Raw genomic sequence first — 69432 nt, 5'->3', positions numbered from 1 at the left:
TTAAAAATACAATAACCACCTGTGAATTGGCCACCAGAACATTATCAACATCTATATCCTGCTCCCCTACCCCATATCCCATCCTCCTGTCCAAAGCTAACTACTGTTTCATTTTCTGATTACACGGTCTTATAAGCGTCTCTGGAGGCCATCTAGTCCCGCATGCCTTACTGTCTAAAAAACTCGCTCATGGAGCTCAGCGACTGGTCACCAAATTTCAGACTCTATATCCATGAAACAACTTTTCCTCCTCTCCCCAGCCCTGGTAATCACCATTGTACTTTCTGTTTCTATGAATTTGAATACTTTAGATACTTCATATAAGTGGAATACAGTATATGTCTTTTTTTGTGACTAGCTTATCTTGTTCAGTATAGTGTCCTCAAGATTCATCCATGTTGTAGGATGTGTTGGAATTACTTTTTAAAAGCTGAATAATAATATTCCATTGTACATATATACCACAGTTTATCTATTAATCCATCCATGGACATTTCTCTAATGATTAGTGATTTTGAGCGTCTTTTCATATACTTGTTGGCTGTTGATATATCATCTTTGGAGAAATAACTATTTAAGAGCTTTGCCCATTTTTTAAAGATTTTATTTTTATTTATTTTTTGAGAGAGGAGAAAAAAGGGAAAGAAACACCAGTGTGTGAGAGAAACATTGATCAGTTGCCTCTCGCATGCGCCCCAACTGGGGACCTGGCCCCACTACCCAGGCATGTGCCCTAATCAGGAATCGAACCTGTAACCTTTCTCATTGTGGGATCATGCTCAACCAACTGAGCCATGCTGGTCAGGGCAGCTTGGCCCATTTTAATTGGGTTATTTACTTTGTCATTGTTGAGTTGTAGTTTACGTATTCTGGGTATTAACCCTTTATCAGAGATGATTTGCAAATATTTTTTCACATTCTGTAGCTTGTCCTTTCACTCTGTTGATTGTGTCCTTTGATGTACAAAAATTACTTGTCCGTTTTTGCTTTTGTTATCTGTGCTTTTGGTGTCATATCCAAGAAGTCATTGCCAAGTTCAGTGTCATGGCGATTTTCCCCTGTTTTCTTCTAGGTATTGCATAGCTCTAGGTCTTTTGATGAGGTCTTTAATCCAGTTAATTTTTGTATATGGTGTAAGATAAGGGTCCAACTCTATTTCTTTGCATGAAAATATCCAGTTCTCGTTCGTTGAAGAGACTGTCCTTTTCCCATTGAATGGGCTTGGCAGTCTTGTCAAAAATGATTTGACCATATACACAAGGGTTATTTCTGGGCTCTCTGTTCTATTCTATTGGTCAACTTGTCTGTCTTTATGCCAGAACCACACGGTTTTGATCACTGTAGCTTTGTAATAGATTTTAAAATGAGAGAGTACGAGTCTTCCAACTTTTGTTCTTTTTAAAAATTGATACGGCTTTTCAGAGTTCCTTCAGATTCCATGTGAATTTTTGGATGAATTTTTCTACTTATGCAAAAAATACCACTGGAATTTTTATAGGGATTTTGTTGAATCAAAAGATCACTTTGGATAGTATGGATATCTTAACAATATTAATTTTTTAATCCATTAATATGATATGTCCTTGTATTTGTATCTTTAATTTCCTTCAACAGTGTATTGTAGGTCTCTTTTTCAATAACAGTTTACATTCAATATTATCTTGTATTTGTTTCAGGTGTACAGCACAGTGGCTAGACAATAATATACTTTACAAAATGTTCCCTTTGATATTTCTAGTACCCACTTGGCACCATAAATAGTTACTACAATATTATTGACTATATGCTGTACTTTACATCCCCATGACTGTTATATAACTACTAATCTGTACTTCTTAGTCCCTTTACCTTTTTTTTAAATCTAGTCTCCCAAACCCTCCCCTCTGCCAACCATCCATCTATTCTCTGTATCTATGAGACTTTCTTGTTTATTTGTTTATATTGTTCTTTAAATTCCACATATAAGTGAAATCATATGGTACTTGTCTTTCTCTGACTAACTTATTTCACTTAGTATAATACCCTCTAGGTCCATCCATGATGTCACAAATGGTAAGAGTTCATTGTTTTTTATGGCCAAGTAATATTCCATTGTATATATGTACCACTAGTTTTTAATCCACTTTTTAATCCTATTAATGGGCACTTGACTTGCTTCCATATCTTGGCTGTAGTTTCAGTATATAACTCTTTTACCTCCTTGGTAAAGCCTAATCCTGTTTTATTCCATTTTATGCTCTTGTAAATTGAATTGTTTTCTTAAATTTTGTTTATTGTTATTTTGTAGAAACAAATTAATTTTGTCTCTTGATTTTTGTATCCTGCAACTTTACTGAATTTGTTTATTCTAACTTTTTATATGTATGTGTCTGTAGATCCTTTAGGGTTTTCTACCTATGAAATTGTATCATCTGTAAATAAAGATCATTTTACTTTTTCCTTTTCAATTTAGCTGCCTTTTATTTTTTCCCTCTGCTTAATTGCTCTACCTAGGACTTTCGATACTATGTTAAACAGAAATAGTGCTAGTGGGCATTCTTGCCTTCCTCCTGATCTCAAAGGAAAAGCTTTCAGTGTTTCACCATTGAGTATGATGTTAGCCATAGGCTTTTCATAAAAGAGTCAGTTTCCTGTTATTCCTAGATTGTTGAGTGTTTTTATGTATCATGAAAGGGTGTTGAATCTTGTCAAATGCTTTTCTGCATCAGCTGAGATGCTCATGTGATTTTTGTTCTTCATTATGTTAATGTAGTGTATTATATTGATTGCTTTTCTTATGTTAAACCATCCTTTCATTACAGGAATAAATCGTACTCGTTCATAGTATATAGTCCTTTTAATGTGCCCTTGAATTTGTTTTCCTAATTGTTGAGGATTGTTTTTATTGTTGACACTTACAGATGTCCGCATCCCCTCCCCTTTCTTCCCTCCACTCAGCCTTGGTTGCTCCCCACTGCCCGCCACCTTTACCACATTGTTGTCTGTGTCCATGGGCTATGCTTGTATGTTCTTTGGCTAATCTCTTCTGGCCCCTCCTCTGCCTCTGCTCTGAGATCTGTCAGTCTGTTCCATATATCCACGCGTCTGGTTCTATTTGTCAATTTTTGTTCATTAGATTCCACATATAAGTGAGATTATATGGTATTTGTCTTTCTCTGACTGGCTTATTTCACGTAGCATAATAATCTCCAGGTGTATCCATGCTGTCTTAAAGGGTAAGAGCTGAGGATTTTTATATCACTATTCACCAGTGATATTGGTCCGTAGTTTTGTTTGTGTGTGTGTATGTGTCTTTGTGTGGCTGTTGCATCCAGGTAATGCTGGCCTCATAGAATGAGATTGGAAGTGTTCTCTTCAACATTTTGGAAGAATTTCAGGAGGATTAGTGTTTATTCTTTAAATGTTTGGTAGAATTCTCCAATGGAACCATTTGTTGTTGAGTTTCTCCTTTCTGGTTACTGGTCTTTTCAGATTTTTTATTTTTTCATGTTCACTCTTGGTAGGTTATGTGTTTTTAGAAATCTGACCATTTCTTCTAGGTTGTCCAATGTTAGCGCACAATAGTTCATAGTTTTCTTTTTTTTTTAATATATTTTATTGATTATGCTATTACAGTTGTCCCATTTTTTTCTCCCCTTTGTCCCCCTCCACCTGGTACCCCCATTCCCTCCAGCATTGCCCCCCACCTCAGTTCATGTTCATGGGCTGTACGTATAAATTCTTTGGCTGCCCCATTTCCTATACTATTCTTAAGCTCCCCCTGACTATTTTGTACCTACCATTTATGCTTCTGATTCCCCGTACCTTTTCCCACATTCTCCCTCTCACCCTCTCCACTAATAACCTTCCATGTGATCTCCATTTCTGTGATTCTGTTCCTGTTCTACTTGTTTGCTTAGTTTGCATTTGTTTTTGTTTTTTTCTTTTTTAGGTTCAGTTGTTGATAACTGTGAGTTTGTTGTCGTTTTACTGTTCATAGTTTTTGATCTTCTTTTCCTTAGATAAGTCGCTTTAATATTTCATATAATAAGGGCTTGGTGATGATGAACTCCTTTAACTTGACCTTGTCTGGGAAGCACTTTATCTGTCCTTCCATTCTAAATGATAGCTTTGCTGCATAGAGTAATCTTGGATGTAAGTCCTTGTCTTTCTTGAGTTTGAATGCTCCTTTCTTGCCCCTTCTTCTCTGCAAGGTTTCTTTTAGGTTTCTTTTGAGAAATCAACTGACAATCTTATGGGAACTCCTTTGTAGGTAACTGTCTCCTTTTCTCTTGCTACTTTTAAGATTCTCTCCTTATCTTTAATCTTGTGTAGTTTATTTCTTTTGTAGGGGCTTTATTTCTTTCTTTTGTTAATTATACAGTTGTCCCATTTTTTCCCCCTTTATTTCCCTCCACCCTATACCACCCTACACCCCAGCATCCCCCTCTCCCTGTTCATGTCCATGGGTTGTACATATAAGTTCTTTGGCTTTTCCATTCCTATACTATTCTTAACCTCCCCCTGCCTATTTTGTACCTACTATTTATGCTGCTTATTCCCTGTACCTTTTCCCCCATTCTCCCCCCTCCTCCTCCCCTGTTTTACTGTTCACATTTGTTGATCTTCTTTTTCTTAGATAAGTCCCTTTAACATTTCATATAATAAGGGTTTGATGATGATGAACTCCTTTAACTTGACCTTATCTGGGAAGCACTTTACCTGCCCTTCCATTTTAATGATAGTTTTGCTGGATAGAATAATCTTGAGTGTAAGTCCTTTCTTTTCATAACTTTGAATGCTTCTTGCTAGGCACTTCTTGCCTGCAAGGTTTCTTTTGGGAAATCAGCTCATAGTCTTTTGGGAAGTCCTTTGTAGGTAACTGTCCCCTTTTCTCTTGCTCCTTTTAATATTCTCTCCTTATCTTTAATCTTGTATAATTAATTATGATATGCCTTGGTGTGTGCTTCCTTGGGTCTAACTTCTTTGTGACTCTCGGAGCTTCCTGGACTTCCTGGAAGTCTATTTCCTTGGCTAATTGGGAAGTTCTCCTTCATTCTTTTTTCAAATAAGTTTTCAATTTCTTGCTCTTCCTCTTCTCCTTCTGGCACCCCTATAATTGGGATGTTTGATTGTTTAAAGTTGTCCCAGAGGTTCCTAAGCCTCTCACCACTTTTTTTGAATTCTTGTTTCTTCATTCTGTTATGGTTGAATGTTTATCTCTTCCTTCTGCTCCCAAATCATTGATTTGAGCCCTGGTTTTCTTCCCTTTAGTGTTGATTCCCTGTATATTTTTCTTTCTTTCCCTTTGCATAGCCTTCATTTTTTCCTCCATTTTGCAACCATATTCAACCAATTCAGTGAGCATCCAGATTACCAGTGTTTTGAACTGTGCGTCTGATAGCTTAGCTATCTGTTCATCACTTAGTTCTATTTTTGGAACTTTGATCTGTTCTTTCATTTGGACCATATTTCTTTATCTCGGTGAGCCTTGGAAATCTTTGGAAGGGGTAGAGTCTTAGGTATTCACCAGGGCGGGGCAATGCAAGTCGCTGTGTTGTGACGCTGTATGTGGGAGAGGGGTCTGAGAGGGAACAAGCCACTTGCTTGGCTCCCGGCCGGCTTTCAGTCACTTCCCCTGCTACCCAAAAGCAAATTGGGCCCTTCTAGTGCTGATTCTCAGATTGGTGGGTTTGTATTCGTTCTAGGACCCTGTGAGTCTCTCCAAAAGACTCTCTTGTGAGTCTGGGAGTTTCTCCCACTGCCACACTGCAGACTTTTACAGCCAGAGGTTTTGAGGCTTTCTTTCCTCACACTGGAACCCTGGATTGCGCGGTCTGTCTCACTCTCCAGTTATTCCTCATGGTTTATCCGCATGCAGATGTGGGACCACCTGGACCACTATGGTTTATGCCGCCTCATCACCTTGGTACTTCAGTCACCGCCTTGCTATGTCCTCTCTGCCTTGGCTGTCCATCTCCACCTCTCCTACCAATCTAGATGAATGTTTCTTCTTTAGCCCCTTGGTTGTCGGACTTCCATACAGTTCAATTTTCTGGCAGTTCTGGTTATTTTTGTTTTTATATGTGTTGTTGTCCTTCTTTTGGCTGTACAAGGAGTTAAAGTGTATCTACCTACACATCCATCTTGGCCAGAAGTCATCTAATCTTGGGTACTTTAATTATGATGTGTCTTGGTGTGTTCCTCCTTGGGTCCAATGTCTTTTGCACTCTCTGAGCTTCCTGGGCTTCTATGTCTATTTCCTTCACCAGTTTGGGAAAGTTTTCTTTCATTATTTTTCCAAATAAGTTTTCAAGTTCTTGCTCCTCCTCTTCTTCTTCTGGCTCCTCTGTGACTCTGATATTGAAACGTTTAATGTTGTCTGAGAGGTTCCTAAGCCCCCCCCCCTACTTTTTTTAAATTCTTGTTTCTTCATTCTGTTCCAGTTGAATGTTTATTTCTTCCTTTTGTTCCAAATCATTGATTTGAGAACCAGTGCCCTTCCCTTCACTGTTGGTTCCCCGTGTATTTTTCTTTACTTCACTTTGTATAGCCTTCACTTCTTCCTTTATTTTGTGGCCATACTATAATTTCTGTGAGCATTCTGGTTACCAGTGTTTTGAACGGTGCCTCTGGTAGGTTGGCTGTCTCCTCATCACTTAGTTCTTTTTCTGAATTTTTGATCTCTTCTTTCATTTGGGCCATATTTTGTCTCGTCACACCTGTTACATTCCAAGGGGAAGAGCCATAGGTATTCACCAGGGCGGGGCAACCCACTTCGTTGTGTTGTGGTGCTGTATATGGGGGAGGGGTCAGGGAGGGAACAGTGTGCTGCTTGGCTTGCTCTCACCCTTCTTTCCCGCAAGTGAATTGTGCCCTTTCTGGTGCTTGCCTTGGTGCTGATTCCTGGGAGGGTAGGCTTGTGTACATTCTAGGACCCCGTGGGTCCCTCCAACAGCTCTTCTGTGAGACTGGTAGTTTCTCCTGCTGCCACAACTCACACAGGTTTTTCTAGCCAGAGGTTTTGAGACTTTCTTTTCCAGAGCTGGAACCCTGCGTTGCATGGTCTGGCCTTGGGCTGGAATCACTCATTTCGCAGGTGTCCCTCCCAGTTTTTATCCACCACACATGAACGTGGGACTGCTGTTCCACCAGTCATGGCCACAGATGCCTTGCTGCCACCACCACAGCACTGCCACACCACCTGTTCTCTGCCCCTCTGGCTGACCATCTCTGCCCCTCCTGCCTGTTTGGACTTCCTTGGTTGTCGTACTTCCATACTGTTTGATTTTCAGGCAGTTCTGGTTGCTTTTTGTTTTGAGGTTAGTTGTGAACCTTCTTATGGTTGTGTGAGGAGGTAAAGCAAATCCACATATGCCTCCATCTTGGCTGGAAATCTTGTGTTTTTGTCTTTTAAATCTGTGCACCAAAATTACTATAGTACAAGTTACTGTACTTGTCTATGTATTTAACTTTACCAGAGAACCTTATATTTTCATATGGCTTCATGTTGTGGTCTACTGTCCTTTTTTTTTTTTTTTTAATTTCTTGTAGAGCAGGTCTAGTGGTAATGAACTCTCAGCTTATCTGAGAAACTCTTAATTTCACCTTTATTTTTGAAGGATAGTTTTGTTTGTTGCAGTATTCTTGGTTGACATTTTTTTTTCTTTCAGGTCTTTGAATATATCATCCCACTACCTTTGTAACAAAGAGCGTTTCTCTTACTGCTTCCAAGACTCTGTCTTTGACTTTAGACAGTTTGATTATAATGTGTCTTCCTTTGGTTCTCTTTGGATTTATCTTAGTTTGAGTCTTTTGAGCATTTCGAAACTGTCTAGTTCTTCATGTAGATATGAGAGCTTTTTAGCCAATTTTTTTTTTGCCCCTTTCTTTTTTCTTTCTGGGATTCCTGTAATGTGTACATTGTCTCTCTTAATAGTGTCCTATAAGTCACTTAGGCTCTCTTGACTTTTCATCATTCTTTTTTCTTTTTTGCTTCTTTGACTAAATTTCAAATGACCTGTCTTCAGGTTCACTAATTCTTCTGCTTTGTCAGATCTATTGTTAAACCTCTCTAGTGAAATTTTCAAAATTTCAGTTACTGTAATTTTCAGCTCCAGAATTTTAATAGTTTCTATCTTCTTGTTTAGATTCTCAGTTTGTTTGTGCATTGTTTTTCTGACTTTGTTTAGTTGTCTGTGGTCTCTTTTAGCTCAAGAAACATCTTTATGACATTTATTTTAAATTTCTGCCCTGGCCGTGTAGCTCAGTTGGTTAGAGCATCATCCTGATATCCCAATGTTGTAGGTTTGATCCCTGGTCAGGGCACATACAAGAATCAACCAATGAATCAATAAAGGCATAAGTAAGTGGAGCAACAAATAGATGTTTTCTCTCTCTCTCCCCACTCCCTCTCCCTCTTTCCTCTCCTCTCCTCTCAAATCAATAAATTAAAAAAATTTAATTATTTGTCAGGTAGCTCATAGATATGCATTTGTTTAGTGTATCTTTCTACAGTTTCAGTTTGTTCCTTTGTTGGGCCATGTTTCCCTGTTTCTTTGTATGCCTTGTGGTTTTTTCTTATTTTAAACTGGGACTTTGACATATGCTAAAACAACCAGTTACTGGTCTTTGTGTACTAGATTTGTGTAGTGAAAGACCTTCACCAGTTAGCCTGATTGGAGATTCCAGGACTCCCCAATCGTTTTCTGATTTCTTTCTCTCCCTGATGTGTGCTTGTGAAACTGCACCTCCAGCATATTGCTGCCTCTGTTTTCTGTGGCTTCCAAACTCTGGCATCAGTCTGACCAGTGCTTTGAGTCAGATGAGACAGAAACCCATCCCTCAAGGAGCCTTTAGGCAAACTAGAGTGTTGGGTGCATTGCTCACTTGTTTCTGTCCAGAGGGAGGAGCCCTAGTGTGTGTGTGTTGGGGGCAGGGGGTTCCTCCTAGTTTCCTATTTTGTGTAGGTGGAAGGACATGAATGGACACACAAATGCCATGAATTTCTGTACCCCTTTTGTTGGACTCTCTTGGTGTCATAGTGACCTGGATGCTATGCTGTAGTTTCTCAGTGGGTCTCTAGAGTTCTCACAGATGTGTTTGGGTTCATATATTGTTGTTATCTCACTGTCTCTGTTGAGGAACAGCCTGTAGCTTCCTAGTTTGTCATCTTGCTGACATAACATTTTGTAATGCTTTTTATTTGTAAAGCACTTTGCATGGCATTAGAGATAGAGAAAATTGTAGCTTCCCTGAAGCAAGCTCCCTTCTAGCTGAGAAGACAAGATTTATAAATTAAGGTACCAATATTTGGTATACTGTAGTAAGTATCCAACCTATAAATGCAATGGGCACTCAGAGTACAACTTCATAAATAGGTAAGCATTGAACCTAGAAAGAATGAGACTCTACATTGTAAACTTTTTAAAGTCAGGGACTGTGCATCTTTTCACTATAATATTTCCAGGGCTAACAGAATACCTAATAATTATTAAAATTATTTACCAAACAAATGGATGAGCAGAAGGGAGTACAGAGACCCTTCTTAGAGGGGAAGGGGATAGTATGAGCAAAGGTGAGAGGGCAAGAATGTGCATAGTGTGTTTGGGAGGCAGACAATGAATACTTTAGTTTGTCTACATTAGAGGAAGCCTATGAAATATACTCAGAAGTACTTGGATATGACAGTAGGAGCCAGATCCTAAAAAGTATTCAATGTCAGGTAAAGTAAGGGAGAGTGAGGTGCTGTGGACATTTTTGGAGCAGTTATTATTGGAAAGGGATTTTTGTGTAAGATTGGGTGGAGATTATTTTCCACTGTGAAGGGAGAATTTTTAAGATATGGGGTGGGTGGTTTAGTGTAGGTATACAGTAGGCAAAGGGAAAGAAGGAATCCTAGATGAGACAGAACTTTCCATGTTGGAAAAGTGGGAGAATAGTGGTTCTACTCTAGGAGATGGGGAGAACAGGGAATGGAAGTGTTCTTTTATGTTTGTTTTTAACAGGACAAATTTTATGTTTACTGGCAAAGGTGTCTTATTTAGGGGATTTTGGATGCTGTTTTGTGAAGAAAGACTTAGTGTTCACTGTGAACCAAAGGCCTTTCTCAGCTTTCTGCCAGCTGTCTGTCTCCTCTTAACTTCCCTCCTACCTATACAAACTGTGTCATTACATAAACTTTTCCTTTGCCCACCTTTTGTTAGTGTCTCTGGTTCTTAAAACAAGTTGTCTGTACATCTCAATGCCTTTCATTTTCCACACTTGAGTAACCTACCAAAATTAAATTGCAATCAAGTTGACTTTTATGACTGCATTTCAGAATCTTGTAATGGGCATGTTAATGGCATGAGCATTTCTTAGAGCTGGCTAAAACCTCCTGTGTATGCTAAATGTGTATTTATCATCTTCCCATCTACTCATCCAGCCATCCTAGAGACCTTATTAAGCCTTTGCCACTTTGGGGAAGTACCAAATAAGTGTAAGACACAGCAACCAGTAGTAAGCTGTGTTCTCCAGCCTACGGAGTGCCCCTGGATGGTGGGTGAAGACTTTAGTGGTAGTTTCGATTCAGAATGGTAACATCTCCCTGTTACTACTGTTACATTACTTTTTTCCTTCCTATCGCTTGACTATAGTCAAGTATTACAGAAGTTGAAAGTAGGCAGCACTACCTTTATATCTTGGCCTAACTATTTTCTAGTTGTGTATTCTTGAGAAAGTTATTTAACATTGCTGAGCCGCAGGATCCTCATATATTCGATGAGAATAATAGTACCTGGCTGTTTTAGGACTAGAGAAGTTGTGAAAAATACTTGGAACTTGGTGTACCTTAATAAATACTATTGCTATTATTATTGTATAGCCATTGTTTACATTTATCAATAGCATGGGAGCTTTCTTAGACTGTATTCACTGTTATGATAGAGTGCGGTAAAGTATGAAAATCATAGGAATGAAGTGGATAGTTCTAAACTTGAGAATCAACAGGTCAGATATCACAAGGACATGGAAGGCCTAAGAATGATCCATACTACAGAGGAAATCATGAAACCTATGATGGAACAAATTTCTGTTAAGTTGCCCATGCTGATTTCTTCCTAGTGATAGGCATCCATGTTTTAATATTTTTAGCTATTGAAATATGTGTGCATTTGACTTTAAAGTCCTGTTTGTCGATATGCCGATGAACCTGCTAATATACTCAACACATTTTTCTAGTTCTGTGATCATTTTAGCATCATTGGCAGTGTCTTATCAAAAGGGAAGAATTCCACAACAGCTTTTTAGGAGACTGCCAGTTTTGAAATCAGACAAGAATTGGCCTGGGCTATTAATAAGTGGGTTTTTCCAGATGAACTGTCAGACTACTCTGTCACTGGGCCCCTTTTGGGTTACAGAAGTCTTGCTACTATTTCTTACATTTCCCTTACACTCATACTGTGATAACCTTGTCTACTTTTGTCTGTAATTTGAGCCCAGATTCTCACCCATAATGAATGACAAGTGTGAAGGAATTAGCTCTCATACCAACAAGCACTAGTGAGAGAGAAGCCTTGGTAGGTTTTTCATGTGGAATTTTTTTTGCACTTGTTTTTGAATTTCAAACTGGAGTCACTTTCCAAAATCTTAAATTGCTAGAGTATGGAAGACCCTTTGGAACAGTGTTTCATGTCAGTGCTTAAACATTTTATCACCAGTTATAGTTCTTAAATTGTTAATAGTTTATTTCAACTATGAGAATTAATGAGGAAGCATTTTATATTCAATAACCAAGAACAAAAATTTACTTCCTGAAACTTAAGTCTAAATTTTTCAGAAACTAAAATTCAAGTCAAAGGCAACCTCCCTCCCACCCCTACCCCCCAGGAAAAAAGAAATAGAAAAAGAGAAGAGCCCTGGTCAGTGCGACTCAGCTGGTTAGAGTGTTGTCCTGTAACTGAAAGGTTGTAGGTTTGATATCCAGTCAGGGAACAAACCTAGGTCGTGGTTTCAGTACCCAGTCCAAGTGTGCACCAGCCATAGACTGGGCATGTAAGATCCCTGGTTCGGGTATGTATGGAGGCAACTAATCGGTACTTCTCTCTTACATCAATGTTTCTCTGTCTCCCTTCCTCTCTCTCTCAAAAGCAATGAAAAAATGTCCTTGGGTAAAGAGTAAAATAAATAAGTAAAAGAAAAAGGGCAGCCCTGGCAGGTGTGGCTCAGTGGATTGAGCACTGGTGTGCAAACCTAAAGGTCACTGGATCGATTCCTGGTCAGAGCACAAGCCTCGGTTGTGGGCCAGGTCCCCAGTTGGGGGCATATGAAGGGCAACTGATTGATGTTTCTCTCCCTCTCTCCCTCCCTTCCCTTCTCTCTAAAAATAAATAAATAAGTAAAATCTTCTTTTTCTTTTTTAAAGAAAAGGTAGCTAGAAGTACCGTAAGATCTTTAGTAACAAAAGAATAAAAGAAATATTGAATTATGTTTATTCTAGTGTTTTAGAACATCTAAGTGGTCATAATTTTCTCCAGGTAAGTTTTTTTAATTCAATGCAATACCAATCAATATTTCAAGAGGATTTTTTTGACAGTTTCACAAGTCCATTCTCTATTTCATACAGTAAAGAAGCAGAAATGACCAAGACAATTTTGAAGTGTACACTGACCAGATTTGTAGAACTTGTCTCTATGGTAATCAGAACAGTAATCAGGCCAGTCAAATAGGCCACCTTAGCAGAGTAGGGAAAAAATCCAGATATATTATCAACCTAAGAGTTAAATTTTAAAACTTTTAGAAGAAACTATAAGAGAATATCTTTATTTCCTTGAGATAAGGAAGGATTTCATAAAATATAAAACAAATAAATTACATCATATGATTTTATTAACTAAATCTTATTCAAGACAAAAGACCCCTTAAAACAAAGACAAGCCCCACAGACTGAGAGAAGATACTTACAACACATCTAACCAGTGGAGTCCTCAAATACAAAATATATAAAGAACTGTAATCATTTAATAAGGAAAAGGCAATCCAGTTCAAAAAATAGGCAAAGGTTAGTTGATCTCTTGGAATATATAATACCTATTATTATGTTTCTGCCAATATTAGATATATTTCTATTGATAGCACCTTCAAAGCACTTTAGTTCTTATTAAGTCTGTCAAATTCTTATTTGAGTGGTAGGTATAGTTGTGAGTGTACATTTTGTCAGTTCACAGAAGAGAAAACAAAATGGCCAATAGATGGACGAAAAGATGTTCAGCCTTAGTCTAGTAATCAAGAAAATGAAAATGAAAACAATAAGATCTTACAGCTCAGTCAGGTACCAGCAATGTGACCTTGGAAAAGCTGCTTCACCTCTCTGAGCCACTTTATTCTGTTTCAAATGGGGTTAAAAAGTACTACCATATCAAGTTTGTTGTGAACAAATAATAGATTTGTTTTAGAACAATGCTTAGGTGTAGAACAGTGCCTGGATATAGTAAGTGTTCAAGAAATGATAGTTGATTTAATTATTTATAATGCAAGTTCATTATAAAAATACTGAAAAATCTAACCTTAGCCAAATTTTGTCCAACTGTACTCTACTTGGAGAGATCCTAAATAGGATCTCTTCTGAAATTGTTAGCGTCTTACTTCAAGCCCTCTCAGGTGGCATTAGCTTGGTGAAGTTATAGCAAAGTCTACAGCTTAACTCTAAATGTTCAGAACCTCAATTTTATGAGAACAAAATAGGAAGACCAGTTTCTTAGGAACTGACTTATGTGGTCAAAATAATCAGAGTGAGGCTTCATTTACAGTAAGGACTACAACTGTTAAGCATATTCGTACTTGATTTTGGTAGTTACTGGATTCTCTCTCTGAAAGCAAACAACAAGGAAAATCAGTTTTGGTTTTCTGTGCAAGGAATCAGTGCAAAGGGAGTCTGCAGAATGGTTTTAGTGACTAATGACTGGCACCAGACCCACATATGATATAACCAGACTCAAGTAGTTTTATTTATGAATTGGGGGACCTGCTCCCCTCAGCAGTGTAGGAATATGACTGCCTGATTACTGTTCTGAGAACGCCCCCCTTCTTACCACTGGCCTCCACTGGGTGGTCAGGCCTGGGCTGACAGCCTTCAGTAGTCATGTTCTCTCCAAGGTTATACCTCAGTCACATTGATTGGGTTTAAGGGTCCTTAGAACTCTGTGGTTACTCAGACCTCAGATTTTGGTATTTTTAACAGATGGATTATTGTGTCCACTATATTTTTTCTTTTGAACTTCAACCTCAGAATATGAGCCTTACCTACTGTTTTGGAGACATTTTTATATCATCGCTATGTGCAAAACATGAAATTATTTCTTGAACCTACTCAGTGACACCAACACCTTTATCGTCCTGTCTCTCTTTCCATTAAGGTCCAGGTTGTATCTGGAAAAATTCTGTAAGGTATGTTCTTTACCATCAGACTTACAAGCTGGCCTCTTAGAATTAGTAAAGCATTAATGGTCCCATAGAGGTCTTTTGGTTGGTCTCTTGGAATATGTAATGTGTGTTATTTTGCTTCTGCCAGTATTAGATACGATGGCCCTGGCCAGGTAGCTCGGTTGGGGCTTCATCCCATGCACCAAAATGTTGTGAGTACGATCCCTGGTCAGGGCGCATACAGGAGGCAACCTATCAATGTTTCTCTCTTACATCAATGTTCCTCTCTTTCTCATCGATGTTCCCCTCTATCTCTCTCACTCTCTCTCTCCTCCTTTCTTTCTCTCTAAAATCAATAAACGTGCTTAGGTGAAGGTTTAAAAAAAAAAGACAAACTGAAATTTACTGAGATATCAGGGTCAGACAATACATGTTCATAAATGAAAGGTTTAATTTTAGAATAATTACTGGTCTAGTTATTCATATGTGTTACTTAGTGACTTACCTATAGACCTTCCTTCATTATACTTCACAAATGTTACAACTTGATGGTTATGCACAACATTCAGCATAGTTACTACAGGCAACATGGGAAGGATGCTTGAAAAAAGTGAAGTCAGTGAGCCTTTTGTACTCTGTGTGTACTCTTTTATTTTTTTAGGGGCCTCCCTCCTTTGTGGGTCAAGTCTTGCTTCTTTAGGGTCTCGGGCAGTTTTTCATACTTTCCTCTCCCTCCAGTTACTTCTGCACTGCATCTCCCTACGCAGTGCCCTGTCCTTCAGAGCTCTGCTTTCCACTTCCTGCTGTGGGAAATTAATCCGCACTTAGTTACCAGTGGTTGATGGGCTTCGTGCGTTTCCCCTTAAAGATTCTGTATTTGCCCTTAATGGGGACGTCAATGCCTCAGTCCGAACGGTGGGACTGACTGGCAGGCCAGGAGGCTTGATATTGTCAAAATAGGAGCAGAGATGGCTGGGATTTATGGGATTTGAACTACATGAAGTTCATTGCCTGGGTGTGCACTGGCCCTCTTTTCTCTTGTGCCTGCTCACTATCGTTGAGTTCCCAGAAGTACTTCAGCTTTATTCTTAAACGAGGGATGAGGGTTCATGCACAGTTCACGTCTTTGAAATGCCTTCTATGCCTTATTTGAAAGAAGGCCCCTTTTATATTTATGCCATGCAGCACATTCTGTTGGACCTGTAAGCATTCAATGGGCATACCCCAGTTGGAGAGTGAGCTGAGACTGATTCTGGTTTCTTAATTCAACTGCATTGTATGGTTTGTTTTTAACAAACTAAAGAAAAAAATATTAGGAATTCCTTTAATTTACTTTGGAGAAATAGTGATTTTTCTCATTTTTAATATAAAAGTATCTTCTAATTTCTTGTTTAGTATTATTTTACTATGTATGTTTTATTAGATTAAATTATCTAGATAAAATCAAGACCATACAGTTACCGTAAGCTGCTCACTTAGCCAGCCTGACATTAGGCTCTGTGGAGGCAAAAATAACTGTTTTCAGGGATGGATGACAAGGTGGCCAAGTTAGCCAATACTTTGGTTAGAGTCAGTCATTGTCAGAGTGTAGTTACATGGTTATCTTATTTGAGCCCCCTTCAGAGCAACTCTTTGAAGTAGGTATTATTGCTCCCCAGTGTTACAGACTAAGAAACTGAGGCTTACAGTGTACCTTTTATACCTGGGATGGTATCAAGGAGGGGGCCTTCACATTCAGCTGATTACCTTCTCTATCCCCTAACACACACACACGCTCATCCTCCTTCAGAGAGGTTGGCTGGGTGTTGAGAGAGAAATTTTGCTGACCAGTAAATTGGAATAATGTTAGGAACTATTCCCCGAAGGCAGGAAAGATCCCTTGAGGGTTGGGAAAGGAAATAATCTACCCGCAGAATTCACTTCTATGGACAGTTTTCAGGAGTCATCCCTGGGGAAGTAGAATAGAAATTACCTTCGTAACTGGCTGATATGAAATTTCAAATGATTGACACTTGACTGACTAAGGCCCTGCTATATTGCCACTCTGCAATAAGCCAGAGGTTTCCGCTTTGCCTGTCGTAAGCTCATGAAAGAGGGGTGAGGGGGGCTTCCTTTTGCAGTGGTTGGTGCTTCTAATATATAATTCCTTAGGTTTTCCTTACACGGTAAAATATCATCAGATTGCCTCTCTCTAAATATTATTTTCTAATGAGAACATAATAAACCATATATGCTGTTTGCCTCAGACATCTTGCTGATACCAGGATTTTTAAAGTTGTTGAAGCAGACTCCTCAGTGCTGTATCTTTTCAAAAAAATAGATAACACATTGAATCTCCTTTTTGTCCATCTCCGCCCTCAGTTTTCCACCACAGGGCATATGGCGTTAACCAGTTTCTTGTTTATCCTTTTAGTTGCATGAGAGAGAGAGAGAGAGAGAGAGAAGTGGGGGAGAGAACGCTACACTATATTTTGAATTGTTATCCTGCCTCTCTAAAAACAAAACAAAACAAAACATGCTACTGGTGGTGTTGTATGGCCAATTTATAATTTGCTTACCTGTTCTCTGTTGAAGTGCCTGAGGGTTCTCTTTGTAGCTTCCAGTTTTCTCCTTTTGTATGTAACAAATACCCTCCTTTTTTGGCCCCTTCTTTTTGGACATTTGTCTTCTTTCCTCTTGAAATAAAAGTGCCCAAAAGTTGTGTCTCCAGGCATGCATAATATGATGGCGCTCTATCCTGACAGATGTACTTTGGTATATTATTGGGGAAGGCACAGGACTAAATATACTACTATCATTTTAAGAAACAGGCCATCAGGAAGATGGGGTTCCCATTCCTTAGCCACTGAAATAGCCGACATGGCATCTAATCCTGACGATCCATTTGTGAATTCTAGTCAGATTTATTTTCTATTCACAGAAATTGTTCCTTTTTCTCCACTGTGGGCAGTTCCCAACATATATATATGTGTCTCCCATACAAATGGCCATGTGTGGAGAGCCCTCTGCTGCCATGTGGGGAAAGTGGGAGGAGGGAGATTCCCAATTTCACTGCCTGGGCTGCAGTTGGGAAAGCAATTCTGGGCATTTCAAGTTGAAACTTGGAATTAATTTTCTCAGAATAATACATTTGGTAGTTAGCTTCCACAGTGGTAGCACTAGTGTTCTAGTAGTGTACTACATGTATTGTGCGTGGCGGGCTCAAGAGGGGTTTTTACTGGACCAGGTGCTAGTCATAGCATTATTTCTATGAGAAACATGTTCCAGGGTCTCCACTGGAAAACAACCTGTTGGTCGATATTTATGAGTATTAAATTGGACCTGTGTGGCCAAATTTTCTTCACCAGACATCATGGGGACTGAGAGTAGCCTTTACCTGATTGGGGTGAGAGAAAATATTTGGATTTTTTAAAATATAATTTTTGTGCTACTATCTGTTGTGACTACCATGAGACTTAGGAAAGCATAGTATGAGTTCCTTTCCACCTGGATGATCAGAGTTAGTGAGGAAGGAGAACGGTGAAAACATTAAGAGATTTTTCTTTCCCAAAGAAGGAGGAAGTTTCAGAGAGAGAAAAAACATTGGACTAAGCAAGAACATCTCAAAAGACCAACTAAAGTGGCTTTGTGTCCCCAAAAGACAAAGAGAAGATTTTTGTGGCCAAAAATCTGGTGAAGTTATGGAAAGAAATTTGGGGGTGCTGCAAAGAAGTTGCCACCTGTATCTAAAGGTTATACTTGAGGCTCAGGCCAAAAAGACCATGTTAGCAATCTCTGTGACCAACACTGTTGAGAAAAACTGCATTGCTTTGATTTGGTGTGCCTATGAGGAGTGGGGAGGGTGCATTTCAAAGTAAAACTAGACATGATGGTAAATGATAGAGACGAAAGATGTCTCATAACTAGTCTGATTTGTGAATGGTTTGTTTTTGTTTGCTATCAGAGAATATACTGTTTGCTTTTTTCATCTTAAAAAGTTTTTACGGAACTTTATAAGCATTCACAAAAATAAAGAGAACAGCAAAATGAACTCCATGTGCCTATCAGCCGGCTTCAACGTTATGAATGTTTTGACAGCCTTGTTTCATCTATCTCCCTGCTACTTTCCCTCTAGAGTATTGTAAAGCAAATTCCATATATCATAATACTTCACCATAAATACTTCATAGATATCTCTAACATACAAAGACTAAAAAAAAAAAAAAAAAAAAATATGACCATAGTACTATTGTCGCATCAAACTAATAATAATTTCATGTTATCTGATATTTAGTGTGTGTTGAAATTTTTCCAGTTTTGGACCTGGGGTGGCTGGAGGGAAGGGTTACAAAAGGAAATGAAAAAATGTTTGAGGGTAATGGATGCGTTCATTATTTTGAAAGTGATGATTTCAAAAGTGTATACCATATGTCAGAACATCAAATTGTACACTTTAAATATGTGCAGTTGATTGTATGTCAATCGTACCTCAATTAAACTGTTAAAAAATATATAGTGATATACCTAGAGGCAGACAGTATTTTAAAACATGTTTTCCCAGTTATCTCAAAATATCTTTTTATAGTTGGTTTCTTCAAATAATCTAAATAAGAACACATTGGATTTGGTTGATATGTCTCTAGATTTCTTATAATCCATAGCATACCCATCCATCCACCCACCCACCTACCTCCTTTTTTCTTCATGCCATTTATTTATTAAACACTCCAGATCATTGATCCTGTAGCATTTGCCACACTCTGATTTGGCAATTTGGCTATTTCCAGCCTTGCAGTAGCATGTTCCTATCTCCCATTATTTCTTAAACCTTGGTATTAGATCCAAAGGTTTCATTGGACTCAGGTTCAGTTCTTTTAGCAAGAGTGCTTTATAGGTGATGCTGCTGTGAACCTCTTACTGCAAGGTATCAGGGAACCATATAATGTCTGATCGTCCTACTTTCAGTGTAAAATTGATCAGTGGAGTCAGGTGTTGTCAGCCTTATTCATCCATTATAAAATTTTCTATCAGCTTTCACCTACTAGTTTAAGGAGCTGCTGCCTAGATTTATTATTTCATTAGGGGTAAATTACTCAGTTGTGTGTGTATCTTTGTGCATGTGTATGTGTGTATAATTTTTAATAGCTGTGTTGAGGTATAATTTACTTACAGTATAAACTACATATTTAAAGGGCACAATTCAAGAATTTTTGACATATGCACATATACTTTGACATCTGTGTATATATATGTGTATACATTTCTAATGACTGCCTAGCTGCTATAGAAAACATAGTGTTTTGGAGTCATACTGCAGGGACAAACCATGGCTCTTTCAGTGTAGTGATAGAATTTTCCATGGGGCAACAGAGTAGAAGAGGGATCCTTTAGTTTGGACCTTACTGTACCATTAGCTTGTCAGGGAGGTCGTACTAAAACAACAACCGGTTGCAGCAAGTAGGCCCCTTTGATCTGGAAGCAGCATAAACTACTAAGCTCTGAAGCAGACCTGTTTAATCTTTTCACAGCCAATTTGTTGCCCTTCACTCTTGGCTGCCACTTCTCTGCACAGAGTGAGTCACAGGTTACATTTTTAAGAGTGTGTATGTTCTTCCCATTTATTCAGAATTTCTCTGATTTTAATATGAGCAGTCTTCTTTTGCCACCTTGCCCCAGTCTACTGTTTTGGAGAAGGGGTTAAGTTTTAGGCCCAGACCTCATTGGCAAGAGTTTTAGGTTAATCAAAAAGTCTGATCCCTTGAAGGCCAGTTAGCTTAGCTTTGCCCCACAGATGGCATCTCCTGAGCCCCCTATCAGTCATCTTACATATGTTGATCACAGGAGACCTGGATGAGACAATGTGTATACCTCGGTGCATGATCATCACTGCTACCAAACAAACAAAAAGGCACAAAACAGAGCTTCATCTTGCAAGTATCATTAGTAATAGTATACCATAATGCAGGTATCAGAATGTGGACATTCAACTTGAGACGGAGTCTCTGCAATGAATGGGAAGATTTTATATTCAAAAGTATTTACAGGACTCAGTGGATATACTGAAAATTATTTTGCTTTAAATGAGTAGGTTTTGTGGTATGTAAATTTTATCACAATAAAGCGGTTTTAGGAAAGTATTCGTGAGATTTAAAATAGATTATCTCATAGAAAGGATATTTGATGTTCTAGGAATAGATGAAATCGCTGAGAAGAGAGCCGAGGACAGAATTTTAAGGAAAGCCTGAATTTTAAGGAAGAGAGACACATGCGAAAACAGAAGGTGTAATTTTAGATATAGGAAGAAAACCTGAAGAGAACAGTAGTAGCCTAAAATGCAGGAGTGAATGTGTATTCAGTGTCAAGTGCAGAATAGATGTGGAAGAGGACTAAGAAAAGGCTGATAATGAACCTAGCTGTAGGGAAATTGCTAATGACCTTTTGAGAAAATAGTTTCCATGAAGTGAAGGTGTTAAGGAGTGAATTGTGAGGAAGATGAAGGTGCACATTCTGCTTGCTCGAAATAAAGGAGGCAGAAGGTGAGTTAGAAGCAGTGTCAAGGATAGTCAGGCCAGAGGTAGGGCAAACTTGGGTCTGTTTCTCTCTCCTTCTGGCAGAAGAGGCTTGGGCATATCTGTACCTAGAGAGGAAGGAGGCAAACTAAAGAGCAGAGATAGAAGGTACAGAGAGCTTCCACCCAACTCTGGCTCTTACGTGCTTAGAGAAGTTGGTGTTGGGTACGAAACAAAAGCATTGCTGGTTGTTCTGTCTTTGTCATTTCTCTGCTCTATTGCAGGCATGCCCATCCCGGAAACCAGGGTGTTATGTGCGGCCCTGCCTCCTAGATGAATTCTACTCTTTTTTCATTGATGAAAGCACCCTAATGCAAGTGCAGTTTTATTTATTATGCAGGCATAACCTTAAATCTGTTGTAACCCATGATTAGACAAACTCATTCTGGAACATCAGCCCTTGATTATTGACACCAAGTGTGTGATAGCATGCCTCTCAAGGCTCCAGCACACCAAGCACATCAGTGTAGTATCACCTGTGGCCAAGAGCCTCTGCTTAAGTGACCATTCCAGCTCTCAGGTCAGAGCCTCTAAACCCCTCTCAAAGAATTCAGCCTCTCCAGGGGTCTGTGAGCTGTGCTCTGACCTGCAGATTATCCTTTGTTCACGCACTCATGCCCACATTCAGGGAGGGAGGTGAGGGAGCAGCCTGTGAGGACATTCCACCCAGTTAGCCATCCCCAGCCCCACACACTGACCCTTCTCAAAGGCCTTTTGAACAGTTTCTTTCCCTAAATTCACCCTTCTAAGTCTTTGCCCCAATTTTAGTTTTTATTATTAGTTGTATATATTGTTTTTATTTTAGCCATAATATTAAAAAAGACTTATTTTTATAATAGTCTTTTAACGCCCTACAGAATATTATAAAATGTAGTGTTTTCCCCTTTTAGGCTATTAAATGCATTTTTTATTATTATTATTATAGAGGAGGGGGTGGTAGAGAGAGAAAGAGAGATAAATATCACTTTTGTTTTTCCACTTGTTTATGAATTCATTGGTTGCTTCTTTTATGTGCCTTGAACAGAGATCAAACCCACAACCTTGGCACATGGGGACAATGTTTCAACCAACTGAGCAACCCAGCCAGGGCATTAATTGCATTGTAATGTGATTTCTACCTCATTTTTAAAAATCTCTTTCTTAATTGTATATCAGTATTAAGTTATATTTTCCCATATCTCTTGGAAATAAAATGTTAGCCACAAATAAAATTCGTTTTTAACATTTATTATTTATAAAAATATATTTACTCTATCACTTCAAGCAAGCCTCTGCAGGTTTTGTGGTGTGTGTGATTTAGGGTACATTAAGTAAGTTGAAGGGTTAAAATACCCTGCACTGTCGCATATGGCAGTGAGCAGAATCGCAGATGTTGATGATACCACGTAATTAGTATTCCTTTATGTAAATGAAGGCTGTCAGCATGTTACCATAGTGTCTACTCTGTCTGAAGCTGGAATTTATGCCACTTGGTCTCACCAAGACCGGGCAGGATTATTCCACTGTCCTTAGTTAGGAACTGAGAAGAAATTAATACAGTGAGAGAGAAATGGAAGTCTCCTTAAAGTAGATAGATTCTCTTTATTTTTTTTCTATTTGCTTTTGTTGATTTTTCTTCCCCCTAGAAACTTCATTTCTGGTGGTGCAGAAATGTATTTAGGATAAGCTAAGAAATTTGCTTTTGGAGAATAATTGGGATAGTCCAATTAAAAAAAAAAAAACATTTTCAAGCTATAGATTTTTGAATGATTATAGTGTTTGGTTATTTCATACCGAATTTGTTAAATAACGTGATAAATCTAGAAATTTCTCATCAGAATCTTTTAATTTACTATTTTATAGATATTAACTGTTGTATGACACTTTTCAATGTTGTTTATAGTTTTAAGCTCCAGTTGATTCAGATTTTTAAAATAAAACTATGGTAATTAAGGAAACAAAAACTGCTATTTTTATCAGGTTTACCCTCTATATATGCAGACAGAGCAAAGGTATGCAAGACATTTATGTAAAGTTGCTAATCTGTCTAATGATGGAGAACTGTGAAAGCACATCATGCACTTTCCCAGTTACACTGCAAGTTTATCTCTTTTGGCTGTTGGGTGCCTGTCACTCTGGATGATATATGTTTTAAGTGGAAATGTTAGATTATAAAGTGGTCAGAATATGTATGAGAGGTGAGTTAAACAGATTGTCTTTCTTGAACTGAGGATTGTGTTCCCTTAATTCTCTATTTTGTGTGTTGATTAAAGTGGCTTCTTTCTTTTGTGTCACTTTTGGGTGATTTCCATTTCATGATCAGATATGTTTTTCCTCTAGAGAAGCTAGTCTGCCTAGCTTAAATTAGTGTGGTGAGGTGCAAAGTACCCCTGTGTTTTCCTGAATGGATTTACTCTGCCATATGGCAGGTTAGTGAGTCACCACGACAGATTTGTAATGGGAAAAGGGCTGTGCAGGAAACGATGTGCGTGATCAGCAGATTTATAGATCAGAAAATGAAATCAGAAGAAAGAGTTTCCAGAGTACCCTTTCCATTTGATGGCTCTCCACGGAGAAAGTGTGGAATGGTTTTTTTTTAGTGTTTTTCTATTTTGACTTTTAGTTGTTCCAGCATATTTTTTCTAGCACAGAAGTTGATTTCATAAGGCATCAGTGTTCTGGTGTTGCGTTGCTGTATTCCCATTCACAGAAACATTTTCTGTAGGATTTGAAGCTGTGCTGTTTCATGTGATAAGATCTCAGTAGCAATTAACTTCCTGAAGATACATGAAGCCTCCTATTGGCTAAAATGGGGATTTGCCAGGTTTTGAGTTGTAAGAATCTATTCAGATATGACTCAGTGAGTACTGAATCTTTCAAAGAAAGGAAACAAAAAGCAAAGCCAGTGAGCTAAAGATCCTGTGTCCTAGTATGTTTAAGGCTGTGCTAACACTGCAGTAACTAGCCACATGTGGCTATTTAAATTTGAATTAATTAAAAGTAAATAAAATTAGCCATGACTGATATGACTCAGTGGGTTGGGCTTGCCCCACAAACCAAAAGGTCATTGGTTCAATTCTCAGTCAGTGCATAAGCCTAGGTTTCAGGCCAGGTCCCAGGTTGGGGGTGGGAGAGGCAACTGATCCATGTTTCTCCTTCACATTGATATTTCTCTCCCTCTCTTCCCCTCACTTGCTAAAAATAAATAAATAAACTCTTTAGAAAAAGATGAAATAATGAATAAATGAATTTTCTTTTTTCTACTTATTACCAATGACGTTGAGTAACCAAGATGCTTCCAACCAATTACTAGAGACACAAAAGAAAGTCAGTAATGGCAGAATAAAGGGGGAAAAATATCAGGGGCGATTCCCAAGTTTCTCACTAATTTAATATTTTTTAAAATATAGCTCCTAAAACACCTATCTACGTCAGAATTCCCTAGGATACTTATATGCACATATTTCTGGTCATGACTTCAAATCTTATGAATCAGAGCCTAGGGAGGAGTCTAAAATCTCCATATTAAACAGGATTTATAGATGATTCATTTGCACATTAAAACCCTAGAACCACTGCACTATATTCAATAAATTATATAGGGATGAGAACTCCTCATAGAAATTAAAGAATTTCATTTCTGAAAACCTTCTAGTTAGACCAACACTGCCCAAAAGAACTTCTGTAATGATGAAAATGTTCTTTATCTGCATGGTCCAATGCTGTACCAATTAGCCACATGTGTCTACTGAGCACTTGAAATGAGGCTAGTAAGACTGCAGACTGCATCAACTCCTGGAACTTTTAATTTTATTTACATTTTTTATTTTTTTAAATATTTATTTATTTAGTTTTAGAGAAGGGGAAGGGAGGGAGAAAGAGAGGGAGAGAAACATCGCTGTGTGAGAGAAACACACATGCCCCCATCCAGGGACCTGGCCCTCAACCCAGGCATATGCCCAGACTGCGAAATCGAACCAGCTGAGCTATACCTGTCAGGGCTATATCGTCTTTTTAATGTGTGTTTTAATTCAGTTCCACCCTACAGATAGTACCATTCTGGACTGCATGGTAAGGTAATTCTCACAGAGCACCTTTGACCACTAAGAGTTGAGCACCCACAAGTCTTGAAATTACAAAGGAGTGTGAAAAAAGAAATATAACACATGATCTCCTCTCTGAAGAATATTACATCCTGTTAGGAAATGGATAAATATGTCCAAAGAAATGGGTTAGAGGGCACTTAGCAACAAGTTAATAATTAGAAAAATAATATAGGAGAAACTAAATCCTGACAGTACTCAAAGGAAAAGCATGATCTGACTTGACTGGAAGTTATCTAGGTTGCTTTCCTTTGTATGATTCGAGGGTTTCTTATATAGAGACATGGCCTCTGCCATCTGGAATGGGCAATAAAAGATGGGAAAGATCTCTGATTTGGTCCTGTGGTATATTTGTGGGTTTTGGCAACAGGACCAGCCCAAAAGGGCATCTGGAAAACTAAAGAAACTATTCAGAGAGCACTGGACTTAGAACTCCTCTGAATTCTTCCAATAATCATGGAACCATGTTTGCATTTCACACAAATGAATGTGGAGAAGGAATGGAGGTGAAGCAAGTTCTCTTTATAAGAGAATCTATCTTTAGAGAATTTTAAATACCAGTACTGGGGGGCGGGGGTGGGGAATGTGCCAAGATTCCAAAGAGTAAAAAGTTTTCTCTTAAAATGATTAGTTAGCATCTTTCCTGGGAGAAAGTCCCCATTAGTCTTCTCTGATGAAATATTGAAGAAGCAATGTAGGAAGACCAAACAAACAAACACTTCAGTTTGTTGCTGCTGTTGGAAAAAACATTTTCACATATATCTTGTGGAAGATTTGTTCTTTTTTCTTTTGTCTTGGTAGTTTAGTTAAATAATGTAATACCAGTAGCCATTCCACCTTTTGTCCTAAGAGTCAAATCTATCATATTCTGTACTTACCTGTCCTTTCAGTAAAGAAGGTAAAAGTTTTTCCACATTTTCAACAAGATACACGTGTTCTTTTCAAAAAGAGACATTGTCTTAATCCTTCAGGGTTGCTGTAACAAATATATTGTAGGCGGTTTCCGCAGTGTAGTGGTTATCACGTTCACCTCACAAAAATATGGTAGACTGGGTGGCTTATAAACAACAAACATTTCTCACAGGTGTGGAGGCTGGCAAATCCAAGATCATGGCACCAGATTCCATGTCTGGTAAGGACTTCCTGGTTCATAGCCATACACAGCTTTTCACCATGTCTTCACATGGCAGAAGGGGTGAGGGAGCTCTTTTACCAGGGCATTAATCCCATTCATGAGAGCTCATCCCTGAGGGTCAACCCATTTATGATTTAATGACCTTCCAAAGACCCCCACCACCTAATACCATTGCTTTGGAGGTTGAGATTTTAGCATATGAATTGGGGTTGGGGGGGGGCGGGGGAGACACACAGACATTCAGACGGACCATAGCAGACAGATACAACGTTAACTTAGACTGAAGCTCAGTCCATCTCCTTAGTCAGGTTCTTTGGACTCAGCAAAATAAAAGTGATACTTTGTACTGTAGAGAACTTTTTCTTTCTTTACCTTTACCTTATCCTGGTACCTCTGCTTTGGAATACACTGAGAACTACCTAAGATTGCCTTTTTAGTTGAGTGTCTTCATCTCTCCTACTGGTATTTGAAACACTACCTCTGTGTCTCCTCTTCTTCACTCTCCCCGTCCCCTTCTGCATATAGCCAGTCATCTTGATCAGTATGAGATGTAGAAGCTTTCCTCCCAGTACATCATCAGTGCAAAAAATGGTTTAGAATACAAGTTTCTTTCTCCTGGTGACTAATTGAGTGCAGTGTGAAATAAGGGCGATAACATTTCCTAAGTGACACAAAATGAGCCTCACATAAAAATTAGGCTTAGAAAATTTAAAGTTTCAAATTGGTACTAAGGCCCTCCATATAGCATTTTATGATTCTTCCTTTTTAGGGAATTTAATTGTCTTTCTGTAATTCTCATTCCACACCAAATTTGCTCTTTTTTTTCTTTTCTTTTTTTAACTTCTAAAGGAACCAACTTTGAATTGAAAATGAGTATTGAGTTGAAATGCCAGTTGCAAGCCTTTTTCTAGGAAAACATGTTACTGAAAGCTTTTGTTTCTCTCTCTCTTTTGGGGGCCCTATTGTGCCAGGTTGAAAGAGTGGAACCTTTTGTAAGACATGGATAGATGCAAACATGTAGGGCGGTTGCGGCTGGCCCAGGACCACTCCATCCTGAACCCTCAGAAGTGGTGCTGCAGGGAGTGCGCCACCACGGAGTCGGTGTGGGCTTGTCTCAAGTGCTCGCACGTGGCCTGTGGACGCTACATTGAGGACCACGCCCTTAAACACTTTGAAGAGACTGGACACCCTCTAGCCATGGAGGTCCGTGATCTCTACGTATTCTGTTACCTGTGCAAGGACTACGTGCTCAATGATAACCCGGAGGGGGACCTGAAGCTGCTGAGAAGCTCCCTCCTGGCGGTGAGGGGCCAGAAGCAGGTCCCGCCGGGGAGGCGAGGCCGGACACTGCGGTCCATGGCCTCTGGCGAGGACGCGTCCCCTCCACCGCGCACTCAGGGACAGCCGCAGATGCTCACGGCTCTGTGGTACCGGCGCCAGCGCCTGCTAGCCAAGACGCTGCGACTCTGGTTCGAGAAGAGTTCCCGCGGCCAGGCAAAACTGGAACAGCAGCGGCGGGAGGAGGCACTTGAGCGCAAGAAGGAGGCAGCGCGGCAGCGGCGGCTCGAGGTCAAGAGGCGGCTGCTGGAGGAGCTGGCCAGCGCCCCTCCGCGCAAGAGCGCACGCCTGCTGCTGCACGCGCCACGCGCCGCTGCCCCGCACCCGGCCACCCCGCGCACGCCCACCGCAAGCCGCCTTCCACCGCGCCGTGTACCAGCCATGGCTCCGGGTGTCACCGGCCTCCGCAACCTGGGTAACACCTGCTACATGAACTCTATCCTGCAGGTGCTCAGCCACCTCCAAAAGTTCCGAGAGTGTTTCCTGAACCTCGACCCTTCCAAAACAGAACAACTCTTTTCCAGAGCCACCAACGGGAAGGCGCCGCTCTCGGGTAGGCTGGCCAGCAGCTCCACGGAGCTGTCAGCAAGGAGCAACAGGGCTGAGTCTTGCGAGCAGGACGGCCTCCGTTGGAATGGTGGGGCCGCCATCACCAGGAGCCTAGAACTCATCCAGAACAAGGAGCCCAGCTCAAAGCACATCTCCCTTTGCCATGAACTGCACACCCTATTCCGAGTCATGTGGTCCGGGAAATGGGCCCTGGTGTCACCCTTTGCCATGCTTCACTCTGTGTGGAGTCTGATCCCTGCCTTCCGCGGCTACGACCAGCAGGACGCTCAGGAGTTTCTCTGTGAGCTGTTGCACAAAGTGCAGCAGGAACTCGAGTCCGAGGGCACAGCACGCAGGATCCTCATCCCCTTCTCCCAGAGGAAGCTCACCAAACAGGTCTTAAAGGTGGTGAACACCATATTTCATGGGCAGCTACTCAGTCAGGTAGGTGTGTGTCCACCCTAACCCTAACTCTGCCCATAATGTTGGAGGGTGGCTTGTGTGTTAGAGTTTGGGCTCCTAGTGAGTGTCTCCCACAGGTTGTTGGGCTAAGGGGGTGGCCAATAATGGCGATAATTATTCATAATGGAGGATGGCCATTGTACCTTTTATGTACTATACACTGTGATGACATCGTTGGTGAACTTGCCTCCTGCCTATTTCTGGGCAGATTTTCAGTATAACTTGTCATATCTCTTCATTTTCAGTGAATGTCATTAATCTTTAATGACAATATGGGTAATCTAATATTCTCATTATAATTAAGTACCCATGGTTGGCATGCCATCCTTTAATCAGTTTTAGGAAATTTAATGGTTTGCCTGTAACCCTGGTTCCATGGTAGGTTGAAAGATTATGTGTTCTTCCTAACTAGACATTCTTCACATGCAAGGAAGGGAGGAACACAGTTAGGAGGATGCCAAAGGCCTAACAAGCCTCCCTCCTGTTCCCCATTACCTTTCATTTTCTAGATCTTTAGCCATGTAGGGACAGAAACAAAGACTCATAGATAAGGCTTTGTGAGAATATGCAGAAAGAATTTTTAAAGTTAAAAAGGTGGGCAACTTCAGAGATTCAGGTAAAACCTCTATGCTACTGAGGTTTGTGTGTTGCTATTGAGGGTTTTTAAAGAATGGTAAGTAGGATGGAGAAAGAAAGTTTATTTGGACTTTAGCATTTGAAAGGGGAGTATTTATCAGCATTTTCTCTATCCCCCCGACGGTCCACAGGAAGAAAGGTGCATCTGAGGAGTTCTAATCACAAGGTACTTTGAGTCTCACGTGGACACAGGATCAGTGTAAGGATGCTACAAGAACTAGGAGCAAAAAGAGGCAAGTTAGTACTGCATGGAAGGAGCAAAGTCTGGAAGGGGAAGGAGTGTGAGGGTGAGAGAAGCAGATAGGAATCTCCAAATTCTTCCTCTCAGACTGATTTCAGGTTAACTTGCAGTCCATACGGCTGCACTGAGTCTGGTGGAGCATGCTTTGCATGGGAAGAGGGAAAGGTGTAGGTAATCCCCTCTGTGCTGGATGGTTTCCCAGTACATACAGAAGTGACATGCTTTAATTCTCTTAAAGTTATGTTTACTATTACAATTAAAATATTTTTTGAAAACTGTACACACTCTGGCTTGTGTAGCTCAGGGGGTTGAGCGCTGGCCTGCGAACCAAAAAGTCGCTGGTTAGATTCCTGGTCAGGGCACCTGCCTGGGTCGCGGGCCACAGCTGTGGGCAGCCAGTCAGTGTCTCTCTCACACATCTATGTTTCTCTCCCTCTCTTTCCCCCTCCCTTCCCCTCTCGCAAAAAAAATAAAATCTTTAAAAAAAAACTGTTTACTTAGTTTTCGTCAAGTTATGTGTCTTGTATAAATCAAGCAAAAACATATGTGGGAAGCATGGAGTTGTGTAACCTATAAATCAATCTTTTAATTCTAGGTCACATGTATATCATGCGATTACAAATCCAACACCATTGAGCCCTTTTGGGATCTGTCCCTGGAATTCCCGGAACGCTATCACTGCATAGAAAAGGGGTTTGTCCCTTTAGATCAGACAGAGTGCCTGCTCACCGAGATGCTGGCCAAGTTCACAGAGACAGAGGCCCTAGAAGGGAGAATCTACGCTTGTGACCAGTGCAACAGTGAGTGCTGGGGTTGGGGGGAGAGGGGGGTGAGCAACTGAAATAGCAGTTTAAGGTGCTGCTTTTGTCCCTTTTAATCAAAAGTAACACTGATAATACTGAGTGATTCTAAAGTATGTTTTTCCTCCCATTTTACTGAAAATGAGCATATGAACGTTATATATTAAAAAACCAAGCCAAACCTAGGAGTGGTGCCTCCTTTGATTTCTGGTGAGACTGGCATTAGCTGTTGTGTTGGGAGGCATTTGAAAGTTGGACCCTGAAATGGGGACTCCAAGAATGTGAGCACTTGGCTTCATAGTGCTACAGAGGTCCCGCCTGAAATTCAGGAGTGTAGAGTCTGACAGTTCTTTTTTAATCTAAACTCAGATGACATAGCCTGTTTGAGGGCTGTGGCATCTAAAAAGCGTACTTTTATACTGAACTTGTAGATTTAAAGTATAAGAAGTGATGCTGAAGATCTGTACAATAAGATCAAGAAAGCAAGTCGTAAGGTGCATTGCTCTGTGGAAGTACATTCTGCATTTGTTTCTTCACAGCTTGGAAGGTTGGCATTTTGGAGAGGGTCAAAAGGAAGTATTTCTCTATTGTGGTTTTAATGTTAAAATGGAACTCCTCCTTTTTGGTTACATGACATCTCCTGCAGGCCCCATTCTGTCTTGTCACTCTAATGCTTAATACTTTTCTTAACTCAACATGTACAGAGGAAATGTAGAGCAAATGTTTGGAGACTCATGTTTGGGATTTTGGGCACATAAGGATTTGGATACTAAAATTAATGGATTGTGCAGAGATCTAGAAATCAACTTGCAGCCATATTTAGCCTGGACTACAAGTTTTGGGAACAAAAATCTTATGGTAGTCCTTTTAAATATATTTGCATATATGTTTTTTAAATCATAAACTGTGGGAAACCTGTTCTCTGAAGAATCAGGACAAAATCAAAAGTAATACTTGATATTATTTTGCTATTCTAAAACAAAATTTGAAATGCTGTACTTGATTAACTGTAGACCCACATATCCTGTTCTGTATTGAGATATAAAGGCAGTGACTTAAATTATCTTACTAGAACAGTATCAGTTTCGTTTTGTTTTGTTTACTATTGATTCAGAAAACTTTTTACTGATAAGGAACAGCAGAAGGATGCTAACAGCTTTAATTCTGTCATTCTCAGACATGATAGATTAGGCAAGAAATACTTTTGTTTTTTCAAGCAAGGGTTGTTTTTCTGGTTGCCAGAAGTGCCAGTTTATCAGGATTTCTCTACACAAGTTCAAATAATAGCAGGGAAGGAAAGCTATGGTAAGGGGATGAGATGAATTGGTCTTTTTGCTTGCGAGTTTTCAGAGCTGTCAGCCTTCCATCTCTCTTTGTGGCCAGCTTAATCAGATGGAGACAGAACTGATCAATCGTAATTGAATCAGTAATTTCTTTTTCTTTGTGAATTTCATTTTCAGAAAACAAAGCCAGATTCTGTGTGGCCTTCATAGCTCACATACTCCCTCTGCTGACAGTGGCAGTCCCTGCCAGGCCCTGCTTTGAATTCTCTTTCTGTTCATGCCCCAGCACAGGACTGCCAGTCCTAGCAAATGCGGCGGCACACTCATTCTGCTGCAGTCTAGTATGAGAAGCAACATCTCCACGTTCTCTTATCACAGAAAGCTCCATGATGTGTCATCTGCCTGTGATTTGGTACCTTTCACGAGTGGTACAGGCAGGACTTGGAATCACATCCCAAGCTCTTCAGACACTGAGGCCAGGATATGAGCAGCTCAGGCATCACGAGTGGACCACTAATTAATTTTATATTCCTATCTATTCACCAATTTAATTAATAATAGCAGACATCAGTAATGGTTATAGAGAAGGCTTCTAAATGAAATTAAGAGAACTTTATTTCCATTGGCCATCCTGTCAGCCTTGTCCTGCATGTCCAACAGTGTGCTTTTATCCAAGAAACATGTTTCAAAAACTAAGTAGAGCATAAAAATATAAAACCACAAAAGGCTCTTTCCTAAATATTTGCCACAAACATATCATGCTGGGGAAAAATCTGTTTAAATATTTTGTTCATTAGTAATACTGTATTCTCTTACCTTTTTCCTAATAATACAGGTATTATTCCCTATTTTACAGGAAAGCAAACTGAGATTCAGAGTTTTGAATAGCTTGTCCAAAAGTATACAACTAGCTGAGAGCAGGAAATAGAATTGGGCCTTTCTGATGAAAGCAAAAAGCTCTTAAAGATATATTATGGTACATCATAATTTAAGTTATGAGCCCACATTCAAAGGCCTAGAACCCTAACATACGCCTCTATGTGCATGTTGTTGTGGCGACCTTGCATTATGGTCCATTAATAAACCCACGACATCGAGAGTGTATCATCCTAAACCCACACCGATTTTGGAAATTGCTGATGGCAAACATTTGAAAGTGGATGTATCAGGATTAGGTTTAGTTGCTGTTAAGTCAACTCAAATAACAATAACTTAAAACAAGAAATAGTTTTTCTTCTATTATATAAAAGAAGCCCAAAGGACATTCAGGGACTTGCATGGTTATTGGGGACCCAAGCTCCTTCCATCTTTCAGCTTTGCTGTTTTAGGTCAGGGCTTCCATCCTCAAGATTACTTCATGGTCCTAGAGGAATTCCAATGGTTGCAAAAAGTGGGAAAGACAAAAGACGCACCTTACAACCGAGTCAGCCTTCCTGAAGCTGCCGTCCCCAAATGCCACATAATCATTCCTTTCATCGCTGCCAGAACCCCTATGGCCATAGCATGTAGACATACGAGGCTGGGAAATGCAGTCTTACAGAGGGTCATGTGGCTGCCCCAAATAAAACTGAGGTTCAAATACTAAAAATAAGGAGAGTGCATATCGAGTGCCAAGTCATTATCTGTGCCACAGCTAGGGAAAACGAGACTCCTCACAATATATGTCTTATACCTTCCCAAACCATATAGGCAAACGACGAAAATCCAATCCAAAACCCCTTGTTCTGAGTGAAGCTAGAAAGCAGTTAATGATCTACAGACTACCTCAGGTCCTCCGGCTGCACCTTAAAAGATTCAGGTGAGCTTGCTCTCCGGCGTCCCAGGGGGCTGTAAACTGTAGGAACAACTGTTTCAAAGGCAAATGGTGAGGACGCAAGTCTCTGCTGTTGGGAGGGGATGCTGGTTTCTCAGGGACCTTGTGCTGTCCATAGAGATTTAAATGCATCGTGCGCAGGGAGGCAAGTTGACGTTGGGGCCCAGCAGGTCTGGGTTTCTGCTCTCATAGCCCCATTTAATTGGCTAGCCTGCACCAGCTGTCTGCGCTTGAAGATTTTCTAGCCTTGTTTGTGCTTATACAGTCATCTTTAGAATCAAATACGAGGTAATCTGAAAAGAAGGGAAGGCAGTAAACTACTTAAGGTTATTGCCTGAATTGCTTGTTTGGAGATCTGTAGTTTCAGGGTACATCATGGAACATTCACAAGAAATATATGTGGACATTGATTACTGCTGTTTCGTTGGTGTGAAAACCAAAGCCAGAGAGTTAAGTTTTCTCAGTTCCCAGTTTTACCTACACAAGGAGGGACCCAAAAAAACTGAATTTATTTATAAAAAATTGTGTATTTATTTTTACGTGTTTAAACGCCAGTCACCTTCAAAGTACTCTCCATTTGATACAATACACCTATCAAGACATTTTTTTCCCACTACTCAAAAACAGTTTTTTGAACTCGTTGATTTTGATGCCTTTTAGGGTTTCTGCCGTTTTTCATTTCTCCTCTTCTACATTGACAAAACGTTTCCCTCTAAAGACTTTTTTCATCCAGGGAAACAAAAAAAGAAGTTGCTCAGGGCGAGATCAGGTGAATAGGGAGGGTGAGGCACAGGGGTCATGCTGTTTTTGGTCACAAACTGCTAAACTGAGTTCAGTGCACTGTGGGCATGTGTGCTCATAAATCACCCATCATGAAGTGAGCAAAGACATAGTCTTCAAAAAAAATTCACTGAAGCCTCTCACAGCCTCTCACAACAACGCCAGCTGGTACACTGATACAGATGGGTTCCTAGAGCACTCACTTATCAGGGGAAGCCTGTACTACAAGGGGCTGCCCTCCAGAAGATAATTCTAGTTTTTTGGCAGTCTCCGTAGTACCTATGATCATTTATGCCATTTTTTACCAGTAAGAAGCTTCTATCCATGTTCTAGGTGGTCTGGCCGTAATCATCGAGAGAAGATTGGGGTCCATGTCGTCTTTGACCAGGTATTAACCATGGAACCTTACTGCTGCAGGGACATGCTCTCCTCTCTTGACAAAGAGACCTTTGCCTATGATCTCTCCGCAGTGGTCATGCATCACGGGAAAGGGTTTGGCTCAGGACACTACACAGCCTATTGCTACAACACAGAGGGAGGTGCGTGCGCTTTACTCTGTAGGGTGGGGGACACGGAAAAGGGTTGGTTTGTCCACATTTCATTTCTTTCCTTTTTATTTCATCTATAGGAGGATACTACATATATTTAAATCTAATTGGAAGAATTATGGAAGTTTGAAATTTTTGATATACTAAGTAACAACATAGATTCTTCTAAAACTTAACAAGAACTGACACATGTAAAAGTGCTCAGCACATGCCTAGCACATTATGCTCAACTGATGTTTGAGGTTATCATCATTATTAATACTTCTGCTGCAGACCTCTGTTTCCTTCAGGGTCATGCAGAAATGATAGGACCCATCTAACCTCATGGAAATACTGTGTGAGTCTCACTAGCCTCAGCTCCTAATAAAATTGAGGGCATTTACTGACCATTTACTATGTTTGTACTACATCCTTTACTGTGGAAGATGTGGGGATACAAGGACCCCTCTCAGGCTTTTAGTCCTTGTCCCCAAGAGCAGAGCCACCCAGCTACTGCACTGGAGCAGGTGGGTTGCAAAGTAGTACCGTGGGTTTTCATAGTAGTGTCTTGGACCCCTCAGCTGTTGGGCAGCCAAAGTGAGCCTGTGAGCAAATAACTTTTTATTCCTTCTACATTTTCCTTTGTCACTCCTCTCTATTTACATTTCCCCTTTCCTCCTCCTCCTCTTCCCCTCTCTTCACCCTCAGTCTCCTGGCTGTCTTTGTAGAAGGCCAATGGGGGACAAAAAGGCCTGAATAAAATTAGGATAAAAATTATAGTCAGTTAATATTGTAAGCAGTAATGTGGTGGGGTTTGGTGGGGCTAAAGCCAGTGTTTACAGGGATGTCTCTTGGCTTCACTTACTCGTCTTTTTCCACCCACCAATAATTGAGGGTTGCTCTATTCACATTCCTCTGTCCCTTCGTTCATTTCCTGGTTTTGCCTGCTGATTGAAAATATAAGTTGGGTGGTCATTTACTCTTTTTCTTTGGTTTCCTAGGTTTTTGGGTCCACTGCAATGACTCAAAGCTGAATGTATGCAGTGTTGATGAAGTGTGCAAAACGCAAGCCTACATCCTTTTTTACACTCAAAGAACAGTTCAGGGCAATGCAAGAATCTCAGAAACCCAACTCCAAGCTCAGGTGCAGCCCCGCAACAACAATGAGGGCAGACCACGGACCTTCCCCTGAATGGGAGGCACATATCAAAGACTGGCTTGCTATTAAACGATTGGTGTCCATACATCTTTCCTCTTATAGGAAATAAGGTTTACTGCACGAAACAGGTTACTAGATTTGCCTCACTGAGTCTAGAGCTGAAGGTGCCAGGTGGCTCATGTGCTATCATAAAATCTGTAGTCACTTTCTTTTGAATGGATTTGGAAATTCCCTCCTTTGATAAAACAGATCAAAAAGGAGTAATGAATGACGATTCTTTCCTCAGTTATTTCTGAATATAGAGGGAGCTGAGTAGAGCAAAGAGGGAGCAAATTGATCATATCCAACTGGAGAGAAGCCATGTTTTCTTTCCACTATATGAGTCTTCTGCTAATCAGGACCTCCTGGCAGCACCAGAAGAATTCTCCTCGTGTGAGTAGCCCTGGACAAAGAACGTGAGGAGGGGTCCTAGGCTGGCAGCTTGCTGGATGGAATTGGTTCCAAGGCAGCAGGTGAAGTCTAAGGAATTGTTCCTACAAAGGAAGTAACCTTCAAGGGTTGAACACTTGCAGACTGACCTTTTGGGGGGATAGCAGTTGAAGATTGGAATGGGATGCATGGAGCAAACTTCCCCATGCCAAGTGGGAGGTTTTTCACATGTCATACCCTCCCTGGATGCTGTTCATGTAATCATTCCACATCTTCTGAGACTGGCATGCGCATCCCTTCACTCTAAGGAGCAGTTCATGTGGGGAATCAGTAAACTGGCACATGACATGTTCTTTGTTGCATGCTGAGCCTAAGGGCACTCCTGGCTACCGAACTCTGTAGCAAATACTGGGTCAGGTCAGGTCAAGGTCTAAGGTTTGGTTTAAATTGGTCTTTAGGTCAGTTGTCTGAGGCTTTCTCAGAACTCATTTGAGGGTGGGCAGGAATAGTTGGTGGCCCAGGGCTTATCTGAATGCCTGTCACTGGTTCTGACCTGGTGCAACATGCTTAGCTTGCAGCTTCTTTCCTGCTCCTGGAAGGTTAGAATATTCCTGTTCACCACAAGGTTTGGGAGCTTTTGCTTTGCTAGGGCTTAGGAAATCTGTCCCCTATATATCCAAACAGTTTACTGCTGATGGCTCTGGCTTGTTTCCTCCCAAATCTGATCATCCCTGTTGTTTCTTTACCCAACCACACTGAGTTCACCAGGGAAAGCAAGAGTTCCCTGTCCTGTACTCTGGTACTAGCAAAATAGATCCTTCTTTCTAAACTGGGTTAGCTCCTAAGTGGAATGAAATTGCCCAGGTGGAAATCTTCCTCCCCATCAGGCACCACTGAATTTCCCTTCTAAATCCTTCACTTCGACTCACCAGTACTAGTGAATATAAACCGTAACTCCTGTTGGAGGGTTGCTAAAGCCTGCCTCAGCCTGTCATATGAATGCTCATCTTTTGACTGAGTATATCATAGTAATATTTCAATTCAGGTAGAAGTACAGTTGTCACTTGAAGGAAATAGACGTGGAAGGAAGTCTGGGGAGGGGTCGGAAGTTGGGAAAAGAGAGGATAATGAATAGGGGTCATAGCTTTAGCACTGTTGAGCCACATTCCAGAGCAGATCTGTAGCATTTGTTTTTGACCTCTTCTGAGGTGAACTCCCCCATAGGAGCTGCCAGACAGCACTGAGACATGGAGGAAATTCAGACAGAAAATGGCTTACCCTGATAAGGAAGGGGAGAGTGACTATATATTTTAAACTTGCTTTTTCCAACACTGTGAGGTTTCTGTAATATTTAGCTTTTATTTGGAAGCGATAGCGTATGGCATTTTTTATGCTGTTTGGTTTATATTGTCTACTGCAGGCTTCTTTGTATAAGCTTGGCCTGGGCTCACCCTCTCCTGGACACTGTTTTAAAGTGTCACAGCTGCCCATGCTGCCAGAGGCTCTGATGTGAAGCTACACTCTAGATCCACATTTTTAAGTCGGCATGATTGGTGATGACTTTCTGTGACAATAGAAAAGCACATTAACCAAAAACAAAAAACAAAAAACAAACAAAACCATAAAAAGGAAAGCAAAATAGAAGTTGTGCCTCATTTTTCATTGAGTGCTATATTTATTATTCTAGAAAAGGAGAACTTACAAATGGAGAACTAATAGAGCATCTGCTTCATCCCTCAAGCTGTCCAAGGGGGAAATATTTAACAAAAATGAACATTTAATGGAAAATTAAAAGATCTTCAAATTTAGTTTTTAAAAAGTTTTCTACCAAATACTATAAGGCTGTTAAGCAGATTAAAACATTGTAAAACAGGGGCTTAATTTAGCTGAACACCCCTGTATCAAATTAATAAAATTGTTTCAAATGAGTTGGAATAGAAACCAATATCAGAGTCCTCACTAAGCTGCACACTCATGAAGGTGCCCCTGCAGTCAGACACCTCAGGTACCAGAGGCAGCAGCACTAGACGCTGTTGAGACGTTAGTATTTATGAGATTTTTTATTAAAGAAGAGATCCCTGCTACATAAGTAAATGGCTGTTATGAGGGAAATGCCCCTTTGCCTTTAATTTATTTACATATTGGAAGTAGATGAATTTCTTAGTTGCATCTTACAGTATTTTACATTGAAACATTCTAAAGAGAAGAAAGTAAGAACCAGGTAGAATTTGACTAGATACTGCCAAATCAAAGCCAAGATCTCCTAACTGAACCTAACAGACCTGCTTCTCTCCCAGACCAGTAGTTAGTGTCCCATTCCAGGAACCCTTAGCTGTTGGCTGGTGTGTTTACTTTCTGCTGTAGCCAGCCAAGATGAATGCACCCTGGCCCTCAAACAGGATTTTTACCTCAGTCTAGCTTGACCTTCATACTTGTGGTTGCCTCGGAGATGAGCATCCATGCTAGCATAAAAGAGATTAGGAACGCCCTCAACAGCCAGAATCTGAAGCTCTTACTAAATAGTGGACAGAGCTCTTTGCCAGCTTTGATCCCGCCCCTCTCAGGCTGAGGGGGGCAGTGCTACACTGTAAAGAATTTCCAGATGTCTCTTTAAGTGTCATGAATAAAATTGGAAACTGTAGAAGTGTTAATGTGTCCTATGGACTCAATAGCAGAGTTTATTTTTGTTTTTAAAGATAAGGCTTCTAGAGTCAATGATTGTATGAGTTCCCTTCTCTTCCTATACTTACAGTTCCATCCAAGTGCAAGAACTAAGGGAGTGAGTTGGCTGGCAGTGGGGCATGGCCCTAGCCAGGCCCCAGCCTAAGCCTAAGAATTGACAGTAGTGCAGAAATGAAAACTTGGTTGGGTGTGGGGGGTGGGATGTGGGTGGATAGGCAGGGAAGGAGAAATGGAGTTTGTTTTACTTACTGATAAAGCTTTGTGAACTAATTTTATACAATTCATAAAATTTGGTGCCTTGTACCCAATTACAGTTTGCATGGGACTGAACAGATTAGAATTCCTTCTTGTCATTTCAAGGGGCAAATTGGTTTGTATAGTGTAAAGGACATTTGGTATCAGATTTTTTAAAAGCATTTCGTATCTCATGTGTGAAAGCAAATTATTCTCACCAGCAAGATCTGAAATGTTTTGTAATGTCCAAAATCCGTATTTGTGATTATTCATGAAATGTCTGCTTCTCAAGGGAGACTGTGTACCCCACTCTCTTTCACTACCCTTTTTATGTTTAAACCGTTAATTCGAGCCTTTTCAAATCAGGCTGGGACAGCTACCTTTCTTAATCATGTACTATACCCCAATCTGGGGTTGTATCTTATGAGCGGAAGGGTTGCTTTTGCAGCTGGTTGGGAGAGCACAAACATTCAAAAAAAGGCTTCTTCATTTTTCTAATGCTGGGCAATTTATGGAAGAAATTAAACAAAAATGGTTCCCCCTGAAATGCTGCCTTCATTAGTTTTGAAGTTCTTTTCTGGAAAATTTCAGAAAGCAGTGTAGAACACAATCCCCTATAAGTGAGCCTTTAATTTAGATTTTAAGGCAAGCCAGTGCACTGTTTAATATGCAAAAGAGAAGGCTCAAAGCACCTGTCCCAGCCCTTCTACCCTGCAGGTGCTGACCAGGATGGCGCTGAGTGACTGTGGAAGGTTAAGACCCAGTTTGCTTACCTGCAGGACTGTTCACAGTCCTTTTACTCGAACCTCAGAATTTCCACCAACTTCATTAAGATTTCACTAAAGAGTGTTTAAAGCCCTCCACTCAAAGCACATTTAATGATTGGGTCCTTCAGCCTAATAACTGGTTTATTTAGGTGAAGAGGTTCTATCTTTGGAGTAAAACCTTCCATGGCCACTTATTTTTTTACTGGGTAAGTATGCATCTCCCTGGTGGCTCAGACTCTTTTTTTAAGTTCACCCTACAGCTGAAAGCGCCTTCCAGATATGACTGAGTTTAGCTTTTATCTTCCACATTTAAATTACCCACTCTCTCGGTCTAGGGCTTTGACTTTAACCACTGTGTACTCGTTCAACCCATACATTGCTCTAAATACACCACAGCTGCTATTGCATTGATGTGAATGGTTATTTTTGTGGGCTCTTTCCATACTTATTCTATTGGCATGTTTTCATTTAAAATCTGAATAGTGTAAGAGATTTTCATAGTACTGTGTTAATTAGTGTGGACTGAAAACTGACAGGATGTAAAAATGACTTCCCTTGGAGAGAATGTTATGTGTTGGATGGTGAAAGCCAGCACTTTCATTTATAGAATGATTATTCATCATGATTTTTGAAATGATAGATTTGGTAGATTTGCTAGTCTTACCACTTTGAGGAATTAAGCCAATTTAAATGCAACTTTAACTTACCAGCATATGGCTTTACAAACCAACAGTGAACACATTAAAGCTAAAACATTTTTAAATTTTTAAAAAATTTTAAAGTTGACATACAATATAAAATATTAAAATTTTGAATGAAATTTCAGTGATGATTGTGAAAGCTACCACGTCTTAATTGTTGCTGGGTTTTGATTTTTAACTTTGAAAGTTCTTATGAAATATAACTGCTCACAAGAGATCTAGTAGCAGACTTCAAGGATGTAAGTTACAGTAATGAAAAAACAGGAGGCGCTCACATTTGTCTTAGTGTCTGATGCAGGTGGGAAGGGGCATAGATCTATGCTGTGGCTTAAACATTTCCTTCCTGGTCATGATTTTAGGGTTGATGGCTTCAGACCTAAGCCTTGCTCTCATATGTGTGTGACCCTTCCTGACCTTAGCATTTGGTAAGACATAACATAAGTCTGTCACATCATCTGTGGTTCCCACTGTAGACTCTTAAAGGGTCTGGGTTTCAGCCACAGCCCTGAATCCACTGGCTCAAACTTCTTCCTCCTATCAGACTGGGACCTACCTGATTAATACTCCTAAGAGAATGGTGCTTTTTAAAAGAAAATATATTTAAAATCTAATTCTCAAACAGCTTTCTTAGTGAGACCTATGCCAGCAGAGTCAAGAGGGACTATTTTGTCCTATTTATATTTAGGGAATAGATTGCTAGAGACAACATCTGTCAACTGTGACAATTAGGCCACTATGGTACATTTATACTGACTCTCCTTTCCAATTCATGTCCCTTAATCCCATACCAGTTCCATAAGAGACTTGGCACAGAAAAGCAGTATTTTTTAAAATGCCTACTAGAGTAAGTTAACCAGGAAAAGAACTGCACAGGGCAACCTGTCTGTTTCCACATCTCTCCTACGTGAGTCTTTCCAGGCCAGTTCGTACATACTCCATTTCCAAAGAACCCCAAACTCCTGGACAGTGGCACTACTATTTCTGACCCTGAATTTCAGGGTCAGAAAATACCTATTTCCTTGTGAAGGAAGCAGTTTTCTCAGGCAGACAGCTGCTCATTTTTGTGGCCACCACCCAGGCTTGCTTAACACCTTGCCTCCACCTGCTCATCACTGTCCTCTTTCTGCCGTTCTGTTACAGCAACAATGCCTTCCTGGTGCCTGGAAAACCCACCTGGTGCACTAACATGCTATGCAACACCAGATGGCTTCTTCCCCTAGTAATGCTCAAAAATGGAAATTCCTCAATAAGCTTCATTCTATGTTAACATCAATGTACGGTGGCTAGTTTCCAATGCTTTTTTTCCTTTTAATATGAAGCAAACCACCTCTGTTACAATCCATGTTTGGGGCTTGTTCCTGTCTCGAGTGTGAAATATAAATCATGTTTTTATGGTTTTTGTAAATCGACTTTTTACACCTTGTTTTTGTAAACTGAAGTTTCTTATTAAAAAATATTAAAAAATGGCTTTGTGTACAGTCTTTATTTCAAATAACATTTAAAATGCCATCAGGTCATTCCTCAAGACGAGCAAAAATCACACGCGGCAGAAACTTAGGAACTATGTACAGAACTTTACAAAACAGAGGACAATGCTTTAGCTGAAGCCTGACTGCTGAGCAGAGAATGGAGTTCTGAGTGAACTCAGCGAAGAAAGAGATCAGGCAGGGAAGGGAAGGTACCCGTCTGAATCAAACTTCCGCTGTTATCAGGGCAAGTCTTGTGATGGTCACAAATTGGAGGCTCGGTGTTTGAAGGTTCAAGTACAGCATGCGTTCCATGTGTCTGCAATCAGACGACAGGACAACAGGTGGTATTAGAAATGTAAAAGCACTGGAGGAACATTGGTAGACTCAAATCCCTTCTAACATGAGAACACAGTTAACTAGAATATTGCTAAGGGTTTTACATCAAGCCTCCTTCCTAGATTTTGCGAACATCTGATAAAGTTACTGCTTCTCCTAGCCTGTAGGAACCTTAAGACACACTGTGCAGTGGTTAAGTGCCTACCTATTTGGCTACACCCCTGGCTGAGGTGCCATTAGGTCAATGTCACTCAAGTTCCTGGCCAGCCAAACTCCCGCAGCGAAAAGTCCCAAGTTTAGGATCAAGTTCCTGGAAAAAGAATGTATTCTATTAACCCTGTGGTCACTGAGTGAGTCACTTAGGGGGAAAAGGCTTCCCACCCCCACCCTGGGGAAAACGAGGCAAAAACACTTCCTAGATTGCAGGAGCGTTGGTCGTTATATGGTAGGTTGTCCAAAACCCACAGTTACTTAGACTTGGTTTCTGTGTCTAATAAGAGGTGGGTCAAACGCAAAGACCAACTAAGCACTCGTTCGGGGGCCGAAACGCCCATTTATGTGTTAGCGCCTCCTCTTCCCGCCCCCCTTCTCCGTCAGAGTGAAATTCTCTAGATCTCAGGGAGATGACAGAAAAGATCCGCTTCTGCCGCACGGGAACTCTCCCGGTCAAGGACCTCAGCAAACCCCGGCCAAAAACACCTAGAGGCCTAGACGCTGGCAGTTTCAAAAACCCGCAAGCGCCAGCCTGGGCGAAGGAAAATGCGGCAGGTTATGTACACGGACGCGGAGGGGGCAGAGAGGGACCAGACTCCCAGGCCTCGGTTACCTCCGGAAGTCATTCCTATCGGTGGCGAAGCGGTAGACGCCCCGAAGCCAATCTCCCACGTTGTCAGGAATTTCGGAAGCTTCGTTTGCCGAGCCGCCAGGGTTCACACCAGCCCCACTGGAAGCCATCGCAGCCACTTCGCGCCCCTCAAGGCTTCTGACGTAATCGTGTCGGCGCAGACGGATGACGCAATTTCCCGTCTCGCCCGCTGGCCCGCTACTGGCAGCAGAGGGCGCCGTAGCTTGAGCGAGGTCCATCGTCCGCGAGACCGGTATCACTCTCGGGCCGAGCGCCCACTAGCTCTGCAAGAGGAGGAGCGATGCCGGGCTCTGCAGTCCCCCGGTCCGGTTCCACCTCCGGCTCCCTTCAGGCCTTCGGCTAGCCAAGCCGCTTACTTCACACGTGGTCTCTGAGTGATCGTTTCATTGGCTCAGGAGGAGGATGCTGGGGATCGAGATGCCCCAGCCACAGGTGTCGGAGTAGGGGCTAGCTCAACAGGGGCTGCAAGGCTTTGGAGAATGGGGTTCCCCAAGAAAGTCTCCGTGAAAAGTCACAGAATGCTTGGGCTGAAGAGGGAGTACTCAAATTTGCCATCTCGCTACCTTCCCCAGGCGTGTCACTGATTGCATTCAGTCTATGATTTTTATAGGGGGGTGGGGAGAGAAGAATCTCCGTCTAAAGCCTTACAGATCACACCTCCCCCAACTCTCCGTTCTCTGGGCTGCGCAACTAGCAAATGGTGCAATGCTTCCTGGACGTGTCGCTGCCCTCAGCTTGCAGGCTTTCGGGGGTCATACAGAGCCGGGGAAGGCGCTGGCCTAAGAAAAATCCTTCGGGTTCAGAGTCAGAGGAAGAGGAGCAGGTGGGGCAGGGGACGTCCTCCTTGGGATCAATGGGCGTCTCCAGGGGTCCCTGCTCTCCCACTTTGGGTGCCTTAGCCTTGTCCCCTGCTCGGCACTCCTGCTCCGGGTTGGTTCCAAGCAGCCCCGTCTGGGTTTCCTGACTGGAGCTGGCAGCAGTAGCAAGGGCTGCTCCGGAGATGGTCACGCAGTGTAGTGGGGCGCGGTGCCCTCCTTCAACTCCGTCGAGCCCCGCCTCCCCTGTTCCGGGCCGGGTAAGGCACGCCAATCTCAGAGCCCCGAATCCACGCCCAGACTCGGGTGGGGGGGCCCTAAGTAGCTAAGTCCAGCCTCCCGGCCCTCCCCTGAGCGGTGCGCGCAGCCACCGCCGCGAGTCCTCTCCGGGGCTCCCCACCCATCCCCGCCTCCGCCCACCAGAGGGCGGCCGCGTCCCCAGTCCAGGAGCGAGTCCCGCGCCGCAGCCTCAACCGCGGCGCGGGGTGGGCTCGGGAGGCCCTTGGAGCGCTCCGGCCAGGGATGCGCGGTGAGAGCTGCGGGCCCCGAGGCTCGGGTCTGGGGGATGAGGTTGGAGGACTAGGGGCGCTGCTGGAGGGACGGGACGGCGTAGGACCGGGGCGAGGGTTCCAGCCCGGGAGAACTCCCTCCTCTGCCCAGCCTAAGACGTTGTCCCCTTCCCCTTTGATTTGCACCTTCCCTCCCTTACCAAGGGACGACCTTCCTTCTAGGGTCGCGGCCGGGCTCGAGCCGACGTCCGAATAACGACTCTTAAAGCAGCTGGGGCAGCACGGGCCGCCCCCCTGCAGGGCATAACGTCCTCCGCCCAAGGGCCCGGCGCAGTCCTGGCAGCAGAAGTGGTTCTCGTGCCAGCGCTGTCCCTCCGCCTCAGTGCAGCGCCGGGAGAAGATCAGCTGGGAGAGGGAGAGGGGAACGGCTCATTCATTCATTCACTCATTCATTCATCCATCCAATAAGCACGCCTCATAGCCAGTTAACGCTAAAGCACGGCTACGGACATTCCCATTTGATCAACCCAACCACTCTCCGACGCAGGGAGGGCTGATTGGCTTAGCCAGGATCCCCCCAGCTAGCTGGTGGCACAACCTAAAGTGCGACCGGATCGCCTGGACTCCCAACCCAGGGTTCCGTGCTGCCTCATGCTGATATTAAGACAGTTCCTCTCATGATTAGGCACAGGGCTGGGCACCCAGCATACTGATGGGAACATCTGTCCAAAGGTCCCTGCTCCGGAGAAATTCTCTCAGTCCCAGAAAATATGGGGGGGACTGCTTGCAGTGGGGGAAGGCGTAAAGGTCGCACATGCTCAGAGCTCAAGTCAGAGCAACGGGAACACAAAGGTCCCAGGCTGGCGCCTTGTTCTCTCTACTGGACTCCCTAATACTGGGAGAGGGTTCCCTTACGTTCTGTGGAGTTGGACCCTGAACAGATCCTCCGCTCAGAGCTGTACCTGGTCACAAGCAGGGCAGCGTGGCCTCAGCAGCTCAGCATGATGACGTCCGCAGTAGAGATGCCCATCGTGGTAGAAGTAGATGAAGTTTATCAGGGCCTGGCCACAGGTCTGGCAGGCAAAGCAAGTCCGGTGCCAGCAGCGCCGCTCTCCTGCCAGGGCTGCAAATACTCCACATTCCCCTGGCCTCAGCCGCTCCCTGCACTGCCAGGTGGAGGTGCTGACTTGTCAGAGGTAGCACCACCCTCCCAGCTTCCCTCCTGGCTCTTCCATCCTAACCCACCTCCCCTGCAGGCTCACCAAGAAGCCCCAAACTTGGTTTCCCTTCTCTTAAGGTTTGCCAGACTATCAATCCCCAAACCCCCTTTTGTCACTAAAGTCTCAGAAGCTAGCTCCTTCTGCAGTACTGAGAGGGCAAAGAGTGGAGGAAGGGGACTATTGGGGCGGGGGGGGGCACTACATACCTTCTCACAGGTGCATTCTTTGAGCTTGGGAGGTACCAGATGCGCCACCCCCTGTCCCAGGGCCTCCCGCCTCCGCTGGGCACAGAAGAGCCGCAGCTCAGCCAGCTCCTCCTCACCAAGGGCCAGGCAGTATCGCTCCTGCAGAAACAGGTTCCATGGTGCCAGAGAGAGCCCCAGCAGGCAAGAGTGGAATTTAAGTGGAGTGAGAAGGGTTAGCTGCTGGGTCAAAGACAGGTTGTAAAACCTCAGGGAGATGCATCCAATAACAGAATAGAAGGGCATTGTGATGGAAAGGGAAAGAGGGATAAGAGTGCCAATAAATCCACCTCAGTCTTACTCCCCCCATGCCACCCAGGAATGGTCATCACTCAGGTCTGACATCATCCACATAGCACGCAGCCCTGTCACCATATACTTAGGTGCTTGCTCCCAATGAGCTGTAGGTCATTATCACTTCCCATGGTGTTTTCCCTATTTATTCCATATTCTCCTGTCTGGTCTTCCCAACTGAATTACAAGTCTTTATTTAGACTAGGCACACATAAGGCCTCAATAAATACTTGACCATACCCCCTACATTTGTACATTCCATTATTTGTTTCAAAAATCGTTCATATCCATGTTCTCATTTGCTCTTCAGTTAAGCATTGTGGTGGGCAGCACAGCCAACATTGTAGATCATTGTACCCATTATGTAGATGCAAAAATTCAGGCTGGGGTGGGGGAATGGCAATGGCTTCCCCCAATTAGTGGCATAGCTAGGCCTTAAATCCATGTTCCCTGACTGTAGGACCAAGGTTCTTCCCACAGCACATAGAGAGAGGGAGGCTATGGAGAGGGAGACCCACATCGCTGTCCTGTGGAGGGAGCTGCTGCAGGAGCGTCCAGAGTCCAGGCCAGTTTGTTCGGTTGGTGTCCAGGTCTGGGAGGCCCCCGCTCAGGACATCAGGATCCTGAGGAGACACAACAGAGGATGAGGAGTGGAGCTAGGTTTTCCTTCTTTTCCCCCTTTCCTTCCCTTTTCATTGCCACCTCTCCCCCAATCTGAAACAACATCTAAGCACCCCCCCCATTAGACAATCAACTTCAAGATCACTAGGACAGCTGATCCATGCCTGCATTTGTAGTCTGACTGGTGGAGGTTGGGGAGGCCTCAAAGCCCAAAACCGCTCCCCTTCTTACTCTTGAAATCACCCCCTTCACTCAGGACCAAAGCCTCTCAGGTCTGCTTTGACAATACAGACCCCCTATAAGAGATAATGTGTATTCATGTGAATACACTTAAAGTCAAACTCTGTCCTGAGGGGGCTGTGCCAATGGACTCCTGCAAAGAGAAAAGGGTCACAAGAGGCGGGGCACAAAGGCTAACTCCTCCCAGCTGGTGGAAATGGGAGGAGGGCCAAAGGGCAGAGGCATGTTGATCTCAGAAGAAAAGGTAGGGCTCCTACTACCTGAGCAGAGCGCTCCTCAGGGTCCCCCTCTGGCAGGTGGCCTGGGTCGCTGTCTAAGTTCGCCATCGGACCTGGCTCCTGAGCGGTGAGGCCCTCCCCTTCGTGGAACCAGGCAGAGTTCAGCACCGACATTGGCGGCAAAATCTGCCCAGAAAATAACAAGAACATCTCCCATTTATTTGGTCCTTACAATGTGCTACTAAGCAGTACCAAGTGCTCTACAGACATTACCTCATTTGATAACCAAGTGAGTTAGGTGGTATTTTTTGTCTCCATTTTACAGATAGCCAAACTGAGGCTGGGTGAGTGTAAATGATATGCCCAAGGTCATAGAGCTAGTAAGTGGTAGAGCCAGATCTTGAGGCCAGGCCTTTCAGCTCCAGGGTTTCTGAAACTCAAACCCTGGGGTCCCCCAAGATTGGAATGGAGGAAAGAGGAGGCAACAGTGGGAGGAGAGGGCATTTTGCCCTTCCGGTGAGCCTTTGGGCAGACTGACCCCTTCTTCCCCACCTCCCTAGCCTTACTGCTCACCAGTTCTCATTGTGTACTTCTGAGGCCAGTGAGTCTGCTTCCTCCCCACTCCCTCCACAGGCCCCAGACTTCCAGCTGTAGGCCTGAGCCAGGTGAAAGGACCACTTCACCAGGAAGCCCTTTCAGCCTCTTCAGCACATAACTGTTCTCCTTTCCCTGAGTTCCAGAAGTAAGTACAATTGGTGTCCCAAGATTTAGCACATAACTTTCTCTTTGCTCCTTGTGTCTTCCTCAGCTCCTCATCTAGTCTACAAGCTCCTCCAGTACAGAGGAAAATCTTGTGTTCCCATCTTCAATCTATAGCGGCAATTTCACTGGACAATTCTAAGTGCGCCTTCAGCCTTCCTCTGGGCAAGCCCTGGTATGACCACAGTGCCTTGGGGGTAGGGGGTGACTACTGAAGTAGAAAAGGAATGAGCCCTGCCCACAAGGAGCTCATAGTCTAGTAGGTAAGACAGAGATGAAACCAGGCAGAGTGGGGCTAGAGCTCTGGGCAGGTATACACAGCACCGTAAGGAGAAAAACAACCAGGGCAAACTTTTCTGTATACTCTGTGCCAGGGGCAATTCTAGCATTTTACATAATATAACCCATCCTCACAACAATCTTATGAGGTGGTTCCTATTTTCCCATTTTATTGTTGAAACAAACTGAGGTTAATTAACTTGCCAAGGTCACATTGGAAGGCTAAGGGGAGCTTTAGGAAAAGATTGCCTTTGAGAGCTGGGGTGGATTCTGACTGGCAGCAGGGCACAGGGGGGCGTCACCAAATCCCTGGCCTCTATAAGACCCTGCTATGGGGGTGGGAACAGCGTTTGGACTTTAACAGTGTGCTGCTTCCCAGCCCACAGCCCCATTCAGCACCCCTTCAGATATCCTGTGCCACCCTTGCCTGTTTCCTGGCCCCACACCCACCTGCTTCCTTCCTGCTCTGTCAGTCAGGTCAGGTTTCCTGTGGAAAGGCAGCCGGCATGGGCCATTCACACTCAGGGCCAGCAGCAGCCACTTCCCCGAACAGTAGTGCCCCTGCCCCGGGCAGCAAGAGGTGCTTTGGGGAGGAGGCCACCCAGGAAGAGGGGGGATACCTGGGGCCCCAGAAGGAGACTTGCGCCCTCTCTTCAAGGTTAGTTCTAGTTCGCATGGAATTGTCCCACATAGAAACAATGAGCAGAAATCAGCCCTCGCCCCTCACCCTTCCATCCCGCACAGGGGCGGCCTAACTCCACCTCTGCTTAGCCCTAGTCCCCACCTTTCTTACATGTTGATTCCTTTCAGAATTCCCCTCCCTCTGGCCACCCCCTCCCCTGCCCCGAGACAAGGGACAAGGCTGAACCCCTCTCCCACCTGCGCGTAGGTGCAACCAAGCTCACGGAGTTCGACCTTCCCGACCTACCCCTCCCCTAAAGAGCAAAGTCTGAGCCGGAAAGGTTTCCCCGACAGTGAGAGGGAGAAGGAGAGAAGTGTCCGTTCCGGCCAAGTACCCTCTGGGTAGATTCCCAAATTATTTTTCTTGGGCTTCGCGGGCCACCCCTTGCAGGCGGGGCGTGGTGTGGTGTCGAGGCAGCTGGGGTTCCCACTCTGGCTGCTGAAGTTCAGAGAAGGGGACGGGATTCTGCCGGGTTCTCACCCTCTCCGTGTCTGGGCGGTTCTGGACAGACCCCGCCGTCGTGCCCCTCACCCAGTCTCCACCCGGAGGCCCAGCGCCCGCCTCCGCCCGCCCCGGGAGCGCAGCCCTTCCTCTCCCACGCCCTCCAGGGCTGGTAGAGCAGGGTGGCTCGGGGAGGGGCCCGGGCTGCAGACTCAGGAAAGCCTTCGTGGGAGCCCGGGGTGGAAAGTGTACTGGCTCCACTGCTCCCCACTGCTATGGGCTCAATGCCGGAATCGCGCCCTTTGGGGCGCCGAGCAGACACCCAGGAGCCTCGTTTATAACCAGTCCTCTGCCACTCGTGGAACATAATGCCTTTCCAAGCACGCAGGTCCCCCCCAACCCTCCCTCTGGTCTTCTGGCCCCGCCCCTCTCTGTGTCCCCACCCCACCCAGTTCCCTCTACTTTCTCCCCAGGGGGCCCTTCCCCTCCCTTCCTTAGCCTCTTTCCTGGGTCTCTTGTACTGCCCTTTTCTCTTTCATCCTTTTAGACCCCTCCCCCATCTTTTGTGTTTTTCCTCCGTCGCTGTCCCTTTCAGCTCCGGGAGTGGAAACCTCTAGTCCCACTTCTGGTCCGCTCAGCCCCGCCCCTGCTCCCGCCCCAGGCTCCGCCCCGCCCCCGCCAGGAGCGCCCAGTGGCTGTCCAGGAGCGCCCTCTGGCGTGTGCACATGCTCCCTGCTCCCGACTGCAAAGTCCTCCAAAGGGACCTTCTAGGCTACGCGCCGGTCGCCCCTAGCGGGTCCGCCCGCCCGCAGCGTCTCGTTGGTGCTGCCGGTGACCTCCGACCCCTTGGCTGCGGGGCGGGGCAGGGAGACCTTAGCTCCGGGCGGCCGGCGGCTGCTGCAGCGGGACCCGGGAGCGGGGCCCGGCGCCGCCCGGGCCGCGGGGCGATGTGAGTGGGGCGCGCCGGGGCGGGGACGAGGCGGCTCCAGAGAGGCCGCACCGCGCCGCGCTGCAGTCTCCGCTCCCATCTGCGGAAATCCCGGGCGGGCGGGCGGGTGGTGGAGCCCCGGGGCTGGGGGCTGGGATCCGGGGACGACGCGCGGAGCCGAGCTCCCCCCATTCCTTCTCGGTGCCTAGAAAGCTCCCTGATGACCCTGCAACCTAAATGCCTCTCAGTCCTCAGAACCACCCCACCCCCATCCCCGACACACCTTCGCACGTCCTGGTGCCCTCAGAACCCCTCACTCCTGCGAATTTGCGATACGCCCACAGAGCCGCGTTCTCTGCTGGATGCCCGAAAATGCTTCCACGGCCCTGAAATTCCTCTGATTCATCATATCCCCCTCCCCATTCTCCTTGCACCATATTCAAATCCAAAAAAACTGCCCATGTTTCCCCAGCCCTCTCATATACTTTGAGTACTCATAACCTCTTAACTCCCGCTGCCAATCCAAACCTATCCCGTACCGGAGCCCCCTTCTCCCGTCCCATCCAATGTAACCTCCCTCATTTGGCTGTCGTGAAATGTCCTGATGATCTTCCTAGAGAAAGGGGGACAGGAAAAGGTGCAACGCCCTCCTCCCTGTAGTCGGTTCTTGGTTTCACCCCCAGACTCCGTGTTGGTTGGTGGCTCAAGCCGCAGTGTTTTCCCAGCCGCCTGTCTTTAGGCAGTGCACACCTCCCTCAGCCTGCTTCCACCTTTCAGAGAAAAAGCCAGACCCAGTGGGCAGGGGTCCATTCACCTGAGAAGCTTTCCAAGGATGCAGATCACAAGGGCCCTGGGAAATGATAGTGTTTTTACAGAGACATGGGTGGGATTTCAAGAGTCTCCAGGGTCCTGGCCTGTCAGGTTGTCTACCTGCCACTAGATCCCTGAAGTTTTGGTTTATTGTTAGCATTGATGTTAAAACTTTAGGCCTTTGAAAGCTTGGAGAACAGAAAATCTAAAAAAGCTTCCAAATGTGAGATTGTCCTGAAAAGGGAAAATTTTCTTGAGGTTTGTCCACATACTTACCTCTACAGGTTATTTAAGTTGCAAAGCTCCACGGTTTACAAATATTTCCCTTGAAAACTAAGGCCTGGGAGTGGGAGTGGGGAGGATTTGACTTGGCAGTCTCCCAAACACTTAGTAACAACAAAACAGACTGCAGTATTAATTTCTGAATCTTAAGCCAGTGCTCTTTCTAATACATTATAGTGTTGTTTTTTTTTTTTTTTTTTGAGAAACCCCTTTGTAAAGTTCTCTGCAAAGATAAGATGGTAGTTTTGGTGTTGGTTGTAACAGGATTCAGATGGGGTCTGAGGCCCCTTAAAAGATCTTGTGCTGCCTCAGACTTTGCTAGGGGAGTATCTTCCCAGGCCTTATGGAGCTCAGAATTTGTGGTCCCTTTGCCTTTGATCTTGCTTTATTCATTGGTGTTTCTGTCCCATTACAATCTGGAACAGATACCCAGGTGTCATGGACTGACAGCAAGTCAGTTTCATTAACAATTGGTGAGGATGGAATGTTTCAACTAACCTGAGGTCTCTGCCTCCTATGCTAGGTGAACCCCAGGTGTGTCCCGGAGGGATCCAAGTGACTTCTCTGCAGACCGCTTGCCATGATGCCCCACCACGAACAGGGGGAATAAAGTGGGGGCCTTTCCCCCATGCCCCGCCAATGGTCAGTTCCCCAATGGCCTGGGTGAGGTGAGAGCTATGTATAGGAGCCACTTCCCTGTCCAAAGTTGAGAGGAATGGAGGGTGCAGGTCAGGCTTGTGCATGGCTTTATACATTCAGCAGTAGTTCTAGAAGGATATCTAATCTTGCATGCACATTTCTTGCGATACGCCCACAGAGCCGCGTTCTCTGCTGGATGCCCGAAAATGCTTCCACAGCCCTGAAATTCCTCTGATTCATCATATCCCCCTCCCCATTCTCCTTGCACCATATTCAAATCCAAAAAACTGCCCATGTTTCCCCAGCCCTCTCATATACTTTGAGTACTCATAACCTCCTCTTAACTCCCGCTGCCAATCCAAACCTATCCCGTACCGGAGCCCCCTTCTCCCGTCTTGAAGCAACTTGCAGCCCCTTAACTTCTGGTTGGCATCACTTCATGTGTTTGCTTGCTCCATTAGGTCCCTCAAGCCTAGTGGTATCCTCTCCATCTTAGGCACAAGTCCTACTACTCTGGTGAGCAATCTCAGTGCCATAATCTTGGAGGGAAAAGGCAAGAATGTCTCCCCTTTGTCCAAAAGCAAACCTAGCATTTTTTTTTTAATGAAGAATTGCCTAATCAAGGTTATAAAAAGTGTGCTGTGTTTTATTTTTTTAATCCTCACTCAAGGATATGTTACTAATTTTAGAAATGAAGGGAAAGGCGGGGAGAGAGGGAGGGAGAGAGAGAGGAGCATCGATGTGAAAGAGAAACATCAATCAGTTGTCTCCTGTACGTGACCCGACCTGGGATCAAACCCTCATCCTAGATATGTGCCCTGACTGAGGATAGAACCGACAACCATTTGGTGTATGGGATGATGCTCCAACCAACTGAGCCACCCAGCCAGGGCGAAAAAAGTGTGCTCTGTTTTAAATGTTGAGTCTTCTGAGTGTATCTTTTGACTGTAATGTAGCACCTCACATGAAGAGAATATAAAAAAGATGAAGTTGAGGTGGATGTTGGGATAGTAGTGAGAGAGGAAAAGAAGATTTGGATGATGTGAGAACAGTGAGGTGAAATAGGAGAAAAGTACAGGCCAAAGTGTCGGGGACTCCCAAATTAATTTCTTTGCTGAACCTGGACAAGTCCCTAGGCTGGCACCCAACTCTTTCTGATGGAAATCACTTCTGGGTCCCTGCCCTTTTTTTTTTTTTTTTTTTTTTTTTTTTTAATGTTTTTCTTGCTGACCAGGCCTCTTTTTCCTCTCATTACATTGGCCAAAACCAAGCATGTACTTTTCAAGGTCTAGATCAAATGATAGATCTGAGAAGCTCTTTCCATACCCCTAGCAGCATTAATCTTTAACACATCTTAATTTGAGTTAATCTTTATCCATTGTGTGTCTGGCCCTGGATTGAGAGTGGGAATTTCTTGGGAGAGCGACTATTCCATATATTTCCTTGGGCAGAGTAAGTGATCACAATGCGGTGGTTCTGCTAGAGTTCCCTAGAGCAGGACTTTGTGGGACTGACCTCAATGACTTATTTCTTATGCTTTTCCCTAGGGTGGGCTCACTGCTCTGACACCATGGGGAGCTGCTGCAGCTGCCTGAATAGAGACAGCATCCCAGACAACCACCCCACCAAGTTCAAGGTACCCACAGCCGCCTCTCTTGAGTTTCCAACATGATTTACTGGTCTCAAGCCCCCAGCTGTCAAGTTGCCTCAGCCTCCCTAGATAAGGTGAAATGAGCCCCGGCTGGTGTGGCCCAGTGCACTGAGTGCCGGCCAGCGACCTAAAGGGTCACCAGTCCGATTCCCGGTCAGGGCACATGCCTGGGTGGGTTGTGGGCCAGGCCCTCAGTTGGAGCATGTGAGAGGCAACCCAAACAGCAGTTGTTTCTCTCACACATCAATGTTTCTCTCCCTGTCTTTCTCCCTCTCTTCCCCTCTCTCTAAAAATAAACACATAAATAAAAAGAAGGCAAAATGGCTGAGGCTGTGGGCTCATTAAGACTTCTTGAGATCAGGGCCTCTGAGGTGTCCTGAGGAAAAGGAGCCCAGGCCACTGTCGTTCAGCTCTTGGTATTACCGGGAATGGAGAAATGCCATAGTATAGTAGCAAAATATGTGATTATAGATAATTCACTCCTGTCAGTATTTAAAACGGTGCTTAACACATGGTAATTACTCTATCAGGGTTTGCTGTTTGCTTTGGGAAGCTAAGACCAGGCCCCATGGGCCTGTGGGCCTGTGCACCCCTGGTCCCTCCCACCTCCCTGCCCTGCAGGGGAGCCCCCTCTGCTCTCCCTGCCTGTTGAGGCGCTGGTTTCTCCTGCTCACCACAAGAGGGAGCCCTGAGCAAGAGCCTGCAGTTGGGGAGGTGGTGGAGGCAGTATGTATTGGTTCTTTCTGGGCTTGATTCTCCCAGGGTCTTAAGTAATCACGTGGCTTTCTGTAGCTTCTTTGGTGAGTCAGGTGAGCGCCTCAGTTCCCCAGCCCCAGCCCTGCATCATCAACAGGCCTCCCAGTGGCTCAGGGACCCATACACACACTTGTTGGACTCACTCATTAACCCTCTGTCTCCTTCCCCAGGTGACGAATGTAGATGACGAGGGGGTGGAGCTGGGCTCCGGCGTGATGGAGCTGACACAGAGCGAGCTGGTGCTTCACCTGCATCGGCGTGAGGCTGTCCACTGGCCGTACCTTTGCCTGCGGCGCTATGGCTATGATTCCAACCTCTTCTCCTTTGAGAGTGGTCGCCGGTGTCAGACGGGCCAGGGTGAGTACCCACCCCCGCCCCATGCCAGTGCAGGGGCTTGTGCACCTGGGTCAGGTGCCAGGGTTGGAAGCCGTTCTCAGACTGGGCAGCTGTTGCCCAGCGGCAGGAAGGGTCATGGCCAAGAGCACCAGGTGTTAATGCAGAACTAAATGGACTCCCAGGCCAGTGCTCTTCCACTCCAGTCATTGCAGCTCTGGCCTGGGCCCCTCTGTGGGGACATTCATTGCACAGCCCACGTGAAAGAGCCAGTGCTCCCAGGCCAGAGCCTGCTTGGGAAAAGCGGTTGGTACTCCTCCCTCTGTTACCCCAGTTCCACAGTTCCCTGTTGCCCCCTAAGCAGGAGCAACCTTTCTTCTGAGCCCCCAGGTCATACACCCTAGAGCCCGTGAATAACGAAAGGTCAGGCAGGAAGCTCCTGTGTCCTTCGGGCTGAGTGGCTTGGGAGTGATAGATTTGGGGAGATCTCTTGGATCCCAGTGTACAGAGCAACCCTCAAGAGGCTAATCTTTGTCCCTCGTCACTTCTGAGCAATGGAGTGTGACGTATTCTTCCCTTCTCCCCTTTCTCCCTGCAGCCGAAAGTTAGGATTGGGTTGTTCCATGAGGTCAAGGCTAGAGCTAGCCATGGCTCTTTGAAGTAGTGGCATGGTCTAGGGTTCGGACCACGGTCTAGGCTTCTCTTTTAGGACCCAGATGTAAGCTCTGCAGAAGGCGTCCTTCCTGGGACTGCGCACGGGTGAAGTGAATGAGCTCCTTTTATGAGGCTGCCAGCAGACAGCCTGGGGGAGCCGCCTTCCCCTCCAGCGTCTGACCCTTGGAGCTCCTGAGGCAGAGGCGGTTTGCACCGGCTGAGCAGAGAGGGGGGAGGAAGGGCTTTCCCTGCTCCTGATGGTGTTCGATCCATACTTGGGGTCCTGGAGGGACCGCCCTAGGTCCCAGCACCGGGTTCTCCTAAAACTTCATGCTTTTGCAGCCTTTTTTAGCTCTTGACATACAGTAAGTGGCCAATAGAGTCTTTTTTGCTCTGCCTCTGTCCTTCCTGTCCCGTTCCTACAGACCTCAGTCGTCCCACACCCCAGCCCAGCTTTATCTGTCTTTGTTGTGGATATATGCGCATGTACGCCCGGAGGAGCCTCCCCTGAGCCCTGGGCCCCACTGTTACGGGGTGGGCGCAGAATCCCAGGCTGTCACAACACCCTGAGGGCGTCTCCAGCTCCCCTGAGTTACGGGTGGTCCTCCAGCCCAGTCTGCTGACCCTGGGCCTTTGAGTTCCTACATTAGAGTTTGAGGGACTATCAGGCGGCTGCGCTGAGGAGCCACACGATCATTTTGCTGTATTTGTCCTTTAGCTAGTCAGCCTGTCCTTTCTTCCTTGGGGTCAGGGGCCTGTACACAGTAGACATTGGCTCTCTGGCCAGGGTCTGGGCTTGGTATTCCTGAGCTAAGTACCCAGTGAACAAGCAGCGAACAGAACAGACCCTTTCCTCTCAAACAGCTTTGGGCATAGAGCTGAGGGCTGGTACCCTGAATGGAGCTCATTTTTCTGGGGAGCAAGGAGTAGTAGGCAGAGGGAGATGGGGATAGCGTGTGAGGAGTGGTCACTCATGTAATACTACCCCCTTCACTTTGATTTTCACATCTCTTCCTCTCACCTCTGTACACGTACCTCCTTAGGAAAGTGATTTAACCTCAGAGGAATATAGCTGAAGTATTAGATCTCAAGATGGAATTAGCTCATGGGGAGACAACAGCAGGGCGCTTGGGCCCAGCTCCTCCCATTTTAGGGTGTGCTGGGGAGAGAGTACTCAGGATGAGGGGGGCTTTCCCTGCTTCCTCCCTGCAGGCCTGGGTCTGGGGTTTCGAGATATTTCCTGAGCTTTGTGCATCATTGTAGCCTCTACGGTCCTTCCCAATTGGGCACGGGGTCAGAGCAGCCTCATTGCTTCATCTCTTGCTTCAGGGATATTTGCATTCAAGTGCTCCCGGGCCGAGGAAATCTTCAACCTCCTTCAGGATCTGATGCAGTGCAACAGCATCAATGTGATGGAAGAGCCGGTCATCATCACCCGCAACAGTCACCCGGCCGACCTTGACCTCCCGCGGGCCCCCCAGCCTCCCAACGGTGAGGAGACCCCTGTCCTTGGTACTGCTGTACACACATACGCACATAGGTACACACATGCATACACATGTACCTGTGAGTACAGGCCCAGGAAGCACCAGTCTTGGAGGCCTGAGTCAGGTCGGCAGGCAGGCAGATGGCTGGGTGAACCAGCCTTCCAGGGTCTGCAGCCATCAGAACCACCCTCGGGAACGGGTACGGCCTGACCTGCGCCAGCAGGTGCCTCCAGCCGAGGCTGAGGAGTCCTGGAACTTTTATTGACTGATGGGCAGGGAGCAGACAGGAAGACATTGGATTTCCATGGAAATGGCAGTCTGGAGCCTTTCTGCTTCCTCCCTTCCATCCACTGGGTCATACCCGTATACCTGTATTTTGCCGTGTATAATGTGCACCCATGTTTTTGGCCCAAACTTTCAGGAAAAAAATCTTTTAATTTTTTAATTCAATTATTTATTTATATTTGGATACTTGTTTGTTGTATTATAAAAGAATTTTAGTACTTATTTTTGAACATATGGTACAAGAAATTTTATGTAGTAAATAATTACAAAACACAAAAACAGATACAAGGTATTTCAGGTGACTACCCATGTATAATGTGCATCCTTATTTTTCCCTCAAAAATTTTGGCAAAAAAGTGTGCATTATACACAACAAAATACGGCGCCTTTCCTGTTGGCTGGTGTGGGCATCTCTGCCCGTGACCAGTCCCTGGAGAGTTTCCCACAATCTCTGTTCGTTCATTCACTGAGTCCGCACTGAGTATCCACTCTGTGTTCTGCACTCCGTGGGCTGGCATGTTAGGGATAAAAGAAGTGGAAACACAGTCCTGGTTTCAAGGAGCCTCCCTGGAGCCCACTGGCAGAGCTAGGACGAGGCTAAGGGACAGTCCGCTGGTGAGAAGGTGTGCCCTGCGTGTGTCTGGTAAGGCTGTGATGGGCCAAGTGGTACGGGGTTCAGGCTGAACTTCGAAGGAGATGATGGGATTTGAAGAACAGAGAGGTGACAGATAACGGGGGACCACTGGTTCAGTGAGGCTAACTACTTTGGGGGCCCTGGGAGTGTCTCCCCTCCAGTTGGAGGAGGAGTCCCAGGATGCTGCGCCCGGGTTTGCAGGTGGTTTAAGGACTCCTCTCACCTGGCTTGTCTCCTCTGTGCCCAGCTTTAGGCTATAACATCTCCAGCTTCTCCAATGGCTTCCCTGGGTGCCCAGGAGAGGGCCCGAGATTCTCAGCACCCCAGCGCCCCTCAACAAGCAGCCTTCGACACGCCTCCCTTGGGGAGGAGTCCACCCATGCCCTCATTGCGCCTGATGAGCAGGTGAGCAAGCAGCTGCCTCGCCGCCCGCTGTTGGTCTGGGTGGGAATAGAGGCCAGGAAATAGGGCACTTCCTCCCAGCAAGTATCGTGGAGGGAAGAAAATCTGTAGGGTCCCTTCCTGTCCCCAGAAAGGGAGGCAGCTTCTCTGGAAGGTTTGGAGGACAAGGAAGAGAGAGAACTCCAGCTCCTTCCCCTGGGCTTCTTGTCTCTCGTCCTCCTGTTCCTTCTGCTCTCCTCCCTCCCTGCCCTTGGGCCCTCCCTCTTCATTTGCCCTTTTTCCCCCCAGTCCCACACTTACGTCAACACTCCGGCCAGTGAGGATGACCACCGCAGGAGTCGGCACTGCCTGCAGCCTCTGCCTGAGGGTCGGGCACCCTTCCCTGCACAGGCCCGGGCCCCCGACCAGCGGGACCCACAGGCGTTCTGGCAGCCGGGCCAGGTGAAGTTCGTGTTGGGTCCCACCCCGGCGCGGCGGCATGTGATGAAGTGCCAGGGCGTCTGCCCCACCCTTCGTGACCCCCCTCACCACAACAACAACGAGGGCCCTTCTGAGTGCCCGGCCCAGCCCAAGTGCACCTATGAGAATGTCAGCGGGGGGCTGAGGCCAGGGGCCAGCTGGAGACTGAGCCCAGAGGAGCCGGGTTGGAATGGCCTTGCCCACCGCCGGGCCGCCCTGCTGCACTATGAGAACCTGCCCTCCCTGCCTCCTGTGTGGGAGAGTCATCCCCAGCAGCTGGGGGAGGAGGTCGGGGATGACGGCGACTCCAGGGACGGGCTCACACCTTCCTCCAATGGCTTCCCCGACGGCGAGGAGGACGACACCCCACTGCAGAAGCCCACCAGCACCCGGGCTGCCCTCCGCAGCCACGGCAGCTTCCCTGTGCCACTGACCCGCCGCCGAGGCTCCCCAAGAGTCTTCAACTTTGATTTCCGCCGGCCGGGCCCCGAGCCCCCGAGGCAGCTCAACTACATCCAGGTGGAGCTGAAGGGGTGGGGTGGAGACCGCCCCAAGGGGCCCCAGAACCCTGCGGGCCCCCGAGCCCCCGTGCCCACCATCCATCCTGTCCGCAGCTCAGACTCCTACGCCGTGATTGACCTCAAAAAGACCGTGGCCATGTCCAACCTGCAGAGGGCTCTGCCCCGGGACGATGGCACCGCCCGGAAAACCCGGCACAACAGCACCGACCTGCCTCTGTAGGGACTTCCTCCGCCCACCCCGTCCAGCCTCCCCCCTCACGCTCCCGTCCTCTGAATCCACACGCCCTAGGGTTCGGGGGTGCTTTGCAGAAGGGCATTGAGGTGGGAGCAGATGCTTCCCTGTGCTGGCTAGAGTCTCTAAAGGTATCAGCCACTGAGTGGCCTGGTCTCCCTGTTGGGGAGCAGAGGGGGTGACCAGGCGAGGAGGGACCCATCGTGTAAACTGTGAAGGGTTCCAAGACTGCATTTAGCATCCTCCCGTTACATCCATTTGTCTTGTCTGTCGTCTGTCATCTGTGTATTTTTTTTGGTTGAAATTTTGAAACATTTTGTACTTGTTGATTTTATTTATCAGTTTATTTTTCTATTTATTGTTTCAAATGTAATTTAACATATTTATTATTAATATAATTATTTTTAAATTCTGCTTTGGTGGAAGATACCAAATTCTTAGGGAGTCTGTTCTGGCATGGTTCAGGGGGCGGGTAGGGGCGGCCTCATAGGGGTAGGGGCTTCATGCTGTGAAATTTAGGGTGGCTGTGGTTTTTGTGTGAAGTGCTGACCATTTCCTTTTCCAAGAAGCCCTAGCCCAAGACCAAGCCGAAGCCCAGGATTTAAAAGTTGTCGGCGACGGATGCTCTGTCCAAGGAAAGTGACAGGACACGAGTCCTAAATTCAGGAAGGCGATTTGTAAGGAAAACTGCCCCGATGGGATAAAACCCTGACCCTCCGGGGTTGGCAGTGGCTTCGGGGAGGGTGTAGGTGGGAAGGGCTATACCAGAGTCACCTCTGGGACCCCTCATTGATTCTGTCTCCTGTCACCAAGTGGGTGACAGTGGATACTGTTCTCCGTTAACACCTTAGCCCAAAGTTGGACCCTGGATCCTCCTCTGGTGTGCTAGAACTTTTTTTTTTTTTTTTAAGATTTTATTTATTTATAGAGAAAGGGGACGGGAGGGAGAGAGAGTGGGAAGGAAGCATGAGGCGATTGCCTTAGGTATGTATCCCATTCGGCACCCTGGCCTGCAGCAGCCCAGGCACATGCCCTGTGACCTGCGCCCTGACCTGGGATCGAACTGAAGACCTGGTTTGTAGAATGATGCCCAGCCCACAGAGCCACACCAGTCAGGGCAAGGCTATAAACTTTAAACAGCACTTGACTAAAAGCCTAGGAATAGCAATAGGGAAAGACCCAATGTAATATGTAACTAAATAATATGGCTTGCAAAGTGTCACTTTCCCAAAGAACTGTTCCCCAGGAATGGACTCCTTGGGGTACCTCTACCCACCATGGAGGAGGGGCTCGGGCAGAGCCACTACATCTGAACACCTGCCGGGAAGCCCAGCGTCTGCACAGGGCTGCACACACAGCCCGCCTAGTGCTGCTCTGGCTGGGGCTCCTTCTCCCTGTTCTGAGGCTGCCTCTTTTCTTTTCCTCCTCTCACAGGTCTCCCTGCTTCCATGACTCCATTTCTATCCCAAGCCCCTGAATGGTTCATCTAAAGGAAGTCCAGTGTCTGTGATAAGCCACTCAGGGCCCAGGTGAGGGGTGGGAGCAAGGTTTGTCCAAGACTTAGGGACAGGCTTTCTCATCTCCTGTCACTGTTTCTGGCTCTGCCCTGTGGAGCAAGACCTGTCCTCCTCACTGTGGAAACAGCCCAGGGTGAGGCCCACAGGATTCCCACCCCTCCTCCTGCCCAAAACACCACAGCCTGGACCTCAGTGCCAGGAGTGCCTTTTCCTCTGGGTGGGCACTGAACTGGCCAGCTTCCAGACCCCCCTGACCTCGGGTGTCGCTCTCTATCCGTGAAATGGCTGAAGAGGACCAGCCACAACAGGATGTGAGAGAGGCCCTTCACGTGGGCCCAGCAGGGGCCCGGGGTGCAGCTGCCGCAACCCCAGAGCTGGCACCAAACCCTTCTCCATCCACGTCCTTTTGGTCCCTGGACCAGAGGGATTGCCAGCTGCAGGCTGGGTTTGTTGCACGTTCCCCACACTGCCGTGGGGACGTGCCTTCTCTCTGCAGCTCAGCCGGGTGTGCAATTCTGCTGCTTCCCTGTCCTCCCACGCGATCCTAGCTCCTCTTAGCCTCCACAGTTGGGAGTGCTGGTCTCCCCAGACAGGCGGGCCCAGATGGAGGGCAGCAGGCCATGCCAGGGCCGGGCCTAGGAGCCCTGACCGTGCTAGGGACTCGGGCTGCTCAGGCTCCTGTCACTCATCGACACTGTCATGGGGGAGCCACAGGCTGGGTTTCGGCTGTTATCTCTGCTCTCTTGAGCATTTGGTTACCTCATATGGCCCTTGGTTTTTGCTCTTGGAAATCACAGAGCTAGTTGTGAGCAGTAGCCAATGAGATGATGAACATGACACCACTTTGGAAAGCAGACCGACCTGGGCAAGCTGTGTTAACAACCCAACTGTTCCCGAGGGAAAAACAACTGGAAGTCACAGCTCCTTGCTCCCGGAGACCTCAGGCCTATAGCTGCTCCTTTGCTGAGCAGTACAAGAAAGAGCAGCTTAGCCTTGTTCCCTGGGGTGGCCAGATCCTGGTCAGACCCCTGGGGATTCCCCAGAGCAAGTCGTAATGGCTTTATTGCACATATTTGTGGGGTGTGAAGGGGGTATCCAGGAGATGTGTCTCAGGAATTGGCTCCTAGCCCAGTGTGGCTGCCAGCTCTCCCCGCTCCCTCCCCAGGTCCCTGCCTCTGACCCATGAGGTCTGCTGCAGGAATTTTCCTCTGGTGGGGTGGGTGGGGAGTGAGTGGATGGCTTTCCTGGTAGGAAGGGGCGGGTGGGAGCGATGGCCAGGAAGGTGACCACTGTGTCTGAGCCTGCCGGCTGACGTCAGGGTGTGGTGTGCAGATGGAATCCGTTTGTCCAAAGATCATCGCTAACATCGGTGAATGTTTGCTGAGTGCTCAGTTCTCTTCTTTAGAAACAGGCCCTACCCACTCCCTGGGCTGCCCTCAGGAAAGGGGGGGAGCCAGCATCCTGTCCAGGAGTGACATTTCAGGTTAGACCAGGAGGGGCCCTTTCCAAGCCCACCATTGGGTAATAACAGCACTTTAAACCATATAAACACAGTCAGCTTTTGCCACTTATCTCAGGCTCACCGGGCTGGATTGTTATCACCCCTGTGCAGAGGAGGAAGCAGGCCAAGAGGTGAAGTGACTCGCCTCGGGCCATGAAGTTAATTAGTGGCTTAAGCCAGGGCTGCGTGCCAGTCTTGTGCCTCTTCCTGCCACAGCTCCCAACCCGGCCTGAAGAGGCTTGGTTCCCCCGGGTGGGCCGGCAGGGAGAGCGCGGTGGGTGCTGCCTGCTGTCCGGGCGGGCCGAGTGTCAGCAGGGGCGCACACACGCACATTCCTGAGCGCTCCCACTGAGGAATCCTTTTGAATTCCAAGCCAGGGCCTTGCCTGGGTCACTTAAGGTGACCCTGCTCTCCCCTAGGGCCTAACCAACCCCCACCCACCGACCCTGCCTCCTCAGGTCTTGCGAAGCCTACAGAATGGCTTTCGTCCTGTAGATGGGTGTGCACGGAGAGGCCTGCCCTCACCTGCTCCCGCCGGCCCTCTCCTGGCGGCACCGCAGCCAGGCTCAGGCCAGGACCCACCTGAGCCCTGGGGTGCTCTGTGAACAACACCTTAAAGGGGGATCTGCTCACAGGTGGAGGGGGGTTATAATGAAAGACCCCTGGTCCCCTAGAAAGACGGAGGAAGGCTGATGGGGAGGGAGAGCCGAGGCGGGTGTGCGGGGGCCTGTGTGGGCTCCTCAGGGCTCTTTAGCTACAGAGTCCAGGATAGAACCTTGTAGGTCCGCTGGCTGGGACCCATCCAGGGATCCCTTCAGCAGGATTCCTAGGGATGCTTATTAGGCTTCTGCTCGCACCCTTCCCAGGTCGGGAAGCTCACTATTTCTCAAGTCCTTTCTCCACTTGGGTGGTTCCTAAACTGCCTTTCTTTAGGTCTTAATTCTGCTCAGGGATCTCCACGCAGCTGAGACTAGTTTCCCATCCAGGGCGCTGCGCTTGGAAACCTGGCATCATCACTTACGGACAACCTCCCCTCTTCGTGCTCCGTTTGCTCGCCTGTGACACAGGGAGATACCAACAGCCCTTCTTCATGAAGCTGCAGTGGTCGGAATGGCTGCCCAGGAGGAACCACAGCACCTGCCCGTAGAGAGTAAGTGCCCAGTAAATGGCAGATATTTTCACCTGAATGTGGTTCTTTCCGGCATAACCAGAAAGGTGCCGCACCTCTGTGCTCTAGTTGGACGCAGAACTAAGTGTAGGACCCAGGCCTGAACCTCGCCTTCCTCCAGCTCAACATCTTCCTTGTCATAAACATACTTCTGCTGATGCCGCCTGAGTTAGCATTCAATTCATTGGCCCTTCTGGCTCTTGGGACCGTAGAGTTAGCCCAAAACCTCCAGGTCTTTGCATATACACATTTGCAGTCCTTGGCCTGTTAAATCAAAGTCTGAACCGCCCATTCATGCAGATGACATCTCTTGTTAGTTTTGGTCTGTCCTGAAATTTAGGCACCTGCTCCAGTGGTGACTGTGGAGGAGAGCAGAGATGGGGGCTGGGAGGAGGTTCTCCATGGGCGGCGTGGATCGTGAGGGTTTGCTGCGGCACCCTCAGCTTAGCTCTTCCGGGAGCTTCCCTCTGCCTGCCAGTGGCTGGTAGGAAGCCTCCCTACTGCTTGCCTTGCTCACCAGGTGGACCCTTCTCTTGGCCTGTCTGGGCCCAGGTGCTCAGGGACGGCCGTTCCTGCCCCGTGGCCCCTGGGATGCGTTGCTCACGCCCCAGGTGTAGGTTGTCGGTACGCTCATTCTCCTGGGATTATTCAAGGGGTGACTGAGCTGATGAGCAGTGCAGGAGGGGGGAGCCTTACCACCACTCGGTGCCTGCTGAAGGCTGGGGAGTTTCCTCAGCCACCTCTTTTGCCCCTGATCTTCCCCTTTATCTGTGAGGCGTGGTCCCTTGAGGGTCCCTCCCTGCCACCTCTCTCCACCTGTCCCCTTTTAGGCTTGCCCCATTTCCCTCTGGGTGAGAGGGCACCAGAAAGCGTGTGGCCAGGACAAGATGTAGGGGTGAGGCGATGGGGAGTTGGGAACCCTGGTTCTTGGAGCAAGAGGAATGTAAGTGTAGTGAAAGCACTAATCTTGACTGGGTGCTGCTTGGGCTGGGGAGAGCCAGGCAGCTGTGTCTGAGGGGGGCTTGAGAGGAGATGGAAGAAGGAAGGGGTGGGGGGCGTGGGACAGCAGGCTGAGTGGGGCTGGGGAAGGGTTTCCAGGTGTTCTCTGAGGCTCCTTGCCTCTCTGGCCCGAGGCTGGCTCTGGCCTCTTTCCTTATTGAGCTCCTTTCCTCTTGCAATTAAAGGGCCTGAGGAATATATGAATTCCTCAGTATTGACATATCGAGGTGAGGGGTGGATACATGATGCACAGTCATAGTTGTACAGTGGCCTTGGTTTCCCAAGCAAACGTTAGACACAGTGGGTCCAGGATTCAAAATCTGGGTCATAGGGGCCGAGTCCTGGCAAAGCCACAGCTCCCCGGAGCTCACAGTCCAGTTGGAAAAGTGAGGCTCCCACAAGGCAGATTATGGAAGACGGGCCTGTACCATTTGGTAGCTGTGTGACCTCAGGTAGATCACTCAGCCCCTCTGAATCTATTGCCTCGTCTATTAAAGGAAACTAATAACACTTACATCACAATATTCTTGTGTGTTAAATAAGAAAACGCACATAAAGTGCTCAGTGGGTGCATGGCCCAGAGCCCAAGCTTGGCTCTGTTAGGGTTGTCATAGCAACAGCCAGGTGCCGTGGAGAAACTTGCTGAAGGAAGTGAACCATGAGGGTTGAGGAGGATTCGGGGAAGGAATGGGGGAGTGTGGGCCCTAGCAATTAGCCTGGGGAATGGGACTGGGAACTGGGCTGCTGGGAGGAGAGGAGGTGGTGGGGCCCGGTGCCGGAGGAGCTGGGTTGGGGGTGGTTGGGGCGGTGGAGGCGGCTGCACTCCCTAGGCTATGGGACAGCAGGACTGTGTGCCTGCGTGAGGACCAGCGGGGGCAGGCTGCGGGGCTCAGACCAGGTGCGAGCACGCATTCATCCACTGGCTCAACAGATATTTATTGAGTACCTGCTATGTGCCTGGCATTGTGGTGGGTGCCAGGGACATAGAAGCGATCAGGACAGATAAAGCCCCTGCCCCATGAACTTACATTCTACTGGGGTGTGACAATTAGCCAGCAAATAAATGAAATGAATAAGTCAAGTTCAGGGAAGAGATAACCTTGAAGAAGATGCAGAAGGGGCAATGTGGGTGAGTGGCAGGTGTGGCACCTCAAGGAAGACCTCCCTGGGGAGGCGACATTGGAGCAGAGGTTTGAGTGCTCGGAAGAGGCTGAGTTAACAGTTGAGGGGAGGAAGTCCCAGACAGAGGGAACAGCAAGTGCAAAGGCCCTGCAGGGTTCAGGAAAAGTGAGAAGGTGGTCAGTTGGAGTGGGGGGGAGGAGGGGAGAGGGCACAGAGGGAGGATCCAGGCCACACAGGGTCCCATGGGCCCAGGAGGCCATCGGGTCAGCTACCGGAGGGTGCAGCGCAGAGATCTGACTTGAGTTTTAATAGGATGGCACTGGCCGCTGTGTGCAAATCGGCGTGGAGGGCAGAGAGGGTGTGCAAAGGGCAGAAGTGGGGACATTCGCTGGGAGGCACCTGCTGTAATCTAGGAGAGAAAGGGTGGGGCTCGGGGCCATTTGGCAGCAGTGGAAAAGCAGAGAAGAGGACAGATGTGGGATGTATTCCGGGAGTCGGTGCTGGAGTTGACAGGGGTGAGGTCTGGGGAAAGGGAAAGGAGGGATTAAGGGTGGATTAAGGAGGGCTCCGAGGTTTACAGCCTGCTCCTTCCTTATCCAGGCCAGGCAGGGACAAGTGCCTTTTATAGAAGCGGGAAAAGGGATGGGGGGGCGGGGGGGAAGAGGGACAGAACTGAGCTGGAGGAGGCCCCGGGGTAACTGGGCCAGGGGCTGAAGAGCAGCGTCCTTGGGGCAACCCAGAGCCGAGGGCTCCGCCACCCTCGCATTCCACAGGCCCCACCTTGCAGCTCCTGAGCCTGTGATCTGGTGTCTGTTCTCTGCTGGGCCAACTGGATGATCTGGATGCTGAGCCCCTATCCCCCCCCCCCCCCCGGGGCTTTGGGAGGTGAGGCCGCAGGTGAGAGAGCAGGCCTGGGGGAGGTCAGCACAGTGAGGGTGGTCCGCGCAGGCAGGGAGCCCCTGGGGGGCAGCCATCAGAGCCCTGGGCCAGCATTGAGCAATGATGACATCTTCTCCTGCAAAGTGACAAAGGTGAGACCCTCAGAAATCTTCCTGGAGCCTCAGGGTCACAGTCTTATCTTCCTGGAATCTGAGCGGAGTGGGGGAAGGGTGCGCAGACTTCATAGGAAGCTGGGCCAGGTTCAGCCAGACCCCTTCCAGACACCCTCAGAATCTGGAAAAGGGCATGCGCAGCCAGAACAGCAGTAAGGGTGGTCCGGGGACATCCAAGGCCTCTGGATCCTGCCTTTCTTCCATCACTGCTCCGTGTGTGAGGACTCCCGAGGGTGAGGTGCCCCTTCCTGCCCCACGCCTTGGTGTCCCTGTACAGTGGGTATGCGGAGCCAAGTCATCGGATGACACGATATTGGGGAAAATTTGTGTGGTTGCCCACCCCCTGCTCCCTGTCCTGGGTCCCTGGCCCCTACCTTGCCCCAGGTGTCCCACGCGAGCAGCCGTGCGCAGAGGGGAAACCCTAGGAGGCTGCGCACTGCCACTTCCGGCCCAGCTTTCCAGAACCCAAACTAGATTGGCCAGGATCTGGCCTGGGACCATAACCGCACCCATCTGAGGCCCAGTTAGGGGCCATAGGGTAGGAGAGGGGAAGGGGTCAGGCCTGGATCTGCTACCAGTGTTTGGTTTGAGAGTTTTGGAACAGGCCAGGTTCCAGCTCCTTATCTAGGCCCCAGGTTATTAGATTCTCTGGCTTTTGACATGCCTGAGCCTGGGACACAGGGCCTTTCCCTGCCACCCAACCCCAAACCCCAGCACTCCCCACCAAAAAGACCTGGTCTGTGCTGTAGTCCAGCTCAGTCCAAACAATCTCTCCCCCTACAGCCTGTCTTACCTGCGCAGCCCCTGCCACCCCTGCTGCCCTCACTCAGCCCATGTAGGGCCTCAGGAGGACACTGGGCACAGGGGCACAGGCCTGGCCCCTCCCAACAGGCCTGGGGTCTTAAAGGAGGAGACAGGTCATGAATGGGAGGGAGCTCCTGGAAGTTCGCAAGTGGGCCACTCTTTGCAGGACAAATTGAGGGAAGCTACGCAGATCCTCAGGGTGACCCTATGAACAGGGAACGAGGACTGGCCTGATGTCAAATGTCCTGTGCTAAAGTCGGACCACCTGTGTCCTCATTTCTGCCTTGAAAAAAACCTTAGGGCCTTTCCTGGCCCAGACCCAGAGGCTGTGCTGAGAGTAAGTCCTGGGCTATCCCTCAGCAAGCGCTTGGAGGGGACAGCCCCAGTGGAGACGGGGACAGGGAGGAGGGAAAGGAGGACAATTTGGAGGAGGGGTGGGGGGAAGACAGGGGAGGAGAAGGGGCAGGAGGAGGAGAACAGTGGGGAGGTCTTCCTCCTGGCCTGCTTAGGGAAGGTGTGAGCGTGCACACCGAAACACGCACAGATGCTTCCGTGGGCGAGCAGAAGTTTGTGTGTAGCACATGGCTGGCTGCAAGCGCATATATGAGCAGGCATGTGCCTGCGTATGGATGGGTGTCTGTGTGCGTACACCCAAACCATGTGAGTGTGGGGCTCTTTCAGCATTTTGTACCTTGAGCTGCACACACACACACGTATAAAGCATTGCCCAGCCACGGTATCTGGGCTGCACTCCAATCTATTCTGCTCTACTCAGTTGCATTGAAAAAACCCCCATCAGGATCTACCAGATGGACCTCACCACACTCATGGGACGAGACGCGAGGTTTGAAAGGCCCTGGGCGTGAGGAGGTCTGCCCCCGGAGTGGGCCAGCACAGGGACCCTCCATTATTAAACATGTGGCACATACGGAGTGGGGGAAGTGAAACCAGGGTGGGAGGCTCTGAAGTTATTTTCATCTTCTGGGAGCCTCAGACAAGCCCCTTGCCCTCCCCCAGGTGCCTCATATAAGGACACTGGGGCCTCAGTGCCCTTGCCAAGTGCAGTCACACCCTAGGTTCCCACACCCACCCAGCTGGCTTGGTCTAGGGGTCTCACACTCTGCTAATGAGTAATCTTCCTCCTGAGGCCTCTCCTGCCACACCACCTGGCCCCCACCAATCCTACAAAGGCCCTCTGCCAGCCCGCACTGCCCCCTCTCTCTCTTGCCCCAGTCACTGGGGGGAAGGGGACAGAGTTCTGTCCTCAGGAGCCCCAGTCTGAGGGGAAATACCTCAAAGACTCAAGACAATGGGGAAGTCACCTATAAGGGTCAGAGTCAGGCCATTAGGGAGGGCGGAGACTAGAAGCTATGGGTCGGTCCCGGGGGGCCTGAGGCCCAACTCTCCCTCAACGAAGGAGCCTCCGTCCCCAGATGCATACATGGAGAGATCAGCCTCGGGACCCCTCCTCATAATTTCACCATCCTTTTGTCACCAGCTTGGCCAATCTGTGAATGCCCTTTGCCCCCTGTGAAAGTCCAGCCTGCTGTGAGTGCCCACAGGGGATATCACAGGAGGTCACCCTGCCCCAGGTCCAGGTGGGGTTTAGGTCATGCAGGAACCAGAGGGGTCTGATGTGGAAGCGAGGAGCAAGGGCAGGT

The 69432-nt window shown here is 46.2% G+C and overlaps 4 protein-coding genes across 5 annotated transcripts; 2 read left to right on the top strand and 2 right to left on the bottom strand.

Annotated features, from left to right (window-relative positions):
- The first annotated feature begins 27140 nt into the window (after positions 1–27140).
- On the top strand, positions 27141–36377 carry USP49 (ubiquitin specific peptidase 49). Its single transcript, XM_054569350.1, has 5 exons — positions 27141–28475; positions 29966–30170; positions 33143–33251; positions 34380–34585; positions 35575–36377. The coding sequence occupies exons 1-5, from the start codon at positions 27144–27146 to the stop codon at positions 35763–35765; spliced, it is 2043 nt and encodes a 680-aa protein (XP_054425325.1). The 5' UTR covers positions 27141–27143; the 3' UTR covers positions 35766–36377.
- A 5636-nt stretch (positions 36378–42013) lies between these two features.
- TOMM6 (translocase of outer mitochondrial membrane 6) lies at positions 42014–43367 on the bottom strand. Its single transcript, XM_054568755.1, has 3 exons — positions 43177–43367; positions 42556–42660; positions 42014–42330 (listed from the first exon to the last, which is right to left on the bottom strand). The coding sequence occupies exons 1-2, from the start codon at positions 43302–43304 to the stop codon at positions 42564–42566; spliced, it is 225 nt and encodes a 74-aa protein (XP_054424730.1). The 5' UTR covers positions 43305–43367; the 3' UTR covers positions 42014–42330; positions 42556–42563.
- Positions 43368–43863: 496 nt separating this feature from the next.
- On the bottom strand, positions 43864–47560 carry PRICKLE4 (prickle planar cell polarity protein 4). Its single transcript, XM_054568753.1, has 6 exons — positions 47417–47560; positions 46814–46918; positions 45966–46103; positions 45502–45705; positions 44740–44944; positions 43864–44276 (listed from the first exon to the last, which is right to left on the bottom strand). Exons 1-6 carry the CDS (start codon positions 47546–47548, stop codon positions 43906–43908), a joined length of 1155 nt encoding a protein of 384 aa, XP_054424728.1. The 5' UTR covers positions 47549–47560; the 3' UTR covers positions 43864–43905.
- On the top strand, positions 44490–59888 carry FRS3 (fibroblast growth factor receptor substrate 3). 2 transcript variants are annotated; one of them, XM_054568751.1, is made up of 6 exons: positions 44490–44559; positions 53742–53830; positions 54772–54958; positions 56918–57079; positions 58242–58399; positions 58685–59888. In XM_054568751.1, the coding sequence occupies exons 1-6, from the start codon at positions 44553–44555 to the stop codon at positions 59594–59596; spliced, it is 1515 nt and encodes a 504-aa protein (XP_054424726.1). In that variant the 5' UTR covers positions 44490–44552; the 3' UTR covers positions 59597–59888. The 2 variants fall into 2 exon arrangements, with proteins under 2 accessions (XP_054424726.1, XP_054424727.1); XM_054568752.1 differs by lacking the exon at positions 44490–44559 and adding an exon at positions 52098–52197.
- The last annotated feature ends 9544 nt before the right edge of the window (positions 59889–69432 follow it).

Source organism: Pteronotus mesoamericanus, unplaced genomic scaffold (assembly GCF_021234165.1).
Source record: "Pteronotus mesoamericanus isolate MK-2021 breed Mesoamerican mustached bat unplaced genomic scaffold, CSHL_Meso_final contig_20, whole genome shotgun sequence".
NCBI lineage: Eukaryota > Metazoa > Chordata > Mammalia > Chiroptera > Mormoopidae > Pteronotus > Pteronotus mesoamericanus.
The sequence above is the reverse complement of the archived record's forward strand: the minus strand, read 5'-3'. Positions and strand labels throughout refer to the sequence as shown.

Excerpts from the sequence above, each read along its gene's own strand:
- USP49 (XM_054569350.1), top strand. The coding sequence starts at position 27,144 with ATGGATAGATGCAAACATGTAGGGCGGTTGCGGCTGGCCCAGGACCAC. Across the intron at positions 28,476-29,965 it reads ATGGGCAGCTACTCAGTCAG|GTCACATGTATATCATGCGA; the intron begins GTAGGTGTGTGT and ends TTTTAATTCTAG. Across the intron at positions 33,252-34,379 it reads CTGCACCTTAAAAGATTCAG|GTGGTCTGGCCGTAATCATC; the intron begins GTGAGCTTGCTC and ends TCCATGTTCTAG.
- TOMM6 (XM_054568755.1), bottom strand. The coding sequence starts at position 43,304 with ATGGCTTCCAGTGGGGCTGGTGTGAACCCTGGCGGCTCGGCAAACGAA. Across the intron at positions 42,661-43,176 it reads GATAGGAATGACTTCCGGAG|GAACTTGATCCTAAACTTGG; the intron begins GTAACCGAGGCC and ends TTCTTTTTCCAG.
- FRS3 (XM_054568751.1), top strand. Across the intron at positions 54,959-56,917 it reads CCGGTGTCAGACGGGCCAGG|GGATATTTGCATTCAAGTGC; the intron begins GTGAGTACCCAC and ends CTCTTGCTTCAG. Across the intron at positions 58,400-58,684 it reads TCATTGCGCCTGATGAGCAG|TCCCACACTTACGTCAACAC; the intron begins GTGAGCAAGCAG and ends TTTTCCCCCCAG.
- PRICKLE4 (XM_054568753.1), bottom strand. The coding sequence starts at position 47,548 with ATGTCGGTGCTGAACTCTGCCTGGTTCCACGAAGGGGAGGGCCTCACC. Across the intron at positions 45,706-45,965 it reads AAGAATGCACCTGTGAGAAG|TGCAGGGAGCGGCTGAGGCC; the intron begins GTATGTAGTGCC and ends TCCACCTGGCAG. Across the intron at positions 44,277-44,739 it reads AGAAGGAAGGTCGTCCCTTG|GGGAGGCGGGGCTCGACGGA; the intron begins GTAAGGGAGGGA and ends GGCCCGGAACAG.